The 51042-nt window shown below is 51.6% G+C and overlaps 1 protein-coding gene across 4 annotated transcripts; it reads left to right on the top strand.

Moving 5' to 3' along the window:
* Positions 1–6456: 6456 nt before the first annotated feature.
* CNTN2 (contactin 2) lies at positions 6457–41273 on the top strand. 4 transcript variants are annotated; one of them, XM_030813132.1, is made up of 23 exons: positions 6457–6788; positions 16501–16655; positions 21287–21431; positions 21547–21722; positions 21933–22028; positions 22449–22658; positions 22948–23047; positions 24610–24785; positions 25230–25366; positions 25803–25932; positions 27636–27786; positions 27937–28064; positions 28394–28569; positions 29096–29216; positions 29746–29904; positions 30409–30558; positions 32796–32866; positions 33132–33366; positions 33736–33848; positions 35247–35433; positions 35787–35899; positions 36373–36541; positions 36949–41273. In XM_030813132.1, exons 2-23 carry the CDS (start codon positions 16586–16588, stop codon positions 37056–37058), a joined length of 3123 nt encoding a protein of 1040 aa, XP_030668992.1. In that variant the 5' UTR covers positions 6457–6788; positions 16501–16585; the 3' UTR covers positions 37059–41273. The 4 variants fall into 4 exon arrangements, 3 of the variants coding, with proteins under 3 accessions (XP_030668992.1, XP_030668993.1, XP_030668991.1); XM_030813133.1 differs by lacking the exon at positions 6457–6788 and adding an exon at positions 16144–16193; XM_030813131.1 differs by lacking the exons at positions 6457–6788; positions 16501–16655 and having other exon boundaries at positions 19106–21431.
* Positions 41274–51042: the final 9769 nt, after the last annotated feature.

Raw genomic sequence — 51042 nt, 5'->3', positions numbered from 1 at the left:
AGACACTGTCTGCTGATGCCTTGATCCTGGACTTTTCAGCCTCCAGAACCATAAGCAATACAATTCCATTGTTTCAGCCACCCAGTCTATGGTATTCTGTTAGCAGCCCAAGTTACTAAGACAGCAAGGAACCCAGGAGGAGGAGCAGATAGAGAGGGTGAAAGTGTGTATCAATCAGGGTTTATGAAGTTTATTTCAAGGAATTGACTTACAATTTGGGGGTTGGCAAGTCAGTTTTCTGTAGGGCAAGCCAGCAGCCTGGAAACTCTCAGGCATGAACTGATGCTGTAGGCTTGGGGCAGAACTGCTTATGTCTCAGGGAAACCTCTGTGCTCCTTACGCCTTTCAACTGATTGGATGAAGACTACCCCCATTATCAAGAATAATCTTACTTAAAGCCAACTGACTGAAGATGTTAACCACGTCTACAAAATGCCTTCATAGCAACACCTAGATTCATGTTTGATTAAATGACTGTGTACTATAGCCTTGCCATGTTGACCCATAAAACTGACCATCACAGATGGGGGTTCAAGTATCCTGTGGTGACATGAGAGGCCCACGGGCATCCAAGTGAAGACCTGTGCCTGGCCAGCACAGGTCTGAGCTCCGTGTCGAAAGGACCCTTTCAGGTCTTTGTCACCTCATCTATGACCTGCTGCAATGCCTGACTCGTCAGCCTTCCCACCTACAGGTAGGCGTCTGCTCTGTGCACTCCACCCTCCCTGCCGCCCCACAGTAGACTCTTCAAAACACAAGTTTCAGCCTTGCAGGTGTTGCTTACATCCTCAGATCCTTCCAACAGTTCCCCCGTTGCCCTTGATAAAGGCCCCAAGGGCTTATAATGCTCATCGTGGACTGGCCCCAGCCTACCCCTCCAGCCTCACCCCTTCCTTGCACCCTCAACTCCAGGCATGCTAACTAACTCCCTTTCAAATCTGCCATGCAGATTTGCACAAGCTGTTGCTTCTTCCTGGCACCATCTCTTCCCTGCCTCCTCCAGCTCACACTACAAACACCTGGTCTACCCAGTAAACTCAGAGTCATCCTTCAAGACACAGTTAAAATGTTTTCTCATTCCCAAGCCTCACCAGGCAAAGGCAGATGCCCCCTCATGATACTTCGTGCCAACTTTGGTTATAGCATTCGCAGGATTGGATTCTGATTATTTGTACACGTCATTCCCACCATTAAACTGTGAGCTCCTCACGAGCACTCACTGTGCCTTATTCTCCTCTGTATCCCAGCACTTGGTGCAATACCTGTTACAAGAGGTACTTGGCATTTGCTTGTTAAATGGATGTATGTAGGTATAGGTGAATGGATGGATGAACACCATATTTTCTAACAATTTCTGGTTATCGTTTATTGAACACATCTTTTGTGCCAAACACTGTGCTAGAAGCTTTCAGTCCTGAATCAGTCTAGGTTCTCAGTTGCAGGCAGCATAAATAGACTTTGGCCATCATAAACAGAAGTGGAATTCACCAGAAGGCTATCAAGTTGATCACAGAATCAATGGAAAGACTAAAGAAGTTGACTGAGAAATGGGCAGGAGCCAACACAGGCCAGCCAGCAGAGACAGGCTGACGTCACATCTGGGCAACGTCCAGCCAGGACGCCACCGCTGGCATCACCCACACTGGACACTCCCTCCACTGATGCCAGAACCTTGAAATGCCCGCTGCCTCCTCCACTGTCCAACATGTATGTGTACCTCGCCTCGGCTGATCCACACAGCTCTCTGAAGCAGAGCCTCTTCTCCACTTTACAGATGATGAAATTGAGTCTTAGAAGCCTATGGTCACACAGCTGATCAATAAGGTGGGTGGAACTGGAATCAAGACCTGTCTGACTCCAAGGCCTTCCAACCACTCTGCACTGTCTCCTTCCCGAGGGCACCACTGACATTGTTCTTTAGGAAGGAGCTCCCTGTGTAAACGCTACACAGCAGCCCCGAGATTCCACACTGACATGGGCTGATTGAAACTGCTTCCAAGAGGTTGTACCTCAGACACCCAGAGATCCTGGAAAACAGGGGTCTGGCCTAAGGCTCAGGGAGGCCTGCAGAATCTAGTAAGAACTCCAGTGTCCCCGCCTGCCCCTTCCACCTCCCATGTTCCATGGCTGCCTATTAGCCACCCTGGGCAGGCTTAGTAAAGGACAGACAGAACCAGAGGTTATCTACTCTTCAGCCCAGCCCACTTCCAGGGTCACAGCTGCCCTAAGACTGTTCTCTCATATCCTCTGGATGGCATGGCTCTTACCAGGACCAAAAGATGTCCCCACCAGGAACGCCCTCCTTAAACCCAGATGACCTGGGGGAGTCAAGGACAGAGCTCCAAGCAGGGAACCCATGCACCCAGTCCTAGCCCAGCTCCACCCCCACCACTCTGTGACCTTGGCCCAATCATTTCACCTTTCTGGCTTTGGTTTCTTTGTGACTCAATCCCCCTCTACTGTCCTGCCCTCCCGCCCTCCCACCTTCCACACTAGCCAAATTGTTTCATAAAAAAAGAACTCGGGGTTCTTTGAGCTCTTTGGAGAGACCACATAAATGCACGGCATTATTAGCATCATTACTATTAAATATTAATAATGACATTAGCATCATCTATTATAAGCCTGAAAAAGGAGCTGCAAGAGCCCCGGGTTGAAATGGCAAAGAGAATAATTAGGCCCCTCCGGGCCACAGACCCCTCCGGGCCCTCACATGAAATTAGGAAGAAATATGCAGACAGGGCATTGAGATCTTCCTTCCAGCACCCCTGCTAGGTCAACTTGGCTCCTCCAGGCATTACACAAATCATGGTCTTCCCAGCCTCACATCTTGGCTCCTTTCACACCACATGCCCCCATGCCAGAAACGCATTCCCCACCTCCTCTCTGTCCATCCAGGTTCAATTCAAGATGCACCCACCCACCCCCACTGAAACCTTTACCCACTTCCTACCTGCCTCTCTCCTCATCCTCTGAATGGTTACTATAGCTACTCTCCTTCATTCATTCATCCAGTCAACAAATATTTATTGAGTCTCCACCATGCAGCAGGCACTGTGCTAAGCAGGAGGGTGGGGGACTGGGAGAATACGGACTGTTGAGCTAATACCTACCTTTGGGACTGCATAGCTGAGGGAATGACCATCAGTATTTGATATGACACCTTGCATTCAAAGTGCCTTTAAAAACCATTATGTTTAATTCACATATCCTCACTACCATCCTAGGCCATATCAGTTTTCCCCAGGGCTGTGGATGGACAGTCCTGTTACCACTGTCACACTGCTTCCAAAAAGGTCACTGGCACTTTGAAGACCGCATCCCCTGGCTCTTGGATCCTACATTCCAGGCAGAGGAGCTGCTCCATAAATACAGGGCCTCCTGGGAAAAGGGTCTGGGCAAAGATGCTGGTGGCTGGAGAGGCCAGGAGAGGAGAGGTGAGGCGGGGGAGTGGTGACGAAAGAGAAAGCAAAGGTGCAGCATCCTGGGGCCATGGCAGGGTCTCATCTCCCCACTTGTCCCCAGGGATGGGGCCTGGAAGTCCCTTCTTGATCGGTTAGAGACCCACTGGATTCCATTGCTATCAATCTTGTGTGGCTACAGTAGGAAGAAGCAGATGGTCTGGGCAGGGTTGGGTGGCCCTCAAAATGCTTTCTGACCCCCACCCACCACCATCAAGGGAGCATCACATGTTTGCGGACAAATTTATAAGCCATTTGATTAGCCACCTGATTATCTTCACTGGCCCTTTCTTGCCCTGTTTGAAAGTCTGTGGGGACTCAACTTTGAGATATGGGGTCCCAGCTCTGGACAACATGGAGTCATACTGATTAGCCACAGAAAGGAGAGGTGGCCCTTATGGTCAGCTGCACTGAAGATTCTCGGCTCTGGCTGTCACCAAAGAAGAAGAAACTGTTCTGCCTCCTATTTTGCCCACCTCAAAAGAACAGACAGTAGGTAGCTGGAGTCCATGGCACGGTGGCTAAGCCAGGATGCTGGAGGCGGATCCCAGGCCTCACTCTGTCGTCTAGGCTGGAGTGCAGTGGCATGATCACAGCTCACTGCAGGCTCAACCTCCCAGGCTCAGGTGATCTTCCTACTTCAGCCTTCTAGGTAGTTGGGACTACAGGTGTGCACTGCCACACTGGCTAATTTTTGTGTGTTTTTTGTTGAGACGGGGTTTCACCACGTTGCCCAGGGTTCCACTTGTTTACTATTTCTTTTGAGCAATTTCCTTACTCTTACTGAGAAGCATCTGAAAAATGAGGATAATAACAACATGGACCTCTTGGGCAAGTAATTCAGGTAAAGCATTTAGCATAGCTCCTGGCATATGGGAGGTATTCAAAATGGATATTATTTCTGTTATTATCAAGCTAATGGGCCCCACAAGCAAAATTCAACCTGTACCCCCAAATGCCCACCCCACTCTCTCCTCAGGAACAGGAGCATCTCAGAGACTGGCAGTGCAGATCCCCCTAATCTCCCCAAACTCATTCATACCAGACTTCACTGAGAGCTTCAGGCAAGTGAGAAGATGAGACTTTGGAAACTGTCTCCCCATCCAAGTCTAGGCTTGGCAAATGCTCTTGTTTTCACTTATTGTGTCTGCCAGAGTCCACATGGAGCATGCTGGTTGCACTGAGATCTGAGAGTCTTTGAGACCCAAGTCACCTGTGCTAATGACCCTCCCCAGAGACCCAGCTCCCACCACAGGGCAGCAGCTGTCCTAAAATAGAGTCACAAAGACATTGTCTCCGTCTAAAGCAATCCTTGCAAGCATTTCCAGACCGTTGGTTCCTGGGCCAGCCTGTTTCCTGGCCTGTCAGCCCCCTGCAGCAGACAGCATCCTTTTCTTGGCAAGGACCTATTCCTGCCGTTTTCTGCTAGGAGAGAACTTGCAGAGCCTCCCTTTGGAGCCCAGGCTGACTTGAATGGTGTCAAAGAGCAAGGTTCACCTCAGGAGCTCTGAGCCAATGTGCCAGCCCTCAGACATACAGACAGGCAAGGACAGCGTGAGCAGGGGCAGGAAGGAAAAGATATCCTGGCAAGGGGTTGATGTGTCTGTCTACATAACAGCAATCGACGTTATTTAAGAAACATTATTAGCAAAATCCAACTCCTCCCCACCAGGAACAAAGAAGACTATCTCTCAAGTTGGGCAAGCCCTTTGGAGGGGCTCAGAAGGACGGGAGGGGAGCGCATGTGGGACCTGGGCAGACATTCCAGCCTTGGGGGCTGAGCAGCAGAACCTCCCCGACTCCTTCTCCTTTTCCAGACCCTCTCATTCTGGCCCAGGTCCCCAGGACCTCCTCCACTCAGGGAGACACGGAGCCATGATCCAGGCTTGACAGGTATAGCCATTTAAAACTGGGAGCCTGGCCTGGCCCTGCCAGCTGTTGCAGCATCTGGACTGCTCACCGGTCTTGCCTGTGCAAGCTGGACAGCAGGCAGATCAGAGGGGGGTGAGACAACAGTGACAGCCTGACAGGGCCGACTGGTGCTGCAGATGGCTGGTCCCTCCGCCTCCGGGCCACAGCCTTCCTGGGCACTCCCCCACGTGACAGGAGCAGGGCAGGAGAAAGGCATCGCTGACAAGGGTGAGCACTTAGAATCTCATAGCTGGCAGGACTGTGTCCATCTTTAATCCCTTCAGGTACCAGCGAGGCTCAGAGAGGGCAGGGCACCTAGCCAAACACACACAGCCAGTCAGTTGCGGAAACCAGAGTACGCTTCAGACACCCAGACCCCTAATCCTGGGAGCTTTTCATGACATCACACTGCTGGTTGCTTAAAAATGGGATTGGATCCAAACGTACTGATGCGCAAAAGTGTCCAAGATCAGTTATACAGTTAAAAGTGTTTTTGCCAATCCTACTGTTTTATGTAATCACATTTGTGTGAAATAACCCTACTAATCCATGTAATTGTATACACGAAAATAATAAACCTGGGGGCATGTACTTAGATTTATTAAGAGTAGTGGTTGAGGGACTTTCACTATGTATTTTTAAATGTCCTCTAATATTTAGATATTTTGACAAAAAGCTCAAACTACTTTTGAACAAGGGAAACAATAAAGAGGAACATGGGGTGGACCAGGCAACAGAGACAGCCCCTCCCTGCCACTTGCCCCACACAGCAAGCTGGAATTTCTGATTTGGATCTCTTCCTCGGATAGGGGATTTCTGGGGGAAACAAGGAGTTTTGGCTCCATGGGTCTCCAGGGTTTGAGGAGTAAGAGCCACTTTCTTTTCCCTCTTCACCCCGCCCCTCTCCTGCCCCTTCAGTCCTGGGCAGGGGGACTAGAAGTGGGGCTGGGCAGGATCAGGAGGGCAGGCGGGTCAGACAGCGCCCCGTGGCCTGTCCATGAGCCGCCCATGCATTATGGAAGACGCGTGCTGGGCTCGCTCCCTGGTCCTTAAATGACAGCAAATGAGGTAAAGCCAGGAGGGTGGGGACGGAAAGGGGGTGGGAGGGGGGCAGAAGGAAGCCATCTCCAGGGCCCCTGAGCGTTGGCTGAGGACCGGAGCCAGCCAGTGAGCGGAGCCTGGGAGAGGGAGGAGCACATCTTGATGCAGAGATGCTGCAGTGGCTCCGGGCGCGCTCACACACACGCGCCCTCACCCGCCACCGCCGCCGCGGCCGCCGCCGCACCCGGACAGCGAGCGGCTGAGGCCGCCAGGGCCCAAAGGAGAGCGGCCCAGGGGCTGGCGGCCCGGCCGGCCCCGGCTCACCGACTCGGGCAGCGTCCACCTGCCCCAGCCAACACCCTTCTTTCGCCCCAGGTAGGTGCCAACCGCTTTTGTCTCCTCCAACCCAGGGGCTTCCCGGCGTGCTGTTATGGGCCGGGGCTCCCGGCTCAGTTCCTGTAAATATCCACCTTGTAACTTGCGAGGGAACAGGGACAGGAACACTGGCAGGCTGGGGCCATTCTGACTTCTCCCCTCAGCCCCAGGGTGGGTGCTGGGGCTCCCCCCGCCCTGTCTACGTGGGCGGCATCCCGCAGGGCTCTTCAGGCCGAGCCTGGCCGAAAAGCTGGACCCCAGGAGTGTGTCCAGGAATTCGAGTTGGCCAGCGGGCAGTGGTAGCTGCCTGTGGAGAGGGCAGTTTCTCCTGGGCCGGCCCTGGGCACCCAGTCCCGGACAGGACCAGTCCATACGGCCAGGCCCTGGGCCCTGGCCTGCCCCAGAAGTCCCTGCATGGAATTGAGCCGGAGTCCCCAGTTTTGAGGTCACCCAGGGTCTACCTCTGCAGGGTGACCTCTTTGCAAAGTCTTGCTTCAGTTGGATGGAGGGGGAGGCTGTGGAAGAGAGAGGGGAGAGTGGAGCACAAGTTTAGGCAAAGGCCTGTCCAGGAACTCGGACTCAAGGAGGAGAGTCCTGAGGCCAGTCACATCCCAAAGGGCGAGAGGCTGGGGCTACCGGGCTGAAATTCCTTTCCTTCCCTTCCCCCTCCCAACCTTAGCTTCTCCTCAAATCCCTCCCCCCTATCCTCACTGGTGGGAGGGAAGGATTTGCACAAAGTTTGGCTTTCCAGTAAGGAAAGGGCCTGGGGCCAGAACGGTATGGGGAAGGGAAGGGCCAGAACTGGGGAGTTCTGGAAAGAGAGGGCAATCCTTCTGCCCAGCACCGTGGGGCTTACATAATGGGCTAGAGGTGGGGGGCAGCCCCAGCCAGTGTGTCCAGAGCTGAATCTTGTCACCTTCTCCAAGAGGGTCTCTCAGGTCTGGGAAGCAGTGGGGCATGGAGAAGGCAGTGCCTATGGAAGGGAAGAATCCTGCTGCTATTTGGGGACGGAGTCGGGCACCCTCTTGCCCCAGACCCCTGGGGGTTGAGCCTGTGTCCTAGGGGTGGGGGGATCCAGTGAGACCAGGAGGGAGTGGGGTTGTGCATGCCATGGCTCCAGCCCTGGAGAAAGGTGGGTTTCAGCATCTTTTCCCTCTGCTCAGAAGGTGGGAGAAGGAACAGCCCAAGAAACCCAGTGCACAGGTGATGTTCTGGTCTCGTCTGGGCAACAGTTTTGGCCTCCTCTCCCAACCCTCTGGCCAAAGACGCCTCAGCTCACTTAGCCTCCGAGTCTCTCTACCTCCTGGTCCCACTCAGAGGGGCTGGACGAGCCACGGGAGATTGAGTGCAGCAAAAGGTGGGCCACCTGTGGGAGAGGCTGCTGTGACCGCACCCCCAGGGGTGGGGCAGGGAGACGGCCTGGAGGTCACAACAGGTGCCCTCACTCCTGGCCTGGGGAGAAGGGAGCTCTTCCCTTAAAGACAGCAGCATCCAAGCCCCTCCGCAGGGTGCCCCCCAGTTAACCCCTTTCTAGCCAAGCTGCAGAACCACGGACAGGGCTTTTGCCACAAGGTCAGAGTCCTTCCTAATCTCCCGTAGGAGTCCTCAGCGAGTAAGAGGGAGGCAGGAGGTGAGACAGACAGGAAAGGGCCCCTGACCTGATGATGTCAAAGTCACCCAAGGTCCACCTGCCTCATAGGTGCAGCGACCACTGTGCTCACACCGTGAGTGGCGAGGGAAGCAGAGGCACGCTGCTCATGGAGATGCGTGCCCCAGACTCCAGGAGCCTGCTTTCATTCCCGGCTCTCTCTCTCTTACTCTCCTCCCTTCCTCTACTCCCTCTTTCCTCGAACTCCCTTCTCTCATCGCGTGTACTCCACCGGCTTCAGCCCTCAGCCTCCCCCTACCACCATTTCCCCTGCCAGATTTCACTCCTTATGCAACTCCATTCCAGCACCTTCTCTGCCAGCAGTTGTTCAAATAGAGACACATGTGGGATGGGCCTCCGAGGAATTGTGCTCAACGGGGTGATTGCACATCTCGTCTCTGGCTGACCAAACTTACTCCTTAGGAGCATGTACATAGACAGGTGTACCCCAAGGCATCCTTTCTGCCTCTAAAGCCATCAAGGAAGCAACGCATTTGGGGTGGTTTGGAGGATGCGTGGTCCCCTCTTCAGAAACCTCCTCGAGCCAAACGGTGAGAAAGCGTATTTCAAAGATAATCTCTAAGCCTGAGTGTGGGTGGTATTTGTATTTTTGGAGGGATTCCTAGGGCAGAACCAGGGGGTTGGAGGAGAGGTGGTTGATACGCAGGGGAGGAAGAACCAGAGCAAAGAATATGCCAGGGAAGCCAGAGGGACTTAAGTTAGACTGCAAGAGATACTTCCTGGCTAGAAGGGTGAGCCATGAGGAGGTGGGGCAGTCTCCTTTCAGATGACTCTAAGGATGGTGTGGAGAACTGGGGTCTGGGCCAAGGTTAGAGAGTCCTGCCTGGAGGCAAAGGTTGGGCTGGCTGACCCTGTAAATTTCTTCCAACTTCTAGTAATCCTCTTTCAAATGGTAAGAGGTGGATGTGACTCAGGAATCCATAAGGAGGCAGACATCCTTTTCATTCCCTCATGCATGCTGGCCACCCCCTCATCCTTCAGGACTACAACCCCAATCTAAACAAACCCCCCAGGGGCTGTTGCTAACCTGGAACATGTATGGGAGTTTCTGTGGGCTCTGTGTCCTGACGGTAACCATCCTGGAGTAAGTCCTTTCTTCAGTTTGATGATTCCTTGCTACAAGATTAGCCCATGTTTCTTTGTTTACCAAAGAGAATGCAAACAAAAGCAAGGAGTGTGATATTCTCACCCAAAACCTGAACACCTTCCATCCCAGGACACACTCAGGCCCAAACGCATCTCAGTGTCCTTCTTACCTAATGAGCCATTCAGTTCCCTACTTAGGTGTGGAAGTCAACCCCAGCCCCTCACACGCACCCATCTAGTCAAACCTGCTGGGTTTCCTCCAGCCTAAGCCCACATCTTCTTAGTGCCTGCCACCCCGAACACCCTGACCAAGGGGTTCTCCTACTCTATGCCTGGCTGGAGGGCAGCCTTCCTGCAGTGCTGCCCAAGAGGTGAAGTTAATCTGGACCCCAAATCCAAAGGAAACTAGCTTGAGAGGAGGAGCAGGTTGGGCCCCACCCCCACCAGGCTTAAGCTCTGAACCACCCTGGAGGAAGCTGTCTAGGAACTGGGGGGAGCCTCCTCACAGCAGAGTTGGGGGGACATGCAGAAATTGCTCTGCTAATGCACGAGGAAATTTTCTTCCTGATTTGCTTTTTCCGAAACAAGTTGAAACCATTGTTCTTATGCCTGGCATCTCAAAAAGGGATCCTTCTAAAGCCCTCACTCACTGCCTCACACCACACACAGAGCAGGGCAGGCAAGTAGGAAAATCTAAGATCTGGGGGTGGCTGGCTCCTCATCCCGAGCTTCCCAGGAAGATGGAAGCCTCTCTTCTTCTGTCCACTCCCTACTTTAAAGGGTCTCTCTGTTAGAGTAGGTCTCTCCTGCAGGGGCAAAGACTCTAGGCTCAGATCAAGGGCCAGACACCCCCCTGCCCAATGCTGGAAGCTCAAACAAACCCATGAGCCTGGGAGCCACAGCTCTCCCCAGAGGGCATGTCGGCACCAGGGCTGGGCCTCGGGGAAGCAGCTGCAATCACAAAGAGCCTGCAGAGAGAGCTGAGCAGCACACAGAGGGGACTAAGGAGGGACCGGGCTGCACAGCACCCCTGGTCCCCACTGGGGCTGAGGAGGTCCCTATGTCCCCATTTCTGCCCTAAGGATGTCTCCAGCTCAGGGTACCACAGAGACTCCTCAGTCACAATCCTTCACCCCGCCCCTGCCAGCTGCTGCATGGCCTGGCCCACTGAGATCCTAGCAGTCCCCATCCACACCACCACAGAGCCCTGTACTGACCAGCGGGGCATGGGGATGGTTCAGACCTTCCTGGAGGATGACGGTGCTGTCCCGGGAGGCAATTCTTGTCTTAGGCAAAGGAAAGGGTACTGATCTTAGATCCCACCAGGCAGGAAGTGAGGGCGGTTGAGAAGGAGTACCTGCTTGGGAGTGTCCATCCTGGCCGCATGACCCCCTGAGCACATTGTACCAGGTATAACTCTGTCATGGGGGCTGTGTCCTTGTGCCCCAGTCTGGGGTGCTGTGCTAGTGCTTACCTATGAACACTGCACCTTTGAGGCGTAAGAGGAGGGAGGCACCTGCCCAGGAGATTGTGGGTTTGTCAGTCTCCTAAATACATAGGAGTGCCGCCTGGACGTCATGGTTGTATAGAAGTAAGGCAGACAGGCACAGTGGCTGCGGACACAGGGCTGTGAGATTTCTCAGTTCTAAGATCTGATCTTTCCTGAGCACTCACTATGAGCCTGTGATGGTGGTGACCTCACAGCAGTCCCATGAGGCGGGTCCTACCCTTCTCATCCCATTCTTGCAGATGGGAGAGTGAGGCTGGGAGAGGTTAAGTAATGACTATGATAACCAGGGTTATACTAGTTAGTTTTATTAGGCTTATACTAGCTAGACAGCAGGAGGCAGGCTGACCCAATAGCCTGCCCTGTTAACCAGTGTGCTGTTTTATAGGATGGAGGTCAAGCGTGGACCTGAAGGACTCCTCGAGTACTTCGTAGGCTGATAATAAATCCCTGAGTCTCTGCCCACAGCTGGGCTCTGAACTCCCCTTTCCTACCACCATCCATCGGAAGTTGCCAAATCTCTCATTGCTCTCCAACCTCCACTACTGGGGAGAAGGGGAGAGAGATTCAGGGCCAGGAGCTGGGCATCCCAGTAGGCAGAACTCTGAGTTGGAGGGTGTATCTTTTATTTTCTGACTGGCTCCATGCAGGGGGCCTTATCCCAGAAAACCCTGTCGTGTTTGGAGCCCCACTCACAGCCTTCTGTCCCCCAGCTGCCCCCAGGCCCTTTGTTTCCTGGGCCTGACAATTCAGCCAGCTCCCCCTGGTGCCCCTGAACCCCGCAGTGGTCCACTCCCCCATGTGCTGGTGCCTTGCAGGACCAGCCCCTGCTGATGACAGCCTGTGCTCGCCTGTGCCAGTCTGTGCCTGCACCCCTGCACCAGGGCAGCTGGCCTGGGCGAGGCTTGGCTGGCTCAGGGTTCACAGGGCCAGCTCTGGGCCTGGCATAGCTCCACTCCAGCCTTGCTCCTGACAAAAAGGCCTCCTCCATCCTGGGCATTCTAGAACGCATAATAGGGCAGATGGTATGGGGAGATGACTGATCGGTGAACTCATGAGCGCATCCTAGGCTGCACTCAGGCAGTCAGGGAGCTCTGTAGAGGCAGTAACTTCATTACTGTCTCCCCTGTGCTTAGCACAATGCCTGGCACATGGTCAATAAATACTGTGATGGAAATGAATACAGGGCAGGACTGGACGCCAACTGCCTCACCTTTAGGGAGGCAAGGAGCTCCAACCTTTAGCCCAGACTCTGCGTGTGTGTGTGTGTGTGTGTGTGTGTGTGTGTGTGTGTGTTTTCACCCAAGGCTGTGGCACACAATGGAGCTCAATATACATCTGATCAGGCTGATGGGTCTGCGGTGCTTCCGGAGGGCAACCCCAGGTGCTCCCGGATCCCGGCCCCTCCCCCGCAGTCTCCTCTAAGGCTGTACGTCTTGATCCCTGGAGGGCACCCAGGATCCTTGGGCGGGATTATTCGTGATTACCTATGGTAATTACTTATGGTAATAGAGAAAACAGACAATTCTGACTACTGGAGGTGGAGGCGAAGGATCTATGATGCAAACCTCCTGGTGGGTTTCAGGGAAACAAGGCAAGGGACTGAGTCCTCACACCTGACACACACGCACACACACACACACACAGACACACACACACAGGCACACACACACACAGACATACACACAAAGACCGGACATCATCATACACAGACACATAGACACATGCATACATGCAGACACAAAGATCAGATCACACATATACACAGGGACATATAGACACAACAGACAGATACCCATAAGCATCACATCCATGCACACTGGGACACAGACGCGCACACACACCCAGCTCTCACCAGCACTGCTGTGGGAGCTAGGGACTCCGGGTAGGAATCTGCTCAGAGGCTATCCCGGAGTCTCCAGCCCCTGGTTGTCTGTCTCTGCCTTGCTCTGGCACATTCAGTACGAGTGCCTGGAGCCCAGGCTCCTCCCCAGGCCGGCACCCTGCCCCCAGTGAGCTCCCAGGCCTGACAGGCTGGCAAAGAGCAGGGAGCAAATGATGATTGAGCACCTTCTCTGTGCCAGGCATCAGGATGCAGCACACCAGTGCCAAAGGGGTGATTTTCCAACTTTTTGGAGCCATGGAGCCCTTTGTTTAAAGGGAACTTCATAGGAAAGTCCTGTATATAAAGCAGATACAAGTGGAGCTGCTCTGGCTGGAGTGGAGAAGGAGTCTGGAGCCCCATGCTCTCTCCCTAGCCTCCCATGGTGGCCCTGAGACAGGTCCAAACAGCCCCAAGACTTCACAGCAGTTTGAAAACTACTGCAGGGCACTCTAGCACCTCATGGAACCCTCCAAAGAACTCTGTAAAGTGCATGTTACGATCTCCACTTTGCACATAAGAAAACTGAGGCTTCACAAGGGGCATTAACCTGTCCAAGCTCACGAAGCTGTTCAGAGATGAAGTCAATATTAACAACTCCTGTTCATCAGATTCAAACCCTGGAAGGTCCCGACACCTCTCTATTCTGAGGATAACTCCCTGCATTTGTATAGCATCCAGGGACATATGTCTGTGATTTCCCCTGCTGACCCTAGAGCTCTGAGTGTGTGTGTGTGTGTGTGTGTGTGTGTGTGTGAGAGAGAGAGAGAGAGAGAGAGAGAGAAAGAGAGAGTTTGCCTTGGGGTTGCCCCCAGGAATCACGGAAGACCTGTCAACCCTATCAAGTATATACGGACTGTCCCTGACTTACAGTGGCTTGACTTACTATTTTTCAAATTTATGATGGTGCAAAAGCAATACACGTTCAATGGAAACCATACTTTGAGTATTCAACAACTATTCTGTTTTTCACTTTCAGTACAGTATTCAATACATTACATGAGATACTTAACACGTTATTATAAAATAGGCTTTGTATTTGGTGACTTTGCCCAACTGCAGGTGAATGTAAGTGTTCTGAGTACATTTTTTTTTTTTTTTTTTGAGATGGAATTTCACTCTTGTTGCCCAGGCTGCAGTGCAATGGCATGATGTTGGCTCACTGCAACCTCCGCCTCCCGAGCGATTCTCCTGCCTCAGCCTCCTGAGTAGCTGGGATTACAGGGACCTGCCACCACGCCCGGCTAATTTTTGTATTTTTAGTAGAGATGGGGTTTCACCATGTTGGCCAGGCTGATCTCGAACTCCTGACCTCAGGTGATCCACCCACCTCGGCCTCCCAAAGTGCTGGGATTACAGGCGTGAGCCACAGTGCCCGGTCTTCTGAGTACATTTAAGGTGGGCTAGGCTAAGCTATGATGTTCAGTAGATTAGGTGTTTTAAATGCATTTTCGACTTACGATATTTTTAACTTTCGGTGGGTTTATCGGGATGTAACCCCATCGTAAGTCAAGGAGCATCTGCATGAGCCCCATCAGGTGTGCCCACGCATGTGTTCGCTGGCTCCTGGAGGCATATAATCACAGTTGTTCTTGACCAGTTAAATGCAACATACAAGTAACAACTATGATGTGCCAGGTACTTTGCTAGGCACAGGTAATACCAAGATGAACACAACACAATCACTCCCCTGGGCAGCTCAGAACCTTCTAATGGAGACAGACACAGTTCTATAGGCAGGGTACCAAAGGTGTAGTCAAGAACAGAGTGATCTGAATTCTTTGTGTAGACAGGGGCATCTTAGGCCCTTCCCGGCAGGGATGAGACATGGACAGGGCCTTGCAGGAGAGACTGCCTTGTCTAGGAAGGGCATTACAGGAGAATGGAGATGGATGTGCTGGGGGAATGTTGGAGGGGTTGCAAGTGCAGAATGTCTTGAGTTCAGGTCTGGAACTGAGAGTGGCAAGGACAGGGAGGGGCAGGTATTTGGGGAGAAGTGGCACCTGGGCACCCTGCCTGTCAATGGGAAATGAATATGAGGCTGCAGTCGGAGTGGAGGAGGGAGTGCCATCTGCTCCAACGCCCCCCACCCCCCGCAAAACACCCAGCTTCTCGGCTTCCTTGCCCGTATCCTTCCTGACAGGCCCTGGGGACAACTCTCCCTTCTCTCCTCCCAGGCTCCTTTGGGTGCCAGCTGTGGCTGTGAAAGAGGCAGGAAAAGGTTGTGGGGTGATCAGATGTGGAGGGTTAAAAGGGTTTGGGAGCTGTCTTCCTGAGGAAATAGAGTGTGATGTGAGACAGGGCAGATCCTGAGCTTGCACTGGCCTTCAGCCCCTGCACAGGCCTGAGAGGCAATCTTAGGTCCTCTGCAGCCTTCTTTCTCCACCCAGGTCCCCATCCAGGGGACAGCATTCCCAAGCCCTTGGCCATTCTGCGTGCTGGGAGCATCACCAGAGCCAGAACACTGAGATCCAGAGATGGGAAGGGTCTTGCAGGCAGTTGGCGAAAGGGCCCCCAGCCAGGCTCTCTCCCCAAGCCCTGACCCTCTCCCCCTGCTCTTAAGTTTCCGCAAAGAGGGCAGGCAGAGCAGAGCAGCAGAATCTGCAGCCAGGCTCGCTGGCCCCTGTGGAGGCTCTGAGCCCAGTGACCCAGGTTCACTCTGATAACCAATAACTGGAAAGCAGGCCCCTGACATTCCACACTCCCCTCTGAACTAGGAAAGTCCTCCCAGGGACTGGGAGTGAACAGGGAGGCTGGCTCTGCCACTGCCCTCACCTCCCAAGAGAAGGCCCCATCTCTCAGACTGATGGGACAGGTGTCTGACTTGCTCTCAGCAGCTACAGGGAACAGGTTCTTCTCCAGAGCTCAAGGATTGAACCAAGCCTCAGCTCATCTCTGTGCAAGAGGGAGGCTCCTCTGGGAGCTGCATTAACTCTTTCGACCCAGAAAGCCTGCTGGGCCCCTTCACCCATCTGGTTGGGGGCATTGCTAATGGGGCCAAGGTCATGACTCCACTGGCAAGAGGGTGTGGACAAATCAGTGAGACCCCTCCTCACTGCCAGGAAAACAAGACTGGGAGACTTAAGGCAGCTCCCAGAGGGGCTTATTAGCCCCCACCCAGACAGCTGAGGAGAAGGGGCAGGGAGAAAGTCAGCCCCAAGCCCACCTGCCAGAGGAAGATGTTACTGACTTCCAACCCATGCACGAGTCCTGTTCTATCCCGGCCTCGCCTCAAGAGCTGACGGGCGGGCGAGAGGGCAGGTGGGTTCTTACCTCCCAATTAATCACTGCTTTCACTTCCTAAGCGGCACCCGGCTGGCTGGAGTGGGGGCGGGTGGGGGTACAGGGCTGAGCCAGACTCCCAGGGGACCAGTAGGAGGCACTCAGCCCCAGGAAGAGCTTCTTGGTAATAGCCAAGCCCCTTCCTCTGGGGCCCTGGGGAAAATTAGTGCTTGGGCAATTCCGGCAGCTCCCCAGGCCGAGGTAAAAGCTTTATGGGCCCAGACGTGCCTGGAGCTGGGAGGGGCGCTCCTCGGCTCAGAGCCCTCCTGTCTGTCTGCCTCCCCAGGTCCTTCTCAGCCTCCAGCTGGGCTGTCCCCAAGCTGAGCTGAGGCTCTTCTCCTCCGATCCCCACCTCTGCCCGGACATCCACCATGGGGACAGCCACCAGGAGGAAGCCACACCTGCTGCTGGTAGCTGCTGTGGCCCTTGTCTCCTCTTCAGGTAAGAGGGCTCATCTGGGCTTTGAAGCCTAGCAGGCATGATTATAGCGTTATATCTTTGCTATGATTTGGGTGACGATTACAGAAATCATTGGCTCTGCATTGTGGGAGCAGCTAGATTTCTGAGGCCATTTCCTTGCTAAAATTTCCCATTTGTAGATCTCACCTTCCTTTGAGTTTAGGAGGAGAGGGAATATGTCTTTGCCGTATTATAGATGAAGGAAGAATGACCCAGAGAGGGTGACTGGCTTACCCTAGGTCACACAGCAAGATGATGGCATGCCAGACCTCCACAGTATCACCCGGAGTTGTGGCCTCACAGACTGCACTGTCCAATATAGAAGGTAATAGCCACAACTCAGATTCAATTCCATTTTAAAAATAATTTCCTCAGGTGCACTAGCCACATTTCGAACGTTCAGTAGCCATATTGGATAGCACAGAGCATAGAACATTTCCATCATTGCAGGATGTTCTCCCAGACAGGGCTCTGTAGTCCCCAGACAGCAGTCAATCCCACTAAGCCCTGGAAGGGTTTCTTAAGGCAACGCTGCATCCCAGCAAATGGACCGAGCATAGAACAGGATCTGGGAAGAGATGCGGCAGAGGAGGGAGCTCAGGTTCTCCTCCCAGGGGAGCTCCCAGCTTGGAGGAGAGGCAGAGGGAGGCTGGCAGGAGGGGAAGGAGAGGGTGAAGAGGGCAGGCCGAGAGCCACAGGCCAGCTGGACTCTGGAGAGCATGTCAGGCCAGAGGAGCCAGGCAGCTGGCCTGTCCTAGGGCAAGAGGAAGGTCCCCAGCCGCCTCCTGCTCTAAGGGGTCTGCTGGACCCACTGCTTGGCCTGTGCCTTGACCCTCAGCCCAGATCAATAGATGCTTTTCTCCTTAAACATGTCCGTGGGACTCTCCATGGTCCTGGAGTTCTAAGCACCTCAGACTCCACCTCCCCCACCCCACACCCCCTGCAAGGCCACAGCCGGTGCATTTCAGGCCCTTTGTCTCACGAGGGAGGGACTCCACTGGCATACTTTCAGACGTTCTCATTCTGTCCTCACTGCTTCCCAGTCCTGCAGCTCAGTCAGTGAGGCTGCTGGGAAACAGGGCTGACTCAGAGTGTGGGGGGAGCCACCCAGCCACCCAGGCCTCGCTACCTGTCCAAGGGTCCACCAGCCTGGGAAAAGTTATAGGGATGGGGAGCCTCAACTGCACAGAGCAGGAGATGTGCACCCCAGACAGAGCAGAGGGGAGACGCCTGGGCTTCTGGCATCTGCTCCCTCAGGGACACCTCAGTGCTGGATCCACACCATCTGAGGAAAGGGGTATGGACAACATCCAAGGTCCTTAGACCCAGAGACACACGAAGCCAATGGCCAAGGGGCTGGGATCTGGTCTGCCACCTCCCAGAGTTCCAGAGAGAGACAGGAGTGGCCAATCCCATCGTGGGCCCCCACTCCTCCCAGGAAGGTGCCTCAGCTCTGGGCTTTTCTTGCTGCCCTGTCCTCGGGATATAGCTGTGGATTCCTGGCACTCCAGTGCAAGGAGGGGTATCAAGGATCCCCCTCCACCTTCTCATCTCTTTAACTCCGTTTCTCTGCAAGGTTTCTCATGCCTGTGTTTGGGGGAAAAGTTACCAGGACAGGGCATCAGAAAAGAATCAGAGAGGATGAGGAACAAGAATAAGGAAGGGCTGGCCTCGCCTGGGAGAGTGTGTTTTGTTGTTGTTGTTGTTGTTGTTTGGGGGTTTTGTTTTTGTTTTTGAGACGGAGTCTCACTCTGTTACCCAGACTGGAGTGCAGTGGTGTGATTTTGGCTCTCTGCAACCTCTGACTCCTGGGTTCAAGCGATTCTCCTGCCTCAACCTCCCGAGTAGCTGGGATTACAGACACTCGCCACCATGCTCGGCTAATTTTTGTATTTTTAGTAGAGATAGGGTTTCACCATGTTGGCCAGGCTGGTCTTGAACTCTCGAGCTCAGGTGATCCTCCCGCCTCCACCTCTCAGCGTGCTGGGATTACAGGCAGAGAGCGTGTTTTTGCGTGTGCATGTGTAAGCACACACACGGGAAGGCTCATGTGTGGGTGGGTGTGTATGTAGCTGAAGAGGCAAGTGTGGGTGTGTGAGGGTGTCTGTGGATATGGATGGCTGAGAGGCTGGAGGTATGAGTGAGGTGTCTGCATGGAGGTGGTACTACGCTGGGGATAACGAATGTGTCCAGAAAGTCTCACAGCACAGTGCGACCAGCTCTCATACCCCAGCCTCCCTGCAGAATGCCCAGGGGCATTTTCTAAGACTTGTCTCCTGAGCCTCTCTCTGAGAGATTCTGACTCCTTATCTGTGAGATGGAGCAGGGCCTCTGGTGGCTCTGATGGGAAACAGAGGTCAAGAGTCAGGGACATTGGGGTTAAGAATGCTGGTGGTGGGGTCAGCCTGGCCAAGGTCCAACCTCCCAGATCTGCTCCTTCTCGCTGTGGGATCTGGGGCAAGTTATTGAAGCTTTCTCTCAGTTTCCATATCAGGAAAATAAGAAAATGGCAATACCTATCTTATAAAGAGGTTATGAGAAGGAAATATAGAGCATGGTGTGGGATAAATAGTAAGCACTCCATCGACAGCACCTATTTTTATTATTATGAATGCATGGATTATATATAAAAGTCTCCATGGCCATCTATAGCTGTGTGTCGGGGGGGAATGGATGTGTGTGTAAATGTGTGTATCTTGCCGTTTGAGCAGCTTAGGGAGGTGCATATGTACGAATGTGTGTATGATATGAGTGTGCATATAAGAAAATGTGTGTAGGTGAGAGATGCAAAGGGGTGTGTATGTGAATATTTGGGTGAGTGGACAGCTGAGAGCAGAGGAGAAAGGTTTCTTGGGAAGAAAGAGTCTGAATGTATCAACGTGCCCCGAGCCCACTCAGCCACCCCATCACCCAGAGTTCCTGGAAGCTGCTATTGTACTAGGTGGTTCCCAGCAGCCCGGCTGCCTCCCAGCCCCTCCTTTGCCTCCCCTCCCAGCAGTGCCAGCTGGGGCAGGATTCCTACCCTACACCACCATCATTAACTTGGGATTAAGCTAGGCTCTCCAGCCGAGATGATGCCGTCACCGCCCACCGCCTCCGCCTCTGAGGCCTGGGGCGGCAGGGAGGGAGAATGGCATGAGGGATGCCTGCACCGGGCCATTCCTGGGAGCCCTACCTCCTATCTCATTCTGAGAGCTGCTTAGCAGCTGCCCTCACTCCCAGGGGGCCAGAGCTGAGCCTCATCTGCAGCATGGGGTCACCCCCTACTCCTGGAAGAAGACTGACGGCTGGATGCGCTGGGAAAGGAACTAATTGGTTAATGGGGATCCCTTTCCCCATGACCCACCAACGAAGGCCTGAAATCAGCTGTGTTAAGAGGCAGAAGCCAATTAGGGATAGCCTGGCTCCCACCTGACACCTAAGAAGCAAAACGGACTGGCCCCACCAGTCAGCAGAGAGCCCGCCCCAGCCCTGCCGAAGGGCAGATGGGATGTCCGGCCAATCTGTGGCTCTTCATCCCCTGCCCTGCCCTGCAGCAGGACAATGATGCATGAAGAGAGAGGAGTCTGCCCCACTTGCCTGTGTGGTACTCACTGGTCCACCAAGCTCAGGAGGAATTGATCTGTCTGTGCCACAGACTTGCTGGGTGACCATGGGCAAGTCACTCCCTTTTCTGGACATTTCTTGAATTGTGATACTGGTATTGTATAAAACTGCCACCAAAGCAAACTGCCCACCCTCCACCCACCATAAGGCAATCCTCCTCCTCCAAGTCCCCACCCCACACGTGGCTCCAGCAGACATCTGCTGAGCACACTCTCAATGCCCGCCACCTTCCAAGGGTTTGTCTGGCTGAATCCTCACACAGACCCTGGGAGGTGAACTCATATTCTTTTCATTTCACAGGTGAAGACACTGAGGCTCAGAAGGGTTCTATAACTTTCCCAAGGTCCCATGGCTAGTAGAGGGCCAGCCTAGTACCCAGGCCCAGGCCTTGTTGGTCCACACTGCCCCAGTAAGGGTATTAGGCTCCAGGGACACACATCCTCTCTGCATGTTTGTGGCTGGCGACGTCTCATGCACCTCACACCCCACAGATCAGTTCTCCTGTAAGCCTCCCTTGAAAGCCCCCCAGGAGGTAGAACTGCCTCCATTCTGAGGTAGAAATGCCATTATGGCATTTGCTGCCGTGCACTGTCAATTTCCTGTCTCCCTCCTTAGACCACAAGCCCCTTGAAGAAGAAGGACTGTGTCTTAATCATTTTTACAAGCCAGTCTCTAGCCCAGTGCTGGGTATAGAGCAGGTGCTCAATACCTGAGTGTAGGATGGGTGATTGATTGAACTAATATGGCCAGATGGGGCCTGCCCAGCCTATTTAAATTCAAATTTAAATTAATTAAGTAATATGAAATGTAAAATGTCATCCCTCAGTCGCAATAGCCACATGTCAAGTGCTCAATAGCCCCACATGGCTAGTGGTTACCACATTGAACAGTGCAGAAAATGGGACATTCCCATCATCAGAGAAAGTTTTACTGGACAGCACAGCCCAAGAGGCCAGGCTCCAGCCAGGCCCAGACTCTGAGGCCTCTGGTGGTATCATCACCTGCAGCTTGGAGTTCAGCCCTGGGATCCCCAACCACCTTCGGGCCTGTCTTTGAAGACCAGCCCCTCAGTGTGCTATTCCCAGAGGAGTCCACAGAGGAGCAGGTGTTGCTGGCATGCCGCGCCCGGGCCAGCCCTCCAGCCACCTATCGGTAAGTCCTCTGCAGTGGGTGCTGGGAGGCCCTGGGCAGCCGTTGAAATTTCCCTCTCATCAGCTCTGCCACCAGGCAGGACTCAGAGGTCCCCTTCCTCTGTCCCCTGCTGCAGGTGGAAGATGAATGGTACCGAGATGAAGCTGGAGCCAGGTTCCCGTCACCAGCTGGTGGGGGGCAACCTGGTCATCATGAACCCCACCAAGGCACAGGATGCCGGGGTCTACCAGTGCCTGGCCTCCAACCCAGTGGGCACTGTCGTCAGCAGGGAGGCCATCCTCCGCTTCGGCTGTGAGACCCGCGGGGGACCAAGACACTTTGGGGGAGGGGGAGAGGGGGCTAGGAGAAAGTACCCAGAAAGGACAACTGACACCCCCAAGCTGGGCCTTCCTGACCTCACATGACATGCCTTAGTGAACTGCTGCTTCTCCATGAAGGATGAGTCGGGGAGGGGCTCGCAGGCCAGGAGGACAGTGCTGAGCCCCTGGTCTCTGCCTCCAGTTCTGCAGGAATTCTCCAAGGAGGAGCGAGACCCAGTGAAAACTCATGAAGGCTGGGGGGTGATGTTGCCCTGTAACCCACCTGCCCACTACCCAGGTGAGTCCTGACCTGGGGCCAGGGTTAGAGAGGGCACAGGAAGGGCTTCCAGATGCTTGGCAGAGGAAGGATGGAATAAAAGGAGACCCCTGGAAATGACCCTTAGAAGCACCCATCCCTGGGACCCTAATTTTAAATGATCTGTGTTTCCTTTATGGGTCTGTAATTTGCCATCATTGTGCCCTGCTTCCACCTTCAAACTGGGTGGTCCCTGAGGGCTGCGATCCCTGGCAGACTTAGTGCTCCCTGAGGGCAGGAATAAAGTAGCTTTTTCCCTCCAGGTCTCCCCTTAGCCCCAGTTCAGAGGATGATGGCTGTTAGGACAGGGCTTGCAGAACTCCACCAGCATGCTGGGGTCCCACCCAGAGTGGCCCTGTTAGCCCAGTACCCCCTGGTTTCCTCAAACTCCTCGCATCCTAGGCTTGTCCTACCGCTGGCTCCTCAACGAGTTCCCCAACTTCATCCCGACGGACGGGCGTCACTTCGTGTCCCAGACCACAGGGAACCTGTACATTGCCCGAACCAATGCCTCAGACCTGGGCAACTACTCCTGTTTGGCCACCAGCCACATGGACTTCTCCACCAAGAGCGTCTTCAGCAAGTTTGCTCAGCTCAACTTGGCTGCTGAAGGTCAGGCTTGGCCAGGGGTGGCTGGAGGGAGGGAACTGGAAGGGTCAGCGGGCATTGGGAAAAGGGTTTTTCCTTTGGAGATTGGAAGATCAGCTCTCAGGGCACTGATTCCAGGCCTTGGACCCCTAGATCCTCCTGCTTCAAATCCTCAGGCCCTTGCCCCAGGCCTCAAGGGGATTCCACACAGCTGCCTAGACAGAGTTTGCTCTGAAAGGTGCTGAGATCCCAAGCATGGGAGCACCTGACCTGGAGTCATCTGCATCTGATTTGTAAAACCCTCTCCCCCCAGATACCCGGCTCTTTGCACCCAGCATCAAGGCCCGGTTCCCAGCAGAGACCTATGCACTGGTGGGGCAGCAGGTCACCCTGGAGTGCTTCGCCTTTGGGAAGTGAGTGTGAAGAGGGAGGGGAAGCAGGGCACGGTCTCTCGGGGGCACAGGTGACCCCAGGGTGAGGGCAGGCAGAGTCAGGGCTCTCATCTTGGTGTCCCTCATGGGGTCTAGCAAAGTACTGGGCACACAGTGGGTATCGACCACCACTCATTGAACACTAACTCTCTGGGTGAGGCATCGCATATGCCAGGGGCCTTCCACGGCCAGGATCACTTGGTCTTCCAGCAGCGCATGGCAGGCTCAGACAGCCTGAGTAACACCCAGGGCTGGAGGCAGGCAGCACAATGTACAGACTCCAACCTTGTCTGCCTCGTTCAGATCCCAGCTCTGCCACCCACAGACCTTGGGTAAACTGCCTAACCTATCTGTGCCTCAGTTTCTTTATGGTGGTGATAATAGTACCTACCTCATAGGGTTGTCATGAGGATTAAATCAGTTCATATATGTGAGATACTTAGAACAGTGCCTGGAATTTAGTTAAGTGTTCCGTGAGTGTAAACAGTGATCTATTTGAGAATCACAACAGAAAGCCTTCTCTTTCTTGCACTCCTAGAAGAAGGATTCACTGGAACAGGGCTAAGCAAATAGCAGGTGCTCAATAAATGTTTGTAGAATGAAAGAAAGAATGTGATTTGTACTTTGGCCCCCTCCTCCCTCAACTATCTCCTATGGTTACCTGGGATAATCTTTGCCTGTGGGAAGTTTTGGGCTCCCAGAAAATCCACATGAAAAGCATGTGGAAGGGGGGCCAGGTGCGGTGGTTCACGTCTGTAATCCCAGCACTTTGGGAGGCCAAGGCAGGCGGATCACGAGGTCAGGAGATTGAGACTATGGTGGCTAACACGGTGAAATCCCGTCTCTACTAAAAATACAAAAAAATTAACTGGGCACGGTGGCAGGCACCTGTAGTCCCAGCTACTCGGGAGGCTGAGGCAGGAGAATGGCGTGAACCCAGGAGGTGGAGCTTGCAGTGAGCCGAGATTGCCCCACTGCACTCCAGCCTGGGCGATAGAGCGAGACTCTGTCTCAAAAAAAAAAAAAAAAAAAAAGAAAAGCATGTGGAAGGGGAATATATTAAATATATTAACCCATTAAAACTGATACCTCAGTCCGTTTTAGTGCACAGATTACTACTAACTAAAGTCCCTCCGAAAGTAGGGGCAAGGCCTGCCCTGTAGGGGCAACGGAAAAGAGAACCCAGAAAGATCCGGGTCACAGGCCACTGTGGCGGAGGGCAGACCCACAGACATGGTGACCAGTGCGGGGGAGGGCAGGCCAGCTTCAGGGTGCAGACCCTGCAGAAGCCCAGCTTCACTGGCTCCAGGGTTGTTGCAGGGGGAATGGGTAGAGAAGCCCAGCCTCTTGCCCCTTCCCTGCGTGTGCTCTGAGCCTACCTGGGAGAGGAGAGTGAGGATCAGCCAGAAGGCACCCTCTCTCCCTCTGTTCCTCCCAGGCCCAGCATCTCAGGAGGGCCTGAGAGTCTGGGTATGAGGTGCTGCGGGCACTGGAGGGGTAGGCCCAGCTCAGCCCACACCCTCTGGCTTTGTCTCTCCTGCCAGCCCTGTCCCCCGGATCAAGTGGCGCAAAGTGGATGGCTCCCTGTCCCCGCAGTGGACCACAGTTGAGCCCACCCTGCAGATCCCCAGCGTCAGCTTTGAGGATGAGGGCACCTACGAGTGTGAGGCGGAGAACTCCAAGGGCCGAGATACCGTGCAGGGCCGCATCATCGTGCAGGGTACAGAGCCAGGGACACCTTCTCCGCCCCTCCCGACCCCCCTTCCCGCCTTCACCCTTGTCCCCAAGGAAACAGACCCAAAAGTCAGGGAGGAGACTGGGAGGCCCCCTGCATGAGCCTGCTTGCCCTAGGACTGCACTGAGTCTGGGACCAGAGGAGGCTAGTGCTGTGGTCAGCTCAGAGCTTCAGTCAGGGGTGCAGAAAGCACACAGGAAGCTCCAGAATGATTTAAGTTGCGAAAGCAGCCACTGGCACAACCACAGAGTGCCAGCTTTCTTGTGCCTCCTTCTTCCTGCCCCCTCCTCTTTGTCTTCTCCGTCTCAGAATGCTCATGGCGCCCTCTGCTGTCTGGCACAGGTACTGCTGCCCTGATTTTCTGTTCCTTTTAATGAGCTGGAAGCTCCTCCTAGCTCATGCCAGGTTTTCTTTTCCGGGCTCCCACAGCTCAGCCTGAGTGGCTAAAAGTGATCTCGGACACAGAGGCTGACATTGGCTCCAACCTGCGTTGGGGCTGTGCAGCCGCCGGCAAGCCCCGGCCTACAGTGCGCTGGTTGCGGAACGGGGAGCCTCTGGCCTCCCAGGTAGGAGACGTGGGGCTTCCTCCCACACATCACAACTGTGCTCTGCTCACTTGGTTCCCTCACCCCCCAGAACTTCCCCTGCACCACTAGTAGCACCTCTGGGCTAATTAGGGTGTCACAGGGTGGTCCTAGGACCACCTGGGGACTTCTTCCCATCCCAGTCCCATTGTCACAGGCTGGGCCTGGATCCAGGCACAGTTCAGTCACAAAAGAAGTGATGTGGTCCTGACTGGGTCACCTCCCCTTCCAGCTTTGGGGAGGCCTGGGTAATCTGCATCCTGAGGTTTCAGGCGGCCCTGAGGTAGGACTGGACATACGAGCCATATCCTCTAAGGATTATCAGCCTAGAGTCTCCACTACCCCCACCCCTGCCAACCCCTCCTCCCTGTGGCTCCAGTGGTCCTGATCCCCCTGGGCTCTGGGCTCTTCTGCACAGAACCGGGTGGAGGTGTTGGCCGGGGACCTGCGGTTCTCCAAGCTGAGCCTGGAGGACTCGGGCATGTACCAGTGTGTGGCAGAGAATAAGCACGGTACCATCTACGCCAGCGCCGAGCTAGCCGTGCAAGGTAAGGGGCCCAGGGAGGCAGGGGACATCCCAAGGACATGCATATGGTGGCTTTCAGAGCTCTGAGTTTAGGTGTTTCCAAACACACACGCACATACCCTGTGGCAATTTTCCAACTGGTTTTCCAACAGTTTCTAAGTAGGAGAACTCAGAGATTTAAGAAAGGAGATGAGACACAGGGTTGAGAGCTGCCAGAGGGCAGGGTCTCTGACTTGTCCCATGTCTGGCACACGGTAAATGTTTGCTGCAGTGAGTGAAAAAAACAGAAACCAAATCAGTCAGATCTCTATAACCCAACCCTTTCAGCTATGTGAGCTTTGGCAAGTTACTTAGTGTTTCTGTGTTTCAGTTTCTTGATTATAAAATATAGGCAATAATAGTCCTGCCCTCTTGGGCTGCTGTATGGAACAAGTGAGATGAAAGAGGTACAGCATAAAGGGCCTGCCCATCATACAGCAGGTGCCCAGGAAATGTCAGCCAGTGCTAATATTTAGTTGTGTGACTTGAGCTCACTGAGCCTCAGTTTCCTCATCCATAAAATGGACACAGTGATACCCACCACATCAGGTTTTAGTGAAGCTTTGCTAAGAAGCATTCATTCATTCCTTCATCCATTCAACCAATACTTACTCAACACTTCACAGGGGATGAATACAAAAGATACGGTCTCTGCCTTTAAGTAGCTTACAATCCAGTAGAGGGAAAGGGACAAATAAACCCCAAATAAAACAATTAAATAATTTCAGCTAGCCATCAAATATAGTATAAAGAAAATCCAGGCAGGGTACAGTGGCTCATGCCTGTAATCCCAGCACTTTGGGAGGCAGGGGTGAGTGGATCGCCTCAAGCTCAGGAGTTCGAGACCAGCCTGGGCGACATGGTGAAACCCCATGTCTATGAAAAATACAAAATTTAGCCAGGCATGGTAGCACGCACGTGTAGTCCCAGCTACACAGGAGGCTGAGGCAGGGGAATCACTTGAGTCCTGGAGGCAGAGACTGCAGTGAGCTGAGATTGTGCCATTGCACTCCAGTCTGGGCAACAGAGCAAGACTTGTCTTAAAAAAAAAAAAAAAAGAAAAGAAAAGAGAATCCAGTAGAGTGATGGGCGTGAGATGAGCCTGTTAGATGGGGTGGTCAGAGAAGTCCTCTCTGAGGAAGTCTCATTTAGGCTGTGACCTGAATGATAAGGAGCCAGCCACGTGAAGATCTGGGGAATTTCCAGGCAAGATTTACAGCAAGTGCAAAGGTCTGGAGGCAGGAAAAGACTTTACAACTTCAAAAGAGAGAGAGAGAAGAAAAAAGCTAGGTGATTGGAACATAATGAATGGGGGAGAGAGTGGAGCAAGATGTGATTGGAAAGGTGGAGACTTACTTGTGAAGAGCTGGGCTTCACTGAGTGTGAGTTGAAAAAGCTGTTCTTTCCCAGCTGGGTGGAGAAAAGATTGTAGAAGGAAGGTGCAGAAACAGGAAGACTGATGTGGGGTGGCGGGGGTGGTGGTGGGGGGCGGGGGGTGGGTGTTGTCAATAGTCCAGGCAGGAGATTTGATAGCTTAGGCCAGAGAAAAAAGGACTTGGTTCTGGATGCATTCTGGAAGAGGTGCTGGTAGGAGTCACTCATGGGGTGGCCTCAAAGGGCGCGCCAAGTAACGTCTTAATCAACGGTGACAGTACTTTTCTCTGTGACTCTCCCCTTTCCTTCTAGCACTCGCCCCTGACTTCAGGCTGAATCCCGTGAGGCGTCTGATCCCCGCGGCCCGCGGGGGAGAGATCATTATCCCCTGCCAGCCCCGGGCAGCTCCAAAGGCCGTGGTGCTCTGGAGCAAAGGCACAGAGATTTTGGTCAACAGCAGCAGGTACCACCCACACCCCAGCCTGCACAGTTCCTGCTCCTCCTCATTCTCCATGGAGGTCAATTCCCCTCCTGTGACAACAGTCACAGGAGTTGGCCAGTCCCAGGGACAACCATGCCTGAGTTGGCCACATCTGCTTTGTCCTTGCCACAGAGTGACTGTAACTCCAGATGGCACCTTGATCATAAGAAACATCAGCCGGTCAGATGAAGGCAAATACACCTGCTTTGCTGAGAACTTCATGGGCAAAGCCAACAGCACTGGAATCCTATCTGTGCGAGGTGAGGGCCGCCATGTGGGTAGGCCGGGGGCCCAGCCTCCTCAGGGTACTGTCCTCCCCTGCTCCTGTGTCCACATTGCTCCTAGTTGGGTGTCGAGGCCACCCCAGGATTCAGTTTCGCTTGGGACCACCCCCTGGCCACCATCGAGACTCTGGTCTTGCCTCCCTGCCTGCCACACACTGATGCAGTCCTGGGCAGTTGGGACCTGTGGGTCACACCACCTCTTCTCTTTGCTGGGCCTTAGGACAGAGCCTCTCAGCCTGCCCTGCGGCCCCGGCCTGGGCCCGTTTCCTCCCCCATCCACCCAGGGGCCTTGTTTTTCTTGGCAGATGCAACCAAAATCACTCTAGCCCCTTCAAGTGCCGACATCAACTTGGGTGACAACCTGACCCTACAGTGCCATGCCTCCCACGACCCCACCATGGACCTCACCTTCACCTGGACCCTGGACGACTTCCCCATCGACTTTGATAAGCCTGGAGGGCACTACCGGAGAACTAATGTGGTGAGGCCTAGGGCCAGAGCCCCATGGCTTCTCCCTCCTTCTACAGAGACAGGGGCCCCAAGATGTCCTTAGCCATCCCCACCTTTAAGAACCCCATAACCTAAGCGTCCCCATTCCCCCAGGCCCACACATGGCAAGCTCATCCTTGGATGAACAGCCGACCTTCCTGGATTCCACGCAGGGACCATGCATTTAGGAGAGGGTTAGGGACAAACCTGGAATTGTGGGCAGCCACCAAGACACTCCCACTACTGTTCTTGTTAGCCTGCCCCCTAGGGCAAATGACATTATCAATGTGGACAGTCATTGACTATCTCCTGAAACAAACTTTGTTGTTTAGTCCCCAGTGGTTCTAAGTGGTGAGTCGTGATTCCTCCCATTGAACAGACAGGAAAACTGAGATCCAGTGGGGTCCATGGATATCATGGAGTAGGGGACTCCCAAGCTCTGCCTCATGTCTCATGGCCTGCTGCACTGGTCAGGGCCGGTGGTCTGACCTGCTGCCCCTAACTGTCCCCATGTGCAGAAGGAGACCATTGGGGATCTGACCATCCTGAATGCCCAGCTGCGCCATGGGGGGAAGTATACGTGCATGGCCCAGACGGTGGTGGACAGCGCGTCCAAGGAGGCCACAGTCCTGGTCCGAGGTGAGGGGTTTCCCACCTCTACCCCTACCCCAACTCCCTTAAAGCCCAGCCGGGCTGTTCTGACCTGCTTGCCCCATCTCCCCTCCCTTCCCTCAAAGCTGCGGGGAAGGGCTTCTGCTGGAACTCCTGTGAGCTGGATCTACCCTGTGGTTCTTCACAGGTCCTAAATGATCAGGACATTTTTCTTCCAAAGCCAAAATTTTAAAAATCCACTCCTAAACACATCCCAAGACAGGAGTGCTTTACTGAGCCCCAAAGTTTCAAAGCCTAGTGCTGGGAGATCTATGCACCTCTCCATGTGACGGCCTCTGTGAGCCCCCCAGCCTTGAGACACGTCCCTCCACCCTCCAACTGGCACAAGACCCGACTGCCCACATCCCTTGCCCACCCTCCCGCCTGAGTGTGTGTCCACTGCGCCCTCTGCTGCCCTGTCTTGGTACTGTACCAGTTCAAGCCGGGCTGGGAGGAGGTTGGCTCAAATTGGAAGCTGCCCAATTCTGACCCACTGTGCTCTGACCTCTTGGTGCAGGTCCGCCAGGTCCCCCAGGAGGCGTGGTGGTGAGGGACATTGGCGACACCACCATCCAGCTCAGCTGGAGCCGTGGCTTCGACAACCACAGCCCCATCGCTAAGTACACCCTGCAAGCTCGCACTCCACCTGCAGGGAAGTGGAAGCAGGTTCGGACCAGTAAGTGTTGAGCCCCACCCGGGTCAGTGCTGATAAGGCTTGGCTGGGTGTAGGAGGTGGAAAGGGTCAAGGGTTGGGGATCAGGGGTCTGAGGGCCAGGACTGAGCCTGGAGCTTCAAAGAGGGACAAGCTCTGCCCTCTGCCAGCAGAGAGCAGGCAAGCAGGCAGGAAGACAGTCACACAGAAAGTAGGAGAGTCCGGAAAGAGTTAGAAGATGAGGTGCTTGGTCTATGCCCTTGAAGAATTGGTAGGATTGTTACTGGAGCAATGAAAATATTCGTGGGGGCATAGGGGTGTGGGGGTGCACACAGCATTGGCAGAGGCACCAAGATAGGGAAATTGAGTAGTTTTTCAATCATTTCTGAAAAAGGTACTGAGTGCTTAGTATATGGCAAGTACCGAAGTGAGGGCTGGGTAGCTAAGTGGTGATTCAGGCCAGTGCCTGCCCTCTGCACCCAGATGAATAAGCGAATGCTGGAACATGGACTCCCTGGTGCCTTGCAGATCCTGCAAACATCGAGGGCAATGCCGAGACTGCGCAGGTGCTGGGCCTCACCCCCTGGATGGACTATGAGTTCCGGGTCATAGCCAGCAACATTCTGGGCACTGGGGAGCCTAGTGGGCCCTCCAGCAAAATCCGGACCAAGGAAGCAGGTGAGAGTCCTGTGTGTCCCAAAGAACTATCATCAGGGCAGAGACCCTGGCACCACTTATAGGGAACGCCAAGCCAGCCGCAATTATGCTGAGTTCCAACTCTGCTCACAGGCTTCAGACTCTCACAAAACAGAGGAGGACAGAACACCAAGTTGGGACCAGGGCCACTGCATGGACAAACCATCTAGTCCAAACTCCTCATTTAAAAACTGGCCAACCTTACAACTGCATGTGAATTTATAATTTTTTTAAGTTTAATTTTTTAAAGTGGAAAAACCAAAGTTCGGAGAAGGGAAGAGTCACATTGACAGAGCTTGGACTTGAACCCAGGACCATGGGGTGGTAGACAGATGTCCTGCTGAAAGAGTATGCACTACAGAAATCAGTTAATGCTGGCTGGGCACAGTGGCTCACGCTGTAATCCCAGCACTTTGGGAGGCCAAGGCGGGCAGATCACCTGAGGTCAGAAGTTCGAGACCAGCCTGGCCAACATGGTGAAACCCCGTCTCTACTAAAAATACAAAAATTAGCTAGGCATGGTGACACACACTGTAAATCCCAGCTACTCAGGAGGCTGAAGCAGGAGAATCACTTGAACCCGGGAGGTGGAGCTTGCAGTGAGCCAAGGTCGTGCCACTGCACTCAAGCCTGGGCGACAGAGCGAGACTCCATCTCAAAAAAAAAAAAAGGATAGAAAGAAAAGAAATCAGTTGATGTGAAAGATGTGTGTGTGTGTGTGTGTGTGTGTGTGTGTGTGTGTGTGTTCTGTGCAGGGGGCTAGGGAAGCAGCCAGTGTCTCCAAGCCTTTCGATGGTTTCTTTGGGAGCAGATGGAAGGAATAACCTGCCCACAACCCTCAGCAAAAAGCGTGCGGGTGTCAGAACTTGAGTGGGGAAGGAGGGGGAGAAGAGAACCCAGGAGAGAGTGGGGGAGGCACAGGCTCCAGTCAGCATCTGCTGAGAGGCTCCTGCCCATCTCTGAGGGATGAGATGGGGAAGGCCTGGAATGAGAGCCTGGGACCAGGAGCATAGGTTAAGGACCCTGCCTCCCCTCCTCTCACCTGCCCAGACCTGTTGCACTGGATGTGTAGTGAGGGTCCACCTTCTTGTCTTCCTGAAAGATGTTCTCCTACATGCCCCAGACTGACTCTCCAGGCCCTTTTTCTAGAATCACTCAACATTTTTAGCTGGTACCTCTCCTAAGAAATTCCAGAGGGAGCACTTTCTTTGATTGATCCTGAATTTATTGGAGGGTCAAATGTGGAGAAATGAGGGGACTCCTTTATTCTATTATAGTATCCCAGGAGCTGGGGATACTATAATATATGTAGCTGTGAAGACAGCTGTGATGCAAAGGAAACATCACGGGCTTTAAAATCAGAAGGGCTGAGTTCAGATTCTACCTGTGCCATGTATTACCTGTGTGACCTTAGGCAAGTTGATTAACTGCTCTGGCCTCAGTCTTTCCACCCTGAGAAGGGCAATAATAACACCCACCTCACAGGATCAAATGGCCAATGTGTTTAAGTGCCTCTTGCAAGTTACAGGGCCCTAAACTATTGTCATCAGAAGCAAGTGAAAAATCTCCAGCTGCTGGATTCTCTGCGGAAATATTTTGACCCCCAGCCAAGTTACTCTCTACCAAGCTGCAGGAGCTGATGAAATAAATTCTTGTTTTAATATCAGCCTTGTTTAATACTAGAGACAATTAGGAGATTAAATCTGCAACAAAAAGAAAAATAGTAATATATCACCCTGGAGCCCAAAAGTAGTTTGTTTTGTTTGTTTGTTTGCATTAACTGCAGTTCCGGGTTATTTATTCCCCTTATTTTAAAGCAAATGAGAGTTGGTCTCTGTGATTTAGTTTAAGTTGATGGAGTAAGGAGGACAATGATCTTGCGTGCATCATCTGCTCTATGCTAACCACCGTCTTGTCTAATTTCATTCTCATTATGGCCTCTGAGAGAAACATAATTATCTTCATGGAGAAGAGAATCAGAGGCTCAGAAAGGTTAAGTAACTTGCCCAGGGAAGCACAGCTAGTAAATGGAGGAGGTGGGATTTGATTTCAAGACTGCCTGACTCCAGAGCCTATGTTCAGAGGGACCACTGGAGGGCAAACCCAGGGCCCAGTTGAAGCGGTTCCCATCTTACGATGCTCTACAGACACAGGCTCGGGGCTTTCATTTCTTCCTTGCTCATTAACAAGCCATATTGGTGTCCCTTGGCGCTTGACAGCCCCCTCGGTGGCACCCTCAGGACTCAGCGGAGGAGGTGGAGCCCCCGGAGAGCTCATCGTCAACTGGACGGTAAGCTGCAAGGGTCAGATGTCCTCCTTCTCCTCCCTAACTCCTCTCCCGCTTGAGCAGCTGCAGAGAGGACCACTGCACAGCTCTGACGCAAACGCGGATAACTTCCTGTCCCCCTTCCACGCACCCGCTGCCCCTTACGCGAATCCACGCTGCAGGCGTAGGCGTCCAGGGCTGCTACTCTTGGCAAAGGTTGGGTGGGGCCAGGGAACGGGCAGGGACACGTGCCGCGGACCCTCGCCCATGCCACGCTCTTGCCCCTCAGCCCATGTCACGGGAGTACCAGAACGGAGACGGCTTCGGCTACCTGCTGTCCTTCCGCAGGCAGGGCAGCACTCACTGGCAGACCGCCCGGGTGCCCGGCGCCGATGCCCAGTACTTCGTCTACAGCAACGAGAGCGTCCGGCCCTACACGCCCTTTGAGGTCAAGATCCGCAGCTACAACCGCCGCGGGGATGGGCCCGAGAGCCTCACTGCACTCGTGTACTCAGCTGAGGAAGGTGGGCTGCCCCCGGGCCCACTGCTCGTCCCTACCCCAGCCACTTGTCCACAGAGGTGTGGGGTGGGGGAACGCTACTCATCTCCCAGCTCAGTTCCATAGGAGGAGGTTGAGAGGACACCTGGGTTCCACACCACTGGCCTCACTTCCAGCTCTTGCTACCTTGTCTCCCTTCGGGGTTAGGAAAAGGGAGGCTCTCTGGGAAGAGAAGTGGGCCCTGGAGCATTGCTCAGGGGGCTCCCACTCCGTCTTCATCCTGAGCCCTGGGCTTTCCTCCAAAATCTTAAGCAAAGGCAATCCTGGTTGGGGGCTGCTCTGCAGGACACAGAGGGGCCCTGGGAATCCAAACCCATTCTGTATCGGTCCCCAGAGCCCAGGGTGGCCCCTACCAAGGTCTGGGCCAAAGGGGTCTCATCCTCAGAGATGAACGTGACCTGGGAACCCGTGCAGCAGGACATGAATGGTATCCTCCTGGGGTATGAGGTGAGCACCAACCTGGGGCTTGGGAGAGGAAGGGGTGCTGGGGCTTCAAAGCCAGGTGGGAACAACTCACAGATCACTAATCATTCCTCCTGGCGTCCCTGGTTCACTGACATGGCAAACTGAGCATCCAGTCTATGCAGCACTGTGAATGCAAATTTCACTAAGACCCCATGGCAGGCCGGACGCGGTGGCTCATGCCTGTAATCCCAGCACTTTGGGAGGCTGAGGCGGTAGATCTCCTGAGATCAGGAGTTCGAGACCAGCCTGGCCAACATGGTGAAGCCCCGCCTCTACTAAAAATATAAAAATTAGCTGGGCGTGGTGGCCCATGCCTGTAATCTCAGCTACTTAGGAGGCTGAGGCAGGAGAATCGCTTGAGTTCAGGAGGCAGAGGTTGCAGTGAGCTGAGATTGCACCACTGCACTCCAGCCTGGGCGACAGAGCAAGACTCCATCTCAAAAAAAAAAAAAAGACCCCATGGCTTATGCCCACTGGGGAAGACAGACCCTGGGGGCAGCCTTAAAGTAAATGCTTGGCTAGAGCCAGCATTGGAAGCTGGGAGGGTAGAAGGAACAGGTTCTGGGAAGGGGCATGGCCTGCCCCTTTCATCCCAGAGCCCATTCAGGCTGGCCTGTCCAGGGCTGCACAGAAAACAGCCTGAGCCGTTCTATGGACAGTTGATCATCCTGTCCCGGGGGAGTCTGGGGCCCAGCAGTCTGGCCTGTGTCCTGGGCCCATGAGAACTCCACATAGGGGTACCTGTGGAGCAGATGACAAGTGAGGGGAAGCAAGAGGGAGAGAAAGAAGGAAGAGCAAGAAGGAACCATCAAGCTGGGCCTACTAGTGATAGCACAAGTTCATTCCAGTAAAGTACTCTAGATTTGAGTACAATAGCTTAGGCAAGCCACAGTGTGGAGATAATTCCAAACTCTGCCCTTGATTTGAAAGCATATTTAGCAGGTCTTCATGCTATGATTACCATGAAAATGGGTTTTCATTTATTAGGCAACCTTCAGAAGCTTGCTTGGGGCCAGGGGACTACTTTGCAGTACAAATAAGCATTTTCTGTCCCTTAGCAGAATGCCTACGGTAGCCCCCCAAGTTAATGAAATGAGATGGGTTCCAGCAGGCCATTGCTAGGTTGAGCCTGTGCCACCGGCTCCCTCCCTGACCCATGTCTTGAGCACCTTCCTTGAACTAGGCACCAACAGACAGCAGGGACTCACACCCACACGGCCCTGCTGTCTGGGTGCTCATGGTCTAGTGTCCAGGTTCCGAGGCCTGAGACTGGGTCACAAGGACCAGGATGAGCAAGAAAGGAACAGAATGTTGGGGGCCGGGGCAGCCCTGAGATCCTGGGCTTGACTACTACCCCTTGGGTACCCCCGCCTCCTTCAGATCCGCTACTGGAAAGCTGGGGACAAAGAAGCAGCCGCAGACCGAGTGAGGACAGCAGGGCTGGACACCAGTGCCCGAGTCAGCGGCCTGCATTCCAACACCAAGTACCATGTGACCGTGAGGGCCTACAACCGGGCTGGCACTGGGCCTGCCAGCCCTTCTGCCAACGCCACGACCATGAAGCCCCGTGAGTCTGTCTGCCTGGGGTGGGGGTAGGGGAATATGTTGGAGGGTGGGTGCCTCTGAGATCACTCTTTCCCGAATGATAAGACAAATGCTCTAGCCCACCAGCTCTGGTCTGAACAGAAACTAGGCAGCGAGCTTAATGGAAATAAGGGAATGGAATTCATGGCCCCTGAAGCGTCTCACACTTCTCCAACCTTTGGATTTTCATGGGCTTTGTTTCGTGGACATGGGTGACAGAATGTGCTGGGTGTAACTGCTAGAAGCAAACATCCAGAGAAAGGCTGGCTAAAGGTGAGGGGGTGCGGGGTGCCAGGGAAATGTTTGGACATCTCTCCAATTCTTCCTCTCTGGCAGCTCCGCAGCGACCTCCTGGCAACATCTCCTGGACTTTCTCAAGCTCCAGTCTCAGCATTAAGTGGGACCCTGTGGTCCCTTTCCGAAATGAGTCTGCAGTCACCGGCTATAAGGTGAGGAAGGAATCAGCTAGGCCCAGAATGGGAAGGAACAGCTCCTCTGTGTTTCCAGTGAACATAAGAAGCAGCAATTTATAGCAAGAGGCATCTGAGTGAGACATAAGCAAAGGGTTTGTGACTGTGAGAGGAATGAAATTCATGAACGATTCTCTCGGTAACTTGCAGTAGAAACTATAAAAACAGGGGCAGATGGTATCACTGCAGAAAGGCAGAGTTCACAGGGGCAATGATGGACTATGGGGATGGAGTATGGGGGTTCTTCTAGCTTAAGGAGTCCACAGAAACAGTTCAGTGGCCTGCAAGCTTTCCTCCACCAATGAGGAGCTTTGTCAATGGGGAGGAGGGGTGAGGAGGCTAGACCTCAAGAGCCCAGAACCATCAGGGCTCCTCCCAGTACCTAAAGCTGGGAATGACTCAACGATCAGCCCGGTGTCAGGAAACTCCACCTGGAAACCTCCTTCCCACAGATGCTGTACCAGAATGACTTACACCTGACTCCCACGCTCCACCTCACCGGCAAGAACTGGATAGAAATCCCAGTGCCTGAAGACATTGGCCATGCCCTGGTACAAATTCGGACCACAGGTCCCGGAGGGGATGGGATCCCTGCAGAAGTCCACATCGTGAGGAATGGAGGTGCTGCCCCTCCCCTGCCCTTATCCCCTCGAGAGATTCAGGATCCACCCAGATACCTGAGGGGATCATTCCCACCCAGGCCAACTCCAATCTCTATCCGCAAAGGAAAGTGGAAGGCAGGCAGGAACCAAGTGCAAAGTAGTCCTAGAACTGCCTTGCCAGCACATTTCTACCCAGCCCCCAGAACATCCCCGAGGGCCAGGGAAGGGAGCAGGGTGCAGGGGGAGGCGGAGGACCAACCAGCAATAGCAAAAGGCCTACAAAACACCGTAGGAGTCGGACTGAGAAGACCACCCAGCCGTCCGCTCCCAGGCCTGCTGCTGGCCCTGTGAGTCTCCTTAGTCTTGCCACAAGGGTGGGGCTAGGGTAGTCCCAGGCCCAGCTGACTCAGCTTGTGCTGGTTTCAGGCACAAGCATGATGGTGGAGAACATGGCAGTCCGCCCAGCACCACACCCTGGCACCATCGTTTCCCACTCCGTGGCGATGCTGATCCTCATAGGCTCCCTGGAGCTCTGATCCTGGAACCCCTCCCTCTGCGCCGCAGCTGGATGCCACCTCCAATGGACACAGCCAGCCGGCCCCTTCCTGCTGCCAAGGTGGCCTGACACTGTGCCAGAGAGTGGCTGGTTTTAAATACCTACTTTAAACAGTGCCCTTTTTGTAGGAGGTAGGATATTTTATATTCTGCCGCAGGATAGAACCCACGCAAGGATTTTCTTTAAATCGAGAGGCACCAGGCAGTAACTTCCATGATGACACTGACGCCTATACCTGAGCTCTAGGCTGCCTGGAGGGAAGGAACAGGCCTGTGGGAAGAAGGGGGTTTTAAAAACATGTCTTCAACTCAGCAGAGATGGCACTCTGGGACCCTATACAGACTCAGCCACTTGAGAGCAGTCCTAGGCCCGGCAGGAACACCAGACATGAACAGGCTGAAGAACTGGGGCGAAGTGCACACCTCACCATCCTTCAGTCTAAGGAAGAAGGGCAAGCCCTGGGACCAAGAACTCTCCTACCTTCTCCCTTCAGCAGCAGCAAGGACCCTGACGCTGTCCCTGATGACTCCCTAGGGGCTCCTGCCTGCCCAAGCAGCTGAGAACCAGCACCCCGATGCCTGAGGCTGGGAGCCTGAGCCCCTTCAGCTCTGAGGGGGATGATACTCCAGGCTGCTTGGGGTGGGAGCCAAAAACAGTTGAGAGGCCAGGGCCCTTGGTGGAAAGGGGCACCAGCCTTGGTCTGAGATAGTCACAACCTAGGTGACGATGCCCTCTCAGCCAACACTGCCAACCTGACCCTGTCATCCCCAGATTGACAGTGCCACTTCAGGTGGCTGGGTGACTAAAGGGCTTGTTTTGGTGGGGTCTCCCACCCCTCCAAGACCCATCCTGCACAGTCCCTCCAGGGTTTGGGCAGGAGATGGCCAATCACGCACCCGCCTCTCCCTCCAGCGCTGCCTGCAGTCAGCTCGGCCTCCCCGACCTGCAGCCCCAGACTCTGCTCTCCCAGCACTGACTCACTCCTGCCTGGGAGGGGAATGCAGCACTCATGCTGTGTGTCCTGGAATTGGGAGGTTTCTGGGAAGGGCAGAGGATAAATGTGGCCCTGCCTGCTCCCAGGTATACCTAGGACCACCTGGCCAGATCCGCTCCCAGACGGCCTTGGACTGCTTGCATTTCCCCAGAGAAAAAGGGGTTAATAAATGGGCCATCCTTTCCTGAGCTCTGGGTATACTACCAGTCACAGAACGTCGGAGTTGGAAGAAGCCTTAGAGCTCAACTTCTTCAAGCCCCTCAACAGATGAGGAAATGGAGGTGGTCCAGAGAGGATCTGAGATTCCCAAGGTCACAGCCCGGAAGAGATGGGGCTGGGTTAAGAACTCGAGTCTCCCACCTTTCTGTTCAAGGCTGTTTGTCTACCCAGAGGAAGGAGGCACTGCTGAATGGCTATGGCCTGGCTAAGAAGGTGGTTAGTCAGTAGGGTATGAAAATTCTACTTCAAGGGGTTCGGATTGGTGATCATGGGGATTGGCATGGCTGGGTTCCAGTCCAAGGTGTGGGCAGAGCTTCTACCGAACTTCAACATGGAGTGCTGACTTGAAGCTCCCTGTCACCCTCCAAAGAGGCCAAAGCAAGAGCAGATTCCCTAGGCAAGAGCAGCAGCACAACCAGGAAACCCCAAAGCCCGTGCTCTGACAGGTGGCTCTTCACAGGGGGCAGCGGGACAGGCATCTTGAAGGGCATATGTCCTCGGAAGCTCTGAGCCTGTTTTCTGTAGTTTACAGTTAGAGCTCTATTTTGTTAATGGTTTTTTAAACTTTTAAGTCCTGCTCTATTTTCCTGGGCAGGTTTATGTTGATGTTTACCCACTACAATTTTTTAGAAATATAAGCTCACATGCCTTTTCCCTGCCACAACCACATCCCCACTGCACCCTACCCACCCACCCCCAGCCCAGGTCAGCTTTCCTAGAGCTGGCTCATCAAAGCCTCCTCACCTCTTCCCAACCCTTACAAGCAAGGGTGCTAGGGGCTCAGCTATATGACCATTCTCCCTGACAGGGAGTCTAAACTTGGCCTAGCATCCCTCCTGGCCCCCCTCTGGCCACGACTTGGCCTGTGCCTGGTTCTCCATCAGAAAGGGGATGCTGAACAAAACCTCCTTCCAAGTTTTATCCAATTCCTTCCTCATTGCCTCGGGCTGTGTCAGGGGAAGCAGGGGACAGGTGTCCAGTTGCTGGGCTGAGGGAGGAGCTGGTTTGGCATAGGACCTAACCAGTGAAGCTGGAGGCTACAGCCCCTAAACTTGCTTGAGGCCAACGATACTTACAAGTACCTTAATGCTAATGAGGTCCACTAAAAAGGGGAGGAAGGCAGACCTCCTGGGAGACCCACGAAGGGTTTTTAACCAGGGAAAACTGAGCCCCAGGAAAACCTGGGCAGACAGAATTTGAGGGATAGAACGACAATAAAATAAATGTTCCTGCAGCCTGAGATTTCAGGTAGAGTACTGACTAAGGTTTAATAAGACAATAGGTGACCTGAGGACATGCAAGCTTGTAAAATGCAACAGCCTTCTGCTAGAGTGACTTGTACATGAGCTTGCTTGCAGAAGACTAGATCAGATGCTTCTCAGGATCCCCTCCTGCCCAGGGATTCTCTGATTTTCGTGTTCTCTGCCCAGATGGGCTGGAGGAGTTGAGAGTGTGCTTATTTTCACTGTGATGATGAGACCACGGTTCTGGGTTATCTCCTCTCACACATCAAGCCCCAGAGGAGACGGCAAGAGGAACAGCCACAAACAAGTACTTTACCCCACAGCTTAGTGGCCAGTAAACACCTTGGGGACTAGGGACAGGAACCACCTGTAGGCACCTCTTAGGGCCCAGGGAGAAAAGTGTCCTCTCTTCTGCATACATTTGGGCTCCCCTTACAGAGCCCTTTGCCCTGGCTCCGTGGTCCTTGTTGCTCTAACAATCCAGATGTACACCCAGCCTCAGGGGGAAGGCAGCTCTCTCCTGATGGAGTCTCAGGGCCCAGCAAGGTCAGGTTATCTGCTTTCATTCAGGGCAGCACATGATACAAATGGTGCCAGGGAGTGGCAAGGCCATGGGGTAGGTGGGGGGTGTCTTTTTCTTTTCATAAAGTAACAACAGACGAAACAGGTTAAACATCAGAAAAAAACCTCTGGAATGACATTCCTCATTCCAGGAGGCCCTGGAATAAGGAAGAGCTTCTTTCTGAGGGACCTTTGAGGAATTTTGACAGCTGTTGACATGGGGTCTAGGATAGGTGAAGCTGTGACTGGAGGGGCAGGAGATGGTCCAAGTGTCCATCCAGAGATGAGACTCTTAGAATCAAAGTGTTCAGCCCAGGATGTCTTGGAGATCCCACCTGCTGTGGCCCCGCACCTTACGGGAAGCCATTAAGGGGGCTCATCTGGGAATTCTGGTTACAGCCCAGTGCTTATCCCAGCATATGCTGACTCTTTAGGGCAGCCCCAAGGGCCAGCCAGCCTGTACTCTGGGCAAGAGCCCAAAATGGCTAGGAATGTTTGACTCCCTTAATCTCTTCCCCAGCTACAGAGGAATCTTTTCTCTGCCTGGTCTCAGAATGGCACTGCCAACTGGCTCACTGGTCAGAGACACAGGTCAAACCTGTGGCCACTGGCATGACAGTGGTGCTCTGTCTCCCTGGGTGAGGCCTACCCTAGGCTTCCTCCTGGATGTGATGGGGATTGCCAGAGAGTCTCTTAGCATAAAAGGGATTAGAAGGGCATTTTTCTATGTGCCTCCAAAAAGCTCTATGGAAACAGGCACCTGGTAGCTGCGGGACACCCGTGGACTTGTGTATATGGTCATAGGCTTTGGGCAGACAGGACGTAAAGGAAAATGAGAGAAACAAAATGGGTCAGATAGCTTTGGCCAGAGCCCCAGGCAGCCTTTGGGGCCCATGACACTTAGTGCCCTTAGATGGGATACATCTTGCCTCGGCCCCAAGACTCCTCTAACTTACCTGTCCCATCCAGGGCCTGCACAGCTTAGAGAGACTCACAGCTTGGCAAATGCTAGGGCTTCATCGGACCACTGACTTGACTCAGTGTTTGTTAAAACGGAACCACTCCCACTGGCCTACTATTTCTCTCCTGTACTTCTTGTAATGATAGTTATTTATTGACTCTGGTAGCAGGCAGTTCTTAAATAAAGATGGTTTCTCAACCTGTTGGGGCAGCTGGCACGAGCTGTGGGTGTTTTTATCATCAGGCTAAAGCATACTTCCTTGTCCTGTTCTTCACTCCAGAGGCTTTTATCCAAGAATTTCTTTACCCCTCACACAGCGAAATGTAAGGAAGTTACAACATACAATCTATATTGCTTCATCCAGTCCCAGGAGGAGGGAAAAATCAGGCCAAGATCGGCCGGGCACGGTGGCTCAAGCCTGTAATCCCAGCACTTTGGGAGGCCGAGGCGGGCGGATCACGAGGGCAGGAGATCGAAACCAACCTGGCTAACACGGTGAAACCCCGTCTCTACTAAAAATACAAAAAATTAGCCGGGCGTGTTGGCGGGTGCCTGTAGTCCCAGCTACTTGGGAGGCTGAGGCAGGAGAATGGCGTAAACCTGGGAGGTGGAGCTTGCAGTGAGCCAAGATCGTGCCACTGCACTCCAGCCTGGGGAACAGAGAAAGACTCCGTCTCAAAAAAAAGAAAAAAAAAAAAAAATAGGCCAAGATCTTAAGGCAGGTCCAAGCAGAGCACACGCAGACATTTGGCTAGAATCAGTTGGCTTTACCTAATACAGTGGCAGTAACAATGCTTATGTGATGGTACTGCTTCAAGGTGGCCTGATTTTTAAGACATCTCTGAGATGTTGACTCAATGGTCCCAAAGGAAAGTCTCCCTGCAGAGATATTAATGATACCCAACTGGTGAGAACGAGGCTGCTGCCTCTACTCTTGGCTCACAGCAGCCACAAGAGTTTGAATTACTAGTCACTTTCCAGCCACACTTTCTCACACATTCGATAACCATTTATCAAACTTTTTTTTTTTTTTTTTTTGAGACGGAGTTTCACTCTTGTCGCCCAGGCTGGAGTGCAATGGCATAATCTCAGCTCGCTGCAACCTCTACCTCCTGGGTTCAAGCGATTCTCCTGCTTCAGCCTCCTGAGTAGCTGGGATTATAGGCACATGCCACCACGCCTGGCTAATTTTTCTGTTTTTTAGTAGAGACAGGGTTTCACCATGTTGGCCAAGCTGGTCTCGAACTCCTGACCTCAGGTGATCCACCCACTTCGGCCTCCCAAAGTGCTGGGATTACAGGCATGAGCCACCGTGCCCAGCCTATCAAACTTTTATTACAGATGAAGATGTGTGTGGAGATACACTTGCACGGCTCTGTGTTTTGAGTCTTTCAGTGCAAAGCAGGTAGGGCTCCATGCTGACTATGCCCCCAGCTTTTTTCAGGGAAGAGGGAGATGGTGAATGGAGGCCTCAATACTCATTAGCTGTGTGCCTGGAAGCCCAGGTTGACAACAAGCCTCCGGAAGGGGCCTGTACAGACACCAGTATATCACAAAAGGGTCATCTCTTCCACTTTGCCCCCAAAGGGGATGTGGGAACACCAGCCACTCTAAAACCCAAATATTAGTCCAGTCAGCATCCCCTTGACCCTGCAAAGGTAGATTACCTGCACAGAATTCAACAGGTTTTGCTTTACTAACATAACTGAGCATCTTTTGTTCTCTTCTCTGCTCAATCCCTTTACATCCTTGGAGTCAAAACTCAAGAGCCCAATGCACAGAGGGTTATAATGCCAGAGCTGTGCAATAGTCCATCCCATGCTTGACTACTGGCTGCAACAGAAGACTGGAAAAGTTACTCAGTCTCTCCATCTGGAAAATGGGACATAGTACCCATCAGTCTTCCTCCCTTCTCAGCAATGTCATGTTGAGTTCATTAGATATAAAGTAGGATATTTTATGGTCTTCTAGTGTCAAGACTGCTTGCTTAAAGTACAGCAAGCTATCTCCTGAATGTCTCAGCAAGTTGTCCCGTACTGAATGCTTCATCAATAATATTCCTGAACTCATGTCCAGTACTTCAGTTTACCTCACAGGATCTCACTGGATCCTCACAATCACTCATTTCAAAGATGATGTCACGTAGCTTGCCCCATTACACCATCAATAGCAGAACAAGGACCAGAACCCAGGTCTTCTGAAATCTATCCCCTCTGAAGTAGACAGAATGGGGGTGAGGGTGTGTGTAAAATGTAAAGATCTTTTTTAAAATAAGAGCAATAGTAAAATGACTCCCTATGCCTGGGCCTCAGTCAGTGGTTCTTAACCTTAGCCATATATCGGAACCACCTAACAACTTTAAACGACAAAGATGCTCTGAACTCATGACATACATCTAGGACGCTGAGACAGCCTAGGAGCAATGACTCCCCAATAGCAATAAGCACACCCAAAATGCAAACCTTGGTTTCTCAATGCTACTCCCCACACTAAGAGGAAACAGGGTTCCTTGGGGAAAGACCACATTCAGATTTGGGGCAAGGAGAGTCCAAATGTGAATCTGAGATACCGTGTTGTACTAGAAGCAAGAAAATGCTCAATGTCAAATAAAACCACAGCAAAACGGCAAAAGAGCTTGCCTGGGGGGACTCCTACTGGCCAAAATTAGGGACAATTTGAACGTCAAGAAAATGATCATCTGTACACCAAACCCCCATGACATTCAATTTACCTGTGCAATAATCCTGCATGTTCCCCTAAACCTAAAAAGTTAAAAAAAGATAAAATGATACTGGATTATAGATAGTTCACTGAATAAGAAGAATCTATTAAGACCTCAAAAATAAAAAGAGGGTAAAAAGGGTAAGCTCTTCTTTACAGAGAAATGCAGGCTAATATAGGTAAAATGAACATAAAGAATTGCCAGTTTGCAGTCCCCAACATGTAATGTTGAACAAGGCAAAAACAATGAATGCCAAAATATGTGAAGAGTTTTTGGAGAGCCATATAATCATAAAGTATTACCCCACAGACTACGAATTACAAAGGGGAAAATACACACACACACACACACACACACACACACACACACACACACAAAACACACATCTGTGGTGAGATCTGGCCATCCACCACCTTAACCAAATGATCAAGCTTATTATCAATAGTGGGTCAACCTTGGCTGGGCGCGGTGGCTCACGCTTGTAATCCCAACACTTTGAGAGGCCGAGGTGGATGGATCACCTGAGGTCAGGAGTTCGAGACCAGCCTGGCCAACATGGTGAAACCCTATCTATAGGCGTGATGGCACATGCCTACAGTCCCAGCTACTCAGGAGGCTGAGGCATCACAATCACTTGAACCCGGGAGGCAGAGGTTACAGTGAGCCGAGATTGTACCACTGCACTCTAGTCTGGGTGATACAGTAAGACTCCGTCTCCAAAAACAAAAACAAAAACAAAAACATGAGCCTTGTAATGTGGTGCAGTTAAGTACATATCTACATAGGGCTCTTGTCAAAAATGTTTAAGATTCATTCCTCATGAATCTAATCATGAGGAAATGGCACATACAAATTATGGAACCTTATCTAAGACAATTGGAGTAAATTATTCAACAAAACCAAAGTCATGAAAGACAAAAGAATGCAGGAGATCTGTTGTAAAATAAGACACTTAAGAGAAATATAGGAAAGGGAGCCAAGGTGGCCGAATAGGAACAGCTCCAGTCTACAGCTCCCAGTGTGAGCGGAGCGGCACAGAAGACAGGTGATTTCTGCATTTCCGTTTGAGGTACCGGGTTCATCTCACTAGGGAGCGCCAAACAGTGGGTGCAGGACAGTCGGTGCAAAGCACTGTGCGCGAGCCGAAGCAGGGCGAGGCATTGCCTCACTCGGGAAGGGCAAGGGGTTAGGGAGTTCCCTTTCCTAGTCAAAGAAAGGGGTAACAGACGGCACCTGGAAAATCGGGTCAGTCCCACCCTAATACCGCGCTTTTCCAATGGGCTTGGAAAACGGCACACCAGATTGTGTCCCGCACCTGGCTCGGAGGGTCCTATGCCCAGAGAATCTCGCTGACTGCTAGCACAGCAGTCTGAGATCAAACTGCAAGGCGGCAGCGAGGCTCGGGGAGGGGCGCCCGCCATTGCCCAGGCTTGCTTAGGTAAACAAAGCAGCCAGGAAGCTCGAACTGGGTGGAGCCCACCACAGCTCAAGGAGGCCTGCCTGCCTCTGTAGGTTCCACCTCTGGGGGCAGGGCACAGACAAACAAAAATTCAGCAGGAACCTCTGCAGACTTAAATGTCCCTGTCTCACAGCTTTGAAGAGAGTAGTGGTTCTCCCAGCACACAGCTGGAGATCTGAGAACGGACAGACTGCCTCCTAAAGTGGGTCCCTGACCCCACGCAGCCTAACTGGGAGGCACCCCCCAGTAGGGACAGACTGACACCTCACTCGGCCAGGTACTCCTCTGAGACAAAACTTCCAGAGGAACTATCAGACAGCTGAATTTGTGGTCTCACGAAAATCCACTGTTCTGCAGCCACTGCTGGTGACACTCAGCCAAACAGGGTCTGGAGTGGACCTCTAGCAAACTCCAACAGACCTGCAGCTGAGGGTCCTGTCTGGTAGAAGGAAAACTAACAAACAGAAAGGACATCCACACCAAAAACCCATCTGTACATCACCATCATCAAAGACCAAAAGTAGATAAAACCACAAAGATGGGGAAAAAACAGAGCAGAAAAACTGGAAACTCTAAAAAGCAGAGCACCTCTCCTCCTCCAAAGGAACGCAGTTCCTCACCAGCAACGGAACAAAGCTGGATGGAGAATGACTTTGACGAGTTGAGAGAAGAAGGCTTCAGACGATCAAACTACTCCGAGCTATGGGAGGAAATTCAAAACAATAGCAAAGAAGTTAAAAACTTTGAAAAAAAATTAGATGAATGGATAACTAGAATAACCAATGGAGAGAAGGGCTTAAAGGAGCTGATGGAGCTGAAAGCCAAGTTTCGAGAACTACGCGAAGATTGCAGAAGCCTCAGAAGTCAATGCGATCAACTGGAAGAAAGGGTATCAGTGATGGAAGATGAAATGAATGAAATGAAGCGAGAAGGGAAGTTTAGAGAAAAAAGAATAAAAAGAAACAAACAAAGCCTCCAGGAAATTTGGGACTATGTGAAAAGACAAAATCTACGTCTGATTGGTGTACCTGAAAATGACGGGGAGAATGGAACCAAGTTGGAAAACACTCTGCAAGATATTATCCAGGAGAACTTCCCCAATCTAGCAAGGCAGGCCAACATTCAGATTCAGGAAATACAGAGAACGCCACAAAGATACTCCTCGAGAAGAGCAACTCCAAGACACATAATTGTCAGATTCACCAAAGTTGAAATGAAGGAAAAAATGTTAAGGGTGGCCAGAGAGAAAGGTCGGGTTACCCAAAAAGGGAAGCCCATCAGACTAACAGCTGATCTCTCAGCAGAAACTCTACAAGCCAGAAGAGAGTGGGGGCTGATATTCAACATTCTTAAAGAAAAGAATTTTCAACCCAGAATTTCATATCCAGCCAAACAAAGCTTCATAAGTGAAGGAGAAATAAAATACTTTACAGACAAGCAAATGCTGAGTGATTTTGTCACCACCAGGCCTGCCCTAAAAGAGCTCCTGAAGGAAGCACTAAACATGGAAAGGAACAACCGGTACCAGCCACTGCAAAAACGTGCCAAATTGTAAAGACCATCAAGGCTAGGAAGAAACTGCATCAACTAACGAGCAAAATAACCAACTAACATCATAATGACAGGATCAAATTCACACATAACAATATAAACTTTAAATGTAAATAGGCTAAATGCTCCAATTAAAAGACACAGACTGGCAAACTGGATAAGGAGTCAAGACCCATCAGTGTGCTGTATTCAGGAAACCCATCTCACGTGCAGAGACATACATAGACTCAAAATAAACGGATGGAGGAAGATCTATCAAGCAAATGGAAAACAAAAAAAGGCAGGGGTTGCAATCCTAGTCTCTGATAAAATAGACTTTAAACCAACAAAGATCAAAAGAGACAAAGAAGGCCATTACATAATGGTAAAGGGATCAATTCAACAAGAAGAGCTAACTATCCTAAATATATATGCACCCAACACAGGAGCACCCAGATTCGTAAAGCAAGTCCTGAGTGACCTACAAAGGGACTTAAACTCCCACACAATAATAATGGGAGATTTTAACACCCCACTGTCAACATTAGACACATCAACGAGACAGAAAGTTAACAAGGATATCCAGGAATTGAACTCAGCTCTGCACAAAGTGGACCTAATAGACATCTACAGAACTCTCCACCCCAAAGCAACAGAATATACATTTTTTTCAGCACCACACCACACCTATTCCAAAATTGACCACATAGTTGGAAGTAAAGCTCTCCTCAGCAAATGTAAAAGAACAGAAATTATAACAAACTGTCTCTCAGACCACAGTGCAATCAAACTAGAACTCAGGATTAAGAAACTCACTCAAAACCACTCAACTACATGGAAACTGAACAACCTGCTCCTGAATGACTACTGGGTACATAATGAAATGAAGGCAGAAATAAAGATGTTCTTTGAAACCAACGAGAACAAAGACACAACATACCAGAATCTCTGGGACACATTCAAAGCAGTGTGTAGAGGGAAATTTATAGCACTAAATGCCCACAAGATAAAGCAGGAAAGATCCAAAATTGACACCCTAACATCACAATTAAAAGAACTAGAAAAGCAAGAGCAAACACATTCAAAAGCTAGCAGAAGGCTAGAAATAACTAAAATCCAAGCAGAACTGAAGGAAACAGAGACACAAAAAACCCTTCAAAACATTAATGAATCCAGGAGCTGGTTTTCTGAAAAGATCAACAAAATTGATAGACCGCTAGCAAGACTAATAAAGAAGAAAAGACAGAAGAATCAAATAGATGCAATAAAAAATGAAAAAGGGGTTATCACCACCGATCCCACAGAAATACAATCTACCATCAGAGAATACTACAAACACCTCTACGCAAATAAACTAGAAAATCTAGAAGAAATGGATAAATTCCTCGACAAATACACCCTCCCAAGACTAAACCAGGAAGTTGTTGAATCTCTGAATAGACCAATAACAGGCTCTGAAATTGTGGCAATAATCAATAGCTTACCAACCAAAAAGAGTCCAGGACCTGATGGATTCACAGCCAAATTCTACCAGAGGTACAAGGAGGAACTGGTACCATTCCTTCTGAAACTATTCCAATTGATAGAAAAAGAGGGAATCCTCCCTAACACATTTTATGAGGCCAGCATCGTCCTGATACCAAAGCCTGGCAGAGACATAACCAAAAAAGAGAATTTCAGACCAATATCCTTGATGAACATTGATGCAAAAATCCTCAATAAAATACTGGCAAACCGAATCCAGCAGCACATCAAAAAGCTTATACACCATGATCAAGTGGGCTTCATCCCTGGGATGCAAGGCTGGTTCAACATATGCACATCAATAAATGTAATCCAGCATATAAACAGAACCAAAGACAAAAACCACATGATTATCTCAATAGATGCAGAAAAGGCCTTTGACAAAATTCAACAACGCTGCATGCTAAAAACTCTCAATAAATTAGTATTGATGGGACGTATCTCAAAATAATAAGAGCTATCTATGACAAACCCACAGCCAATATCACACTGAATGGGCAAAAACTGGAAGCATTCCCTTTGAAAACTGGCACAAGACAGGGATGCCCTCTCTCACCACTCCTATTCAACATAGTGCTGGAAGTTCTGGCCAGGGCAATCAGGCAGGAGAAGGAAATAAAGGGTATTCAATTAGGAAAAGAGGAAGTCAAATTGTCCCTGTTTGCAGATGACATGATTGTGTATCTAGAAAACCCCGTCGTCTCAGCCCAAAATCTCCTTAAGCTGATTAGCAACTTCAGCAAAGTCTCAGAATACAAAATCAATGTACAAAAATCACAAGCATTCTTGTACACCAATCACAGACAAAGAGAGAGCCAAATCATGAGTGAACTCCCATTCACAATTACTTCAAAGAGAATAAAATACCTAGGAATCCAACTTACAAGGGATGTGAAGGACCTCTTCAAGGAGAACTACAAACCACTGCTCAATGAAATAAACGAGGATACAAACAAATGGAAGAACATTCCATGCTCATGGGTTGGAAGAATCAATATCGTGAAAATGGCCATACTGCCCAAGGTAATTTATAGATTCAATGCCATCCCCATCAAGCTACCAATGACTTTCTTCACAGAATTGGAAAAAACTACTTTAAAGTTCATACGGAACCAAAAAAGAGCCCGCATCGCCAAGTCAATCCTAAGCCAAAAGAACAAAGCTGGAGGCATCACGCTACCTGACTTCAAACTATACTACAAGGCTACAGTAACCAAAACAGCATGGTACTGGTACCACAACAGAGACATAGATCAATGGAACAGAACAGAGCCCTCAGAAATAATGCCGCATATCTACAACTATCTGATCTTTGACAAACCTGACAAAAACAAGAAATGGGGAAAGGATTCCCTATTTAATAAATGGTGCTGGGAAAACTGGCTAGCCATATGTAGAAAGCTGAAATTGGATCCCTTCCTTACACCTTATACAAAAATTAATTCAAGATGGATTAAAGACTTAAATGTTAGACCTAAAACCATAAAAACCCTAGAAGAAATCCTAGGCAATACCATTCAGGACATAGGCGTGGGCAAGGACTTCATGTCTAAAACACCAAAAGCAATGGCAACAAAAGCCAAAATCGACAAATGGGATCTAATTAAACTAAAGAGCTTCTGCACAGCAAAAGAAACTACCATCAGAGTGAACAGGCAACTACAGAATGGTAGAAATTTTTTGCAACCTACTCATCTGACAAAGGGCTAATATCCAGAATCTACAATGAACTCAAACAAATTTACAAGAAAAAAACAACCCCATCAAAAAGTGGGCGAAGGACATGAATAGACACTTCTCAAAAGAAGACATTTATGCAGCCAAAAAACACATGAAAAAATGCTCATCATCACTGGCCATCAGAGAAATGCAAATCAAAACCACAATGAGATACCATCTCACACCAGTTAGAATAGCCATCATTAAAAAGTCAGGAAACAACAGGTGCTGGAGAGGATGTGGAGAAATAGGAACACTTTTACACTGTTGGTGGGACTGTAAACTAGTTCAACCATTGTGGAAGTCAGTGTGGCGATTCCTCAGGGATCTAGAACTAGAAATACCATTTGACCCCAGCCATCCCATTACTGGGTATATACCCAAAGGACTATAAATCATGCTGCCATAAAGACACACGCACACGTATGTTTATTGCGGCACTATTCACAATAGCAAAGAGTTGGAACCAACCCAAATGTCCAACAACGATAGACTGTGTTAAAAAAATGTGGCACATATATACCATGGAATGCTATGCAGCTAAAAAATGATGAGTTCATGTCCTTTGTAGGGACATGGATGAAACTGGAAAACATCATTCTCAGTAAACTATCGCAAGGACAAAAAACCAAACACCGCATGTTCTCACTCATAGGTGGGAATTGAACAATGAGAACTGATGGACACAGGAAGGGGAACATCACACTCCAGGGACTGTTGTGGGTTTGGGGGGAGGTGGGAGGGACAGCATTAGGAGATATACCTAATGCTAAATGACAAGTTAATGGGTGCAGCAAACCAACATGGCACATGGATACATATGTAACAAACCTGCACATTGTGCACATGTACCCTAAAACCTAAAGTATAATAATTAAAAAAAGGATATATATAAAAAAAAGAGAAATATAACACATGAACCTTTATTTGATCCTGGATCAAAAATGAAATTAAAAAGCTGTTAAGATTTTGGATATTGAGAAGTGAATACAGGCTGAGTATCCCTTATCCAAAATGTTTGGGACCAGACA

This window comes from Nomascus leucogenys, chromosome 5 (assembly GCF_006542625.1).
Source record: "Nomascus leucogenys isolate Asia chromosome 5, Asia_NLE_v1, whole genome shotgun sequence".
NCBI lineage: Eukaryota > Metazoa > Chordata > Mammalia > Primates > Hylobatidae > Nomascus > Nomascus leucogenys.
The sequence above is the reverse complement of the archived record's forward strand: the minus strand, read 5'-3'. Positions and strand labels throughout refer to the sequence as shown.

Coding starts and splice junctions, on each gene's coding strand:
- CNTN2 (XM_030813131.1), top strand. CDS start 21,178: ATGGGACATTCCCATCATCAGAGAAAGTTTTACTGGACAGCACAGCCC. Junction 22,029..22,448: donor CCCACCTGCCCACTACCCAG/GTGAGTCCTGAC, acceptor CTCGCATCCTAG/GCTTGTCCTACCGCTGGCTC. Junction 32,867..33,131: donor AGCTCATCGTCAACTGGACG/GTAAGCTGCAAG, acceptor CTTGCCCCTCAG/CCCATGTCACGGGAGTACCA.